Source organism: Daphnia pulex, chromosome 5 (assembly GCF_021134715.1).
Source record: "Daphnia pulex isolate KAP4 chromosome 5, ASM2113471v1".
Taxonomy (NCBI): Eukaryota; Metazoa; Arthropoda; class Branchiopoda; order Diplostraca; family Daphniidae; genus Daphnia; species Daphnia pulex.
The window spans coordinates 4,204,830-4,275,585 of NC_060021.1; the positions used below are offsets into that span (position 1 = coordinate 4,204,830).

At 37.6% G+C, this 70,756-nt stretch overlaps 5 protein-coding genes and 1 long non-coding RNA gene across 16 annotated transcripts; 5 read left to right on the top strand and 1 right to left on the bottom strand.

Annotated features, from left to right (window-relative positions):
* Positions 1-8,236: 8,236 nt before the first annotated feature.
* On the top strand, positions 8,237-12,728 carry LOC124193634 (isoleucine--tRNA ligase, mitochondrial-like). 6 transcript variants are annotated; one of them, XM_046587556.1, is made up of 19 exons: positions 8,237-8,385; positions 8,448-8,547; positions 8,606-8,885; positions 8,951-9,102; positions 9,164-9,213; positions 9,324-9,646; positions 9,708-9,806; positions 9,890-9,960; positions 10,018-10,254; positions 10,348-10,456; positions 10,528-10,585; positions 10,738-10,876; positions 10,952-11,112; positions 11,206-11,343; positions 11,422-11,647; positions 11,753-11,859; positions 11,925-12,070; positions 12,137-12,330; positions 12,389-12,728. In XM_046587556.1, exons 1-19 carry the CDS (start codon positions 8,354-8,356, stop codon positions 12,665-12,667), a joined length of 2,901 nt encoding a protein of 966 aa, XP_046443512.1. In that variant the 5' UTR covers positions 8,237-8,353; the 3' UTR covers positions 12,668-12,728. The 6 variants fall into 6 exon arrangements, with proteins under 6 accessions (XP_046443512.1, XP_046443513.1, XP_046443514.1 ...); XM_046587557.1 differs by having other exon boundaries at positions 12,140-12,330; XM_046587558.1 differs by having other exon boundaries at positions 8,639-8,885.
* Positions 12,729-13,787: 1,059 nt separating this feature from the next.
* On the top strand, positions 13,788-15,607 carry LOC124193735. The gene is made up of 6 exons (XM_046587704.1): positions 13,788-13,924; positions 14,004-14,190; positions 14,277-14,295; positions 14,517-14,732; positions 14,809-14,995; positions 15,117-15,607. Exons 1-6 carry the CDS (start codon positions 13,839-13,841, stop codon positions 15,331-15,333), a joined length of 912 nt encoding a protein of 303 aa, XP_046443660.1. The 5' UTR covers positions 13,788-13,838; the 3' UTR covers positions 15,334-15,607.
* A 992-nt stretch (positions 15,608-16,599) lies between these two features.
* LOC124195073 (polypeptide N-acetylgalactosaminyltransferase 5-like) lies at positions 16,600-21,771 on the top strand. 5 transcript variants are annotated; one of them, XM_046589556.1, is made up of 12 exons: positions 16,600-16,779; positions 17,539-17,855; positions 17,937-18,181; positions 18,281-18,447; positions 18,548-18,755; positions 18,834-18,944; positions 19,024-19,201; positions 19,339-19,519; positions 20,529-20,668; positions 20,738-20,786; positions 20,858-21,042; positions 21,114-21,771. In XM_046589556.1, exons 2-12 carry the CDS (start codon positions 17,565-17,567, stop codon positions 21,276-21,278), a joined length of 1,920 nt encoding a protein of 639 aa, XP_046445512.1. In that variant the 5' UTR covers positions 16,600-16,779; positions 17,539-17,564; the 3' UTR covers positions 21,279-21,771. The 5 variants fall into 5 exon arrangements, with proteins under 5 accessions (XP_046445512.1, XP_046445509.1, XP_046445510.1 ...); XM_046589553.1 differs by lacking the exon at positions 19,339-19,519 and adding an exon at positions 19,977-20,157 and having other exon boundaries at positions 16,621-16,779; XM_046589554.1 differs by having other exon boundaries at positions 16,624-16,779; positions 17,542-17,855.
* Positions 21,772-22,407: 636 nt separating this feature from the next.
* LOC124195075 (ras-related protein Rab-27A-like) lies at positions 22,408-24,578 on the top strand. Of its 2 annotated transcripts, none has more exons than XM_046589561.1 (8): positions 22,408-23,065; positions 23,125-23,148; positions 23,203-23,351; positions 23,414-23,433; positions 23,503-23,617; positions 23,751-23,863; positions 24,148-24,295; positions 24,364-24,578. In XM_046589561.1, exons 1-8 carry the CDS (start codon positions 22,999-23,001, stop codon positions 24,397-24,399), a joined length of 672 nt encoding a protein of 223 aa, XP_046445517.1. In that variant the 5' UTR covers positions 22,408-22,998; the 3' UTR covers positions 24,400-24,578. The 2 variants fall into 2 exon arrangements, with proteins under 2 accessions (XP_046445517.1, XP_046445516.1); XM_046589560.1 differs by having other exon boundaries at positions 22,837-23,065; positions 24,361-24,578.
* On the bottom strand, positions 24,575-26,203 carry LOC124195074 (WD repeat-containing protein 61-like). Its single transcript, XM_046589559.1, has 8 exons — positions 26,089-26,203; positions 25,943-26,019; positions 25,714-25,865; positions 25,355-25,590; positions 25,192-25,285; positions 25,036-25,129; positions 24,789-24,960; positions 24,575-24,714 (listed from the first exon to the last, which is right to left on the bottom strand). Exons 1-8 carry the CDS (start codon positions 26,089-26,091, stop codon positions 24,625-24,627), a joined length of 918 nt encoding a protein of 305 aa, XP_046445515.1. The 5' UTR covers positions 26,092-26,203; the 3' UTR covers positions 24,575-24,624.
* A 5,681-nt stretch (positions 26,204-31,884) lies between these two features.
* On the top strand, positions 31,885-34,613 carry LOC124193528. Its single transcript, XR_006874299.1, has 3 exons — positions 31,885-31,980; positions 32,042-34,415; positions 34,472-34,613. It is a non-coding gene; the product is annotated as an uncharacterized LOC124193528 (long non-coding RNA).
* The last annotated feature ends 36,143 nt before the right edge of the window (positions 34,614-70,756 follow it).

The following is a 70,756-nucleotide window of genomic DNA, read 5'->3' on the forward strand; positions in this document are numbered from 1 at the left end:
GATAAAAAATAAACTTACCGTGAAAGGTAGAGGTGGACGCGCCGGAGCCTTCATAATTAGGTCTATTTGCTCTTGTAACAAAGGACGTCGACATAGCTGACTCAGTTTCTTGTGTGTTGGAACACCAGTTTGTAGAAGAGATCAATTCCTGATCGGATCCTTCTTTTTGGATAATTTAATCGATAAAAATTTCTTTAGCGTCCATAACAATGGTTGCATTAGAAATTAGTTCTGATGGTAATTCCTGTAATGCTTTGATTTTTTCTGGGGATTCATCAATTTTTATATCGTGGTAAAACGGAATCAGAACCTTCAATGCTTTTAACCATTGGTAGAACCTCGACACGCACTTGAAGGTTTTCCAAACGACGTCCGAAATGTTTCTGGAAATGTGACGTGGAACCGAGGCTTCCACTGCGCATGTGTTCCAATGAAGACCACCGAAATGAACTCGAGAACTTGATCCACACGTGGGAAAATTTCACAATTTTTGGAACGTCGACACCGTTCTAATTCTTCTTCTAAGCGCTTGGCTTGTTGAGGAAAAACAACAAAATGTTCTATTTTCCCGGATTGCCGCTCCGATTATTGTTGACCCGATAGCTTAATTATTGAAACACTCTTGACTTATTACATACTGTTCAACTACAGTCAATTTTGGCAGTTGAATTCTTTCACTTCCGCCGAAATCTAATCCAGCCGCAATTGAAAACTTTGGCACTTTTCTGGAATCGACGATTGTGGAGTAACACTCTTTACACAGGGCGGCATGTTTATCATCGGAACCATCTGATGCATCATGTGTATCGACGAATTCCTGATGTAAATTGTAGAAATCCCCGTTTTCGATATTTGAAAACTATTTGCGCACCTCCCAATACAATTTAAATGAATTAGTGAAGGAATGAAATGTATCAGAATAAAACAAAATCCTACCTGAAAGACTCAGGAACAGTTGCCAAAGTTGCTATAAATTCAGGTAGAGCTCGCAAACAATTTAACGTGCGTATCGGCACGGAATAATGTTTCTTACTTCCCATGGCGTAATTCTTCATACCACATGAAGCGAACGCTAAAAATTTAGCATCCAGATTCCAACGATATTGATAGTGCTCGTATATGCAAGCATGATCTTCGAGTGTCACGTTCTTTTCCAATTCAGACATTATGTTGGAAATGTACGAAGGAGTAATCAGAATGGTTTCGTCAACCTTTTCCATATCAAACTCTTTGACAGTCCATTCCTTCGTGAGTTGTGAGGCATCCGAAAAACGTCCCAGTCCGGAATTCGTTGCCAAAGCCATTAGCGCGACGGAGGGATCACGTTCCGCGTTCACCAAATGCTTTGCTGATGGCATGGCAGTCATTGATAGCATATCAAACCTCACTAACGCTGACGGTCCATTGATATAAATGTCTTGTTGGACATTCAATGGCTATAAAAGAAGGAAAAATATAATTCAAAATTCTGTCATAATAATAGAAAAAAGCATTACTTGATTAATGAAAGTAGGTTTTTCCCTTGAAGTAAATGACGACGCTAACGTGACATCGTTAACGAATGCCATTTTCGGCAAAAGACAGGTGTAACATCAGTATTGGACACCAACTATTAAAATAATTATGTATAGTTACGAAAAATTGTATGTTGGATCATGCCCTTTCACAATATACAAGAGTCCGTCACATTAGTGAATAAACGTATACATAATATATTACCGTAATTCCTTCGTGTAGAATATTTGAAACCTCCGAACAAACTTTCGTGAAGTGTTTCACCTCTTTCCGATATCTGGCAATTCCGTTTTTCTGTAATAAAGCAAAAATAAATAAATACATGTATAGCGCTACACGGTTTCTAAACAAACAATTAGAAGTGAATTTTATTCCAGTAGTTCTAACCTGAGTGAAACTACCAATAGGACGTCCTCCTTTTTTAGGAATGTTGTGAATTTCAGATACCATAGCATGAGATTCAGGTAATGATGAAACCTATAACGAAAATGAAAGAAAAGATTATAAATCTTATCTATCATCATATAGCCATTCTCCCAATTTGTCAGGTTTTTTACGATTCCTAGTAACCATCGTTATCCAATGCAGCGCTAGAAAAGAATTTGTAAATTGAATGCATGAGGCAACTGCTGAAGACGATTGAGTACCAGTCCCAATTATAGATAAACCTTTTTTCGTCAATGAATTTTCCCTTTTCCTATTGTAAAACATTAAAAAATGTGATATAACACTTCATCTTTTCTAAAAAAATTGTAGAACGGAATACATTCCGCTCGACCCTAAGGGTGTAGAATTATTTTATTTTAGCATTTTCAAAGATTTGAAGGATATGTAGCCTTCGTCGGCCACGGCACGCCCCCTTTTCCTCAGACTTATTTTTGCTCTGCCACAAGTAACATCGCTCGAAAAACATTTTCCGTCCGCCAAGTAATTTTTTCAGGGGTCGTTTCTACGATCCACGTGTAAATTTTTTCGACCAGCCCGTATCGAAGCGAGAAAGGATGTGGGATCGGGAGATGCGTATTCGGTCACATATCCAACATCCCGGCTATCAGTTCAGGGAAAGATCACCGGTTGGTTTTCCTCGTCAGTGGGACGGTAGTGGTTTCGGTTTCGTTCCTCCCTTTGAGGACCACGAGGGCCGCTTTTACGACCAACGTCCAGATTACCGTGGTGACTATCCATATAGAGTATAATAATCCTTCCAGCGATAGGCGAGACCTTCAGGGCACTATTTTGGTGACAATGACTTTTATTTCTTCAGCGAAGATGGCTTGTGTTACGACGCGCGGGGCTATAGTTATCGTTTCGAAGAGGATGGCTTTTATTACGATGTAGTGTCCAGTGGTCGTCATGATTCGGGCGGTTTTGCGTGTGACGAGAAAGGCGTGCGCATTGGTGACAATTTAGGCACGTCAGACGAGGATCCCGGAACAAACGTTCTTCCCCCGCACAATAAAACAGTACCTCCGCCGAGTGAAAAGTTAGCTCATCCGAAGGGCAAGGCAGGTCGGCCGTCAACCGGAAAATCAGTTTCCCTTCCAAGCAAAGACAAAAACCTCTCCTCGCAACGAGGAAGCGAACGCTGGCACTAGCGTTACTCAAAATCAGGTACAGGATGAGATGAATTCGTACCAAACGAGAAGAAGACGTCCATGGCGTCCTAGTTAGACCGGCGAGCCAGCTCAAGGAGGGGGGAGGGGGAGGTGGTAATCAATCCAACGCCGACGGAAACTGTGGCTTCAATCCCCGTAATAACCATTGAAGGAGTGAGCCTACCCAGTGGTTCAGGCTCTCAGCCGTTTTTAGTGTCGAAAAATATCTCGGAGGAGATTTCATCTTTGATGACCAGTGAAACTTCGACCGACACTTCGAAGGCCATTTCGAGAGAATTTCCGCTAGATTTCGTGGACGCAGAATTTTCTCTAAAACCACCTAAACAAGAGGGCTGGATCTCGTTTCGAGTGCTTTTGAAGGCCGATAAAAGCATCGTGAGGTCAATTAACGCAGTGGAAGAGTCATTCACTAAAGCGCAGTTAAGAATCATGGATATCACTCCACCCTTAATTGATCTCTACGCTCGTTTAAATTCGCTGCCGGACAGCGAATCGCTCAAACACCCTGTGCAGGCCGCTCTCGAGCAGTGGGGATGGGCCTTCTTCCACATTACTAAGGAACGTCGGAGCGATTCGATCGCTCTTGCGGAGCCAAGAGCGGAATGTTTGCTGCGCGATCCGGATGCTTTCGAGTCTGTAAAAGAAGCGCGTTCGTTTCTCTTTACTGAAAGGTAATTGCAAGCTATGTTGACGGACGCCAACCAAGAAAATACCTTGGCCCAGGCAGCCAGAGTGGCAGCGGCAGCAGCCGCTGAGAAAGTGCGAGAAGAGTGCGATCACTCTGGTAATTTTCAATTAAAAACAAATTAAAAACTAATCGATCAGGTGCTTTACGAATGCTTTTGGCAACATTATCCAATACATCACTACAAGCTTCAAAAGAACTTGTGGAATGACTGCACGAGGCTACTGCTGAACAGGGTTGATCCTCAACCACTTTAATAGAAGAAAGCTGCGCACCATTCGATTCCTCATTGAAAACCACCTTATAAAGAAACCACCAAATGCACCAATAATACCCAATAACAAAATAAGTCTATTTAGACTTATCACCTGTGCTACACTATGCTCACTATGACTGGATCCACTAGTAAATGAAGTGTTTTCAGACTTCTTGGAATCTTTTTTCGATACCAGAACTTTATTTTTGTGCATTTTCCTTTAAAAAAAAACATAACAAAACTAATTAGTGCCACTGTGATTAAAGTCCGCACTTGTTTATCGGAAATGCCACAAACAAACCAAAGCTACCGAGCGACGTTGCCATATTACGTATTTATATGAATCATGGTATGAACCCCTCACCAGCCTGACCTTGTCACAAAATTACCAACTTACGAAAGGTTTGTTCAAGTAAGGAATAAAACACAATCTTTGTAATAAAATATCCGCATCATAATAAGAAATCACATGTAACAACTCAAAACAAGGCAAATTTGAACAAATTAAATATTATTCGAAAACGCGATAATTTGCCTTAGAACAAAAGTGACATTTCGATAAAACAAAACACCATCACATACACAAGACATATTAGTGCGAAAAAATTTTAACACACTATAGGGTAACAAATCCATGGGGTTTCGACGGGAAAATTGTCTAACTCCAAACGACAATCGTCTCCATGAAGAAACAAAATATTAAAAATAGGAGAACAATCCAGATGAATTTTTACAATCCGAACCGACCACAAACTAATTTTCGCGGGATCTGGCTGTTTGTCTTGGAACATTTCCTTGGCTTCACGAAAATTACATCCGCTTCTTCGCTCAAAATGCTTAGTCAATGCCGCAAACCCCGACTTACACCGTCATAATTTGATTGAAAAAGCAAGCCAATCTACAAAACAAATAACAACATTTAGAAAATAGGGCTACAGTATTTAAAAAAAATCTAATACAAACATACTTCGGCTTCTGGATTCAACTCGTAAAGATCCATATACTTCAGAAGTCGATTACTTCCACAACGATAATGACTTTCAATGACCCGAATATTTTCAGATGTCAACCCGCAAAAGTCCACAGTTTTTTTTTAAATTTCATCGCTCAATTCACGACCTTCGTCCTCCGACATGATACGCAAAAATTCAGAGCCAACGAGGAAGCCGTGGCAATCAAGTTCAACGCTTGCGACGAAAATAACTGACTGATTTCAATCGTAACATTCTAACACTCCATCCAAACATAACAAAAACGACTGTTGCATGTACCCAGAAAGACGAACCAACCTCGTATTATTCAAAGAAAACCAACGTCCTATTTTTACGAAAAACAGGGAAGCTAGTCAACCAACAACAAATTACAGGGGAAAATTCAACTATTAATTTAACCACTAGTGATATCCATACAAATTTGCATGACGGACCTACGTATTCGACTTGATGAAATGTAATAGCTTCCTGACATGATTGGGAAAAAACCATTGACGATCGATAAACAAATATCCCTTTTTTCACAAGAAAAGGAAGAGAGTAATAGTTTACCGTACGAAGAAACGCGCTTAATCAACGTGGAATTCGCGTCACCGTCACTCAATTCTAAAAACAGCAAACGTTTTACCCTACATCTAGTCAAGCTTAACAACAAATTATACTCGAAAATTTAACTTTTAATTAAACCACTAGTGATGTTCATACAAGTTTGCATGAAAAGCTTACATATTCAACTTGAAACATTATAGGGGGAAAACTACGATCAACAAAAACCACTTTTTTCATGAGGAAAGAACGAGAGAAATAGTTGACCGTTCGAAGAAACGCGCTAGATCAACTTGGAATTCGCGTCACCACCACCCGATTTTAAAAACAAGTTTTACATCTACTCAATCTTACGAATAGACCGCGTCAACTGGTTGGTATATAATGGATGGCAACACTTAGCACATCATTGTGCTGCAATCGTCAAGATGGACAACACGAAATCAGAAGACATCACCTTTCACTGAAACGGGAGATTCAGATCTTCCAACTGAAAGGCTTTCAGTTGGAAGATCTGGAAAACAAAGAAGATTTGGAGCTCAACATGGAAAGAGGTCCCAGTCCCACTATCACCAAAATTGCAAACATAACAAAATTCCAATAAGGGTTAAAAAAATTTCATTTCTCATTTCTATTGTTCCATGTTCTATTGTAAAAAAACAATTTTCACCTGTATCTTATACTTTTCGTATGATATTGTTTTTTTTTCGTTTTTTTATCCCATAACACCGCTCGTCGAAGCCATGAAAATGCCACCAAACAACATCATCGGTAATATTCAACAATGAACCTTTTTTTTAATTATTAATAGAAAATTATTAAACATTCAACAATTATATCTATACAGATCTCGATTGCATTATCAGTAACCACACACTCCCGGTTAGGGAATTTGAAAAAACAAAGAAAAAAGAAATCGTCATTTACGACGCTTCGTGCGAAAGGGGGAAATCGGTAATAAAAACAAATTCGTAATGCCAGATTAAAACTTACTAACAAACCATTTCCTTCTTCTAAGGGAATTTTGGAAGTTTGGAATTTAGAAATCGAGCAATTCGATATGCTGAAATAAAAAACGTTCTACTGCGTAAAATTTCAAGATGCGATAGTCCATGTCTTCGACGGGAACAAAAAAACTAACGCTGTCCAAAGGGTGGAACATTGAAGTACGTGAAAACTGCATTCTGATCAGGAAAATTGTCATGCTCTTTCAAGGGGACTCGGAGACTCCGAAATACCTGAAAATTCAATTATTAATTCAATAAAAATACTGCGAAAAAAAGTGCCCTCTACTGGACAAACGCAAGCAAATACACAGAAAAACAATCCAAATCTACATTAAACCGGATGTAAGCCATGCAACAAATTTTGTTTTTTTTTTTTAAGAAACAAAAAAAACTCCCTCTACCGGACATTGGCAAGAAAAAAGAAAAGTTAAAAAAAGGAGACCGTTTTTCCGGAAAAAAAATTGCTGATTTGATTTTTTTGGCGCTAATTTCAAAAAATTGTGATTTTCAATCACAAATTAAACATATAAAAAATTGCCTAATCTACATGAATTAGGTATTAAAGGATAGGGAATGAAATAAAGCTTAAATAATATCAATTTCTGGCCTCATTGATTACTAATTTTATATGATTAAGAACGAAAAACCCTATTTTTACTATACCCCCGAGAGGGGATAAGCCCCCAACACTAGCGAACCTGGTGGGGAATCTTGGGACCCTATACTAAACACCCGCCGTTTCTTCCAAGAGACTAGGATAGCGCGAGAGTGTACCTTTAATTTTATATCGTGCAATAATCATTACAAAAATAAAAACTAGCTATCAAAAAGGCAAACTCTAATGGACAAGTCGATCCTTATAGACTAGTCGATAAGAATCGACTTTCCCCAGTAGAAAAAGTTACTGTGCGATTCGTCGCTAAGGATCGACCTGGTCGCTTCACGGCTGAGTTGGCTTCCCTACCCGGTTTTAGGGTAACAGCAAGCCGATTTTCAGAGATTTTAATGCGGATTCTGTCAGAATTTGTGAAGTGGAAACGTTAAAAAGAGCCATCTAGGCTCTCAAAAGTAGCTGAGCGTAGTAGCTGACACACTCACTAGATGCGCTTTTTAAAGTTTCCAAATCGGCTTACTTTTACCATGAAACTGGGATAGGGAATCCAACACAGCCGCAGTATACCAGTTTTTTTTTTAACCAGTTTTTTTTTTTAACTGGTGGTGTAATAATTCAATTACATTGAAACTTTTTTTTTAAATTTTTATTTCGTTAAATTTTGAAAAGTTGTCAACGTGAATTCTGCAAAACCAAAACGTTTGGCCTTTGGCGCAGTCATTTTTTTCATCTTCAGCGTGGCAGAACGCAGAAGCCACATGGTATTGACAACTTTTCAAAATTTAACGAAATAAAAAAAAAAGTTTCAATGTAAATTTGTGATTAAATTATTACACCGCCAGTTTTTTTTTTAAACATAAAACCTAACCTGCACTTTCTGTGAGCGGCATATGGACCTGCATTTTACCCACCGCACCCTGCACTCCAGACTCCGCACTTTACCCCCCGTCCAACCTGCACCTGCACCCTGCACTTTACCGACACCCCAGTATCGCTATCGATATTCTAATCTATTGCAGACGACCAAAAAAAATAATAAACAAAAATAATACCCCCCTAGAATTTGTATTCATGCCTGCGTGGGATACTGGGATCTATTCGAGAAATTGGGATCTGCAGAAAAATGACTGTGTTATTGTTTGTACTATTTTCTCGGTAAAAAATGGTAGTAATAGAAGGAAATTTTTTTAAATTAATCTCATTATGTTTTAACATAGCAAGGCGTCCAGCAGTACCAGTGTCTTGTTGCCAAAAACCGGCTTTCCTCTTCGGATAAGTTCTGTTCAACGAAAGGAACGTGACCTGTTTATTATGAAGGTAGTTGCCTTGTTAAAGTGTGATTCAATTTCATTTTCAAAATTTAAACTTTTATCAGAGAGCATCCTTTGATCAATTATATAAATGGCAGAGAACAAATTTGCAGAATGAAGATGAGTTCATTTTGCATGATGGCCCACCATATGCTAATGGAAAGCCACATATGGGACATGCATTGAATAAAATATTAAAGGATATATTGTCACGATATAAACTGCTTTCTGGAAAATTAGTACATTTTGTTCCGGGATGGGATTGTCATGGACTTCCCATTGAATTAAAAGCTTTGGAAACACATGATGTACTCAATTCAAATTCATTGGAAATACGGCAGAGAGGTAATTGTACCTGCTATTTTCAATTTCACAGAGACATTTAATTTGCTGTGTCCATTCTAATTTAGCTAAATTATTTGCCCTGGACACCATTAAGTGCCAAAAAGAAGCCTTCTCTCGTTGGGGAGTTATGGCTGATTGGGATAGTGGCTGCTACTTTACATTTACACCAAGCTATGTCACTTCACAACTTAAAATTTTCTGTGACCTTTATGATAAAGTAATTTGTTGTATTTTTTGTAATTATTATTTGGTTGAATTTTAAGATTTATTTATTCTAGGGACTTGTATACAGAGATTATAAACCTGTCTATTGGTCTCCATCCTCAAGGTAAAATAAAAACCTATTCTCAAGAGCTATTCAGTTTTAATTGATTCAAGATTGTGTTTAATCTAAAATATGTATTCCAGTATTTAAATGATCTTTTATTTTAAATTTAGGACTGCTCTTGCTGAATCTGAGTTGGAATATAATGTGAATCATGTTAGCTCTTCTATTTACCTGAAGATAACCCTGCAAACACCATTGCCTGAATGTATAGCTGATAGTTCTAAAGAAGCTCCTGTTTACTTGGTAGTGTGGACTACAACACCATGGACAATACCAGCAAATCAAGCTGTTTGTTATAATCCAGACAAGAAATACTGCCTTGTGAGGTGTAAATCTCATAAAGATTATAAGTACTTGGTAATTGCATTGGAGCTCTACCATTCGCTTGAGCAGTTATGGTCTTGTCATTTCACTCTGATCAAAGAATTTGATGGTAACATTGAAAATGAAAGCTCAATATTCATGTTCCAAATATTCACTACTTATCACATTAGGAGACATTTTTAATGGTCATTACTATTCACATCCATTTCGAAAAAATAAGAGCATGCCCTTGTTACCAGGAAATCATGTTTCTGTGAAAAAAGGAACAGGTAATTGTTCTAAAAAATAATATACTGAATCAATAAAACAAGTAAAGGTACAAAAAATAATAATAAAATAAAATTCTTTTTAGGTTTTGTTCATACTGCGCCAGCACACGGACCAGATGACTTCTTGGTAGCTTTGCAGCATAAAATGCCGATCGTATGACATATTATTATTTAAAATAGTTTATTACTTAATTAACATATTTTCTTTAAGTTAAATTTGGTAGATGAAGATGGAAAATACTCTGCAGATGCTGGGAGTGACTTGTGTGGGAATGATGTATTAGATAAGGGCCAAGATATTGTCCTAAAATTATTACAAAATGATGTAATATTCAAAGAAAATTTCACGCACAGCTATCCTTATGATTGGAGGACAAAACTCCCAGTTATTTTGAGGGCGAGCCTTCAATGGTTCATTGATACCGACAAAATAAAAACCAAGTCAATTGTAAGTTGATGTTCTCTTGGATTTTCTGCTTTACGCGTGCCTCATACGCTGTTTGAAGATTTCTGTTATTAATTGTTTTCCTGTTTTTAATAGGAAGCTATGAAAGATGTTTCGGTTGTTCCAGAAAATTTCGAAAAGCCCATGCTTACCCAACTGGCCACTAGACCATATTGGTGTATTTCAAGGCAGCGCTCATGGGGAGGTGTGATATTCATATCATTTTTTATTTAATTGCTGTGTATCGTCGTATTTATGCAATCGCTTTTTCTTTAGTTCCAATTCCAGTTTTCTACCGTTCGCTGTCTCCTACGAAAGAAGCTATTTTACATAGGTTTGTTAAAAATATGCCAAAAGTCAAAAACTGACTTGAATGCAAAATGTTCTTTTTTCACATATTGTTTTTTGTTTTTGTTTTTTATTATTTTTTACTTTTACTGTTTACACATTTGAATGGACCATTCACGTTCTTTTATGATTTTCTAGAGATATTGTTGAAAAGGTGTGCAAAATAACGTTGGAAAAAGGAATTGATGAATGGTGGCGCATGAGCCCTGAAGATCTAATTGGAGAGGAACTGATAAAAAAGTTGGATTTAATTCCCGGTCAAATATTTAAGGGCATGGTAATTATTTGATTATTGGAGAATTATAATGTTTCTTCATTTATAAATCAAATTTTTGTTCAAAATTAAAACTAGGACATTATGGATATATGGTTCGATAGTGGAGTTTCATGGAATTCAGTTTTGCCACAAGGGAAGCAAGCTGATTTCTACTTGGAAGGGATAGATCAATTTGGAGGATGGTTCCAGTCATCGCTTTTGACGTCAGTAGCAAGCTCTGGTCATGCCCCGTACAAGTATTATTGCATTATGTTTTACTTTGTAAATAACATTTCTTTGGAAGAAAACATTTCCCGTTTTTCTTACGATTTTTTGGTTTTGATTTTTAGAAATATATTTGTACACGGATTCGTCTTAGATCACGAAGGCAGAAAAATGTCTAAATCCCTAGGTAATGTTATTGATCCACATCTGATTCTTGATGGTGATGGGAAAAAACAGCCTGCTGTCGGCATCGATGCCTTGCGGTAAATTGCTTTTAAATTGTTGTTTCACTTTTTCGTTTCATTTTTTGCTTTGCCTCTTAACACTCTTTTATTATTAAGTTGGTGGGTCGCTAGTCATGTGTCTGCAAATGGCGGTAACATATCAGTTAGTATCCATTCAATTCAACAAGCTTCAGAGGACATTCAAAAGATGCGTTCAGTTTTACGTTTTCTATTGGGAAATCTCAATGCTGTTACTTGCTCCCAATTTAAAGAAACTAATCCCACAACTTTGGGCTTAACTGATCAGTACATGCTTCACCTTTTATCTGAATTCGCCGAAAATGTAATGTATTTATCAAATTTAATATTTACACATAATCTCAGTAGGCCTATAACTTAAAAAAAAAAAAACAACTTATATTCATCAACCCATTGTGCAATCTTTCAGGCGTTGTCGGCATACCAAGAAATGAATTTTAGAAAAGTCACAAGCTTGGTTTCCGCTTTCATCAATACTAGTGTTTCTGCCTTTTATTGCAGCATTGTGAAACATCGGTAAAATGAATAGATTTCTTTTCTCGTTTCTTTAGAATGAATGATTTTAATACTTTTCTTTGCAGTCTTTATTGCCACAGTCTCACAAGTGAGGATCGACTTTCCGCTTTATTTGTGCTCAGTGAAATTCTGGATCAGATCACCTTAATAATTGCTCCTATCCTTCCACATTTGACGGAAGAAATTGAAATGCATCATCCATGGCGAGCAGGTTTGGAACGATCTACGTTCTTGATTCGGGACACTATCGTATAAATGACGTCGCAATTTTCACTAGCAGATAATGGAGGTTTATTTCGCAATCGGAAATTCGCGGACATGAAAAAATCTGATTTATCTGATGTAGTTGATCGGATTCATCCGTCATTGTCATTACGCCAGTCAGTTAACAAAGCGATTGGTCGTTTGAACACTCAAGAATGGAATGTTGAAATTTCGGCTTTTGATTCTCGAGATCTCCACCTGTTGCAGGTAAGTTCATTTTCGAGTTGATCTATTTCATTTTTCTAAACAAAAATTATTTTGATAGATGTTACAATCAGAAGAGAAAACTCACGATTCAGCATTGTGCGACCTTCTCCAAGTATCAATGGTGACTTTGCTTGGCAAAAATGATGAGGATTCCATCTCAAAGGAGCTGGACAATTCCAATGTAGATGACAGTTTTACAAAAATTGAATTTCAACATTTTGGTCGAATTCAAATCACTTTATCCAAAACAAAGTTAGCTCTTTGCTCTCGCTGTAGGAGATACACTTCCTCAGATGGCAATTTATGTTGTTCATGCTTGAAAGTTTGTTCCTTGTAACATAATCAATGTTCTAATAAATTAATGAATTGCGGGTCCGTAGGACAACGCTAGTAAAAGATTGGGTGACCTTCACTGCCTATCTCTTTTTAAATGGCCCTCCAATCCTCCATCTTTTCTTTGAGAAGTCTTAGCGGGTACAACACAAATTGGATTTTGTTGGGAATAGTCTGCAGTTATTTATATTTTACAAAAAAAAAGAAGGAGGCCGAAGCCTAAAGTGACAAAGAGTTTTTAAAAAATCCATTGTTCCACTCCACTTACCAAGCGGCTATTAGCGTCTTTTGACATTAACATGTATGTTATTCCCCTATTGCACATCACGCAACATTTTTCATAGGGAGTAAAAGAAATTGTGCAGACCCTCCGAGGACAACAGGTGGGGTTATTGATTTTGAAGTTGCGACCCTCCCCATTCCGCATTTTCCATTTGACCTAGTTCAAATGGCTATGAATTATGCGTAAAATATTCGTGGCGATTTGAAGTCTCGACTGTCTCGTCACCTAAATCGTCCACCATCGAAGTAAGAATTTCGTACGGCAGCGGTTTATTCTCATTACGTCCGCACAACGGTTTAAACAAAAATCTGATAGAACTAATAACAAGCTTTTTGTTCCAGAACAAAATCATTACGATATTGGAATATATTATTGAAACTGGCACATACAGCGCTTTTTTTTTAAATAAACAATCGCTACTTACATGAAATAATAATTTCATGTAAAAACTAATTTGGATTCGACACTATTCTGGAAAGATTAACTTGATTCTTAGTAAGATTTCTTGCATAAAATGGAAAAGGCGTCAACTAAAAAGTTGCTAGGGAAAAAAATAAGTGAGGACAAAAGTAATTATGTTTCACAAGAGGAATTCAATAACAAAAGGGCGAAAAGACACTTTTCAACACTTCTTCTGATTGAAGAAAACAGGAAGACGACGTCAAGTCCGCCCGACACAATGAAGGGTGGAGGTCCGGATATCCATAGTGCAGCACTTCTTCCATCAATGAAATGAATAGTTTTATGCATCGTTGATGTCGCCTCATAACCTGTTGCGTGATTCTTGTCGCCTTGCCAAGAACTAGGTCAACGAAATCCCTGATATAAATACCCGAAATACTGACAAATTCCATCATTTACGTTGAACCTCTTCTTTCCCTCGGTCTCGAAAATGATCGACATTAAAGCTGTCCTTCTTTTGGTCGTTATTGGAAGCCACGCGTTTTTGGTTGTCACTGCGCGTGCCACCGACAAAAAGTATTCATCAGCAAACAAACTATCATTACTGTTGATTCATTTTTGGAACATCAATAATCTAATTTTGTTTGTTCACTAGCGCTGATTTATTAGGTAGTGTCGCAAACCGCACATCATCTAGACGTGAAAGCTTCTCTGCCCAGTCTGACTCTTACGATCCAACCATTTCTACCAGCAAAGCAGGTGGCAATCTTGCCACTTCCAGTAAAAGGAAGGGGAAATTCTTTGGGCTGACCACTACCGCAGGCTCGGGAAATAACTTACAAGTAATTCCGAATTCAAACATAAATTTTTACGATTAATAAACCTATAACGACCATTCGTGTTTTCTTTTTGTTTTTTTGTTTTTCAGCTCGGACTCTCCTTTATTGGTAAGAGAGTATACGAAATCTTGCGTTAAAAAACAACAAAAAAAACAAACAAACCTCTGTCTCATCTCTTTAGTTAGAAAAAAAGTGAATCAAAGAAAAAAGAAAAGATGAGTCGTGGAAAGTAAAACAAGATGACGAAAAGAATGAGACGAGATTAGTTTTACCGTTTCTATATGTTAGAATAGTAAAGAGTAACAACGTGTAACCGAATTTGTTTTTAGTGCCATTCCTAAACATCCCATTTGGAGCCAGCAGCACGTCTTCTTATTATGGCTCAAACTATGCGACCACGCCGTCATATGGAACGAGCACAAGTCTTCTCGGCGTCAATTCAGGCAGCATCATCTATGCTGTTATCATCGGCTTGGCGGCAATCATCCTTATCCCTCTATTCATTTACTCTTTCACCGGAGTCAGTACCTCACCGTACGGACGAAGTAAGCGTTGCAATCGTTTTCACATGAGGACGATATTAATTTCGCTTTCCATCCAATTTGGTCCTAAATTTGCTAGGTGATGACATCCAAAGTATTTTGACAAACCTGGCATCTCGAGTTGATGACGCTCTTCAAAACCAGTACGATATCGATGCGCCCAGCTGTTTGCAAAGAGCTGTATGCTCCCAAATAACATCTTCGACGAAACGAATGTCCGAAGGAACTGCGGGATCATTTGAAAAAATTATCGACGGATTGGCCTCGTAAGTCCCTAGACGATTTAAAAAAATATTTAGTTGGAGTGTATTGTATTTGTATATGAACAAACGATTTGTTTGAAGCTATTTGTCGAATTAAATATTTGTTTGTTTGTTTGTTTCAAAGGAATTCTTACTTGAATGCCTTGTTATCGGGCACTAAAGTTCATGAGGCCATTTCTGAGGCGAGGAGCGGAGCGTCGTGCGACACGTATTTCAGTAAATGCCCATACAGCTTGAATTCGATCAACCGTTCCTTGGCCGATTATGCTGAGAAATATGTCAGCCAACAGGAAAACAACGAGGATTTTTTGGATTCCTTCAATGATGTTCCCTTGGAGTAAATTTCAGTAGTTTGGTTTATATTGTTAAATTGAATTCGTTTTAAAAATATTTTATTAGCCGGTAGTCTATCAATTTTTATGTTCTGTGCATTTCTTTAATGAGCGTTCAATATATATATGTGATGCTTGTATAAATGACGGGAGATGCTACGCGCAAATTATACAGGCTCTATCAAAAAATCATCTCAGCCCTATTATTTTAACCACTGATGTTTTTATAAATTGGCGCCCGTCATTTCAAAAAATAAACGAATGGTGTGGTGATCACATAAGAGACTCGATCCTCATTTTTCTTAATTCTTGGCAAATTTTTCTACCACAGCCAGTCAAATGCATGCCTGTTATCGCGAATAGATAAACAAACACAAAGATTCAATTTTTTTAGAGTGTAGATTCTCTAATCATATTCGGCAAATGTCTACTTTTTAAAAATGATTTCTTCAACAATATGATCTAAATTAACCGTAACGTTCCATCATTAGTTAAGTTTACTGCCATACATTTTCGCCCATTAGATTTTTACTACGTTGATATCGAATTATCGACGTCTGTGATAAAAATAAATGTTCAAATTATAACTGTAGCCTACAATGCTATATGTAGAGTAGACGAAATGAAAATAGACTTGCGACGACTGGTGTGCCACTGGCCGGATGTGGCATTAATTTGAATCAAGGGATGGTAAGTGGTAACGCCCTAAACCATGGGCAAATGTTGCAGCAGGGTTATTTGCTTCATGTAAATCTTCGTTTGACAAGCGAAACATTTTTCAAAATATTCTCCCGCTCTCGAACGCTTGTGCCCATTTAATTTTGACTCACATCGACGGGATATCGAAGTATACAGGGAATTACCCAAGGAATTACCATCAGATGTTCTGGTTTCCTATTGGTTGTCACGAATTTACACGATTCACCGAAACCAAAAGCATCCTGAAAGCGAAAATGCGATAAGCGACTTGTTCCAAAAAAGATCTGATCTTGAAATCCATACTACCAACAAATTCCTGCTGAGTGAAAACATTTTCCACTTGACTTGATTTCGCATTTTCCGGTTTTCCTTTTTGTCGGCGTGTTCGCACCATTAGCGTTTGCGTAATAAATATAGTTGAAACGATTTTCACACAAAAATCTCTCAGGCCCTCGTAATAAAAATGTCCATTATTCAGCCTTCATATCGGCCTTTAATTCAGCGCCCACCGAAACGAGCAACATTTTAAAATATTCACCGTAAGATGGTGTTCCATGAAGACTGCTAGGTTGCCGAAATGCTGTCAAAAAATTCTTGTTATCATTAGTCTGCTTGCAAGATTTCTAAGAATAGGCCACGTCATGAAGCTTGCGTTTCTTGATGCGAAACACTAGTAGTAATAAAACACACATCTACATTTGTCAGGACTTTCTCTGCACAATTATACGTGGTGGACTTATCTTTTCATTTACCAAGGTAAACTAAAATAGGTGTTTGCTATATTTAGTCGTTAAGTACTACATTTCGCCTTGATTCAATGCATAAAGGCAGGTTCGTTTAACATAAGATTGCTATCGTACGACTTTTGAGAAATCAGTTCTTTCACTTGAGCCTCATTTACGGAAATAGAATTATGTCGAAAGTTATCCATCTTTCCAACTGAAATAAGAAATTGTCCTATATTTCTAGTGTCCCATTTTTGGTAACTGGCATGTGTCCATCTGCCATGGCAGATGTCATGGCAAAATGTAGCTTAAACTTCTGTTCTTCTGCACAGCTGTATGTGTTACAATTTTATATTTTTAGGCAATATTTTATTTGTGAATTGAATATTTTATCTTTTCAACTTCTGACTATTAAGAGGATAAATTCTTGAAATTTTTCATGTGAGATTGTTCAGATGTCAAAAAGTGAAAGGTAGCTTTAATTTCTGTAAGCAGATTTATTCTAAAACAAACTTGCCAGATTATCAGTAGATGAGTAAATTTTAACATTTTTTATTAATTAAATTTTAATTTTGTTATTTAATATAAGATTCTTAAAGCTTTATGTGTAACTTTAATATAAAACCATTGTTTAAAAGGTATAGTTAATACAAATCATTTTTTTTATGGATAATTTTTCTAGAAACATCTTAGTTCTTGATTGTAATCTTGTTTCAGGTTTAAATGCAGGAAAAGCTGCAGTCTCACTGTGTATTTTAATTCATGGGTTATTTTTATAATTTTTTTTTAGAAGTGCAGGTTTAAATTGACCTTAGAATGTTTCGAGGAAGAATAAGAATGCATACATGCCGCATCATCTTGTTTACTTCGTTGGTGTGGTTCCTGCTGGATGTGGCGGTCCTTTTTTACTACTCGGATTCGCCGACCCCATCGCGAGGTAACAATGTCGGCGATGGAAATCCTGGCCCTGTACCCCACAATTCTATCGGCATTCTTGGCGCCCAAGCTGCTGGAGCTCATCCAGCAAAGCGAGACATTCTTGATGATTCGAATAACGCCGTGAATAATTTCGATTCGGCAGCATCACACTCCAACCAGAAGGATCAGGTACGATAATCCGAAAGTGTAGAATGAATTCATCGATAGTTTATGGAAATATTTAACATTGATTTCATATTTTAAATTAAGGAGGTTATAGAAGTGGATGAACGTGGATTTTCCTTGAAATACGCTAAGAATCGACTTAAGAAATGGTCGCTAGCGCCTGTCGTTCCAGAACAAGCTGGGCAGCCTGGAGAAATGGGCAAGCCCGTTCACTTGCCTGCCGATCAAGAATCCTTGATGAGAGAGAAGTTTCGTCTCAACCAGTTCAATCTGTTGGCCTCAGATTCTATTTCTCTAAACCGATCATTACCGGACGTTCGTCTGGAAGGGTAAGCAAGCCACGTTAATTATTATTATTATTATTTTTTTAAATTAATTTATTTGTTTACTCCGGTGATTGAAATTCCTTTTTGATCATTATGTATCAGGTGTCGTGACAAGTCTTATCCCGGCCTCCTCCCAACTACCAGTATCGTCATCGTTTTTCACAATGAGGCTTGGTCGACGTTGCTTCGCACTGTGTGGTCCATCATAACACGCTCGCCACGTGAATTGCTGGCTGAAATTATCTTGGTGGATGATGCAAGCGAAAGAGGTATCACATTCATTTGCTGTCTTTTTTTTCTTCTCCGTTTTTTCTTTTTCAAAAAAAAAAAATGTACTTAATTGTGTTTGTTTTTCTTCGTGAGTTATAGACTATCTTGGGAAAGAATTGGAAGATCATGTAGCTAATTTTCCCGTGCCTGTTCATGTGCTGCGCACTCACAAGCGTTCAGGACTCATCCGCGCTCGCCTTATCGGCGCCAAACAAGTGAAAGGACAGGTCATCACTTTTCTCGATGCTCACTGTGAATGCACTGAAGGCTGGCTGGAACCTCTGTTGGCTCGTGTGGCAGAAAACAGGTAAACAAATTGCACTGTTTGGAGTGTTTTTTTCGTCTTGAATTACTTATCGCATGTCACGTTTTTATATTGATGCAGGAAAATTGTGGTGTGCCCGATCATTGATGTAATATCTGACGAATCCTTTGAATACGTCACTGCGTCTGATATGACATGGGGAGGCTTTAACTGGAAGCTAAATTTCCGTTGGTAAGATTGTCTTCTGACCGCCGTTCTTCTGAAATCCCATCGACACACAGCACCACAAATTGGCAATTGATCTTGTCAGGTATCGCGTTCCGCAGCGAGAGATGGACCGAAGGAATGGTGATCGTACCCAGCCATTGAGGACACCAACAATGGCCGGAGGACTGTTTTCGATCGACAAAGATTATTTTGAAGAAATTGGCACCTACGATGAAGGCATGGACATTTGGGGTGGAGAAAATCTCGAAATGTCATTCAGGGTATGTATATTCAACTATTTTTTTAAAAAACTAAAATTTATCTTAGGAAAGGGTTTTTTGTTTTAAACTCTTGTGCTGAATTTCTAAATAATGCTAAGAAGTAAGACATGACGATGGCGAGTTATGCCCTTCTACAGGTATGGCAATGTGGTGGCGAACTGGAAATAATTCCGTGTTCACATGTTGGTCACGTGTTTCGGGACAAGTCGCCTTATTCGTTCCCTGGGGGTGTTGCCAAAATTGTCAACAAAAATGCCGCAAGAGTAGCCGAGGTCTGGATGGATCGCTGGAAGGATTTCTTCTACGAGATGAACCCAGGTTGATCATCTCATGTCCAGCCCCTCCCCCCCCCCCCTTTATAACCGCATTTGCTATTTTAGGAACAGCTGCTGTGTGCAGTGTACTAACATTGGTCCGGGCTTCATGTAGAAATCTGGTAGACGCGCTTTGGATGGTTGGATTTGGGCTTTCGGGGACTAACACTAACATTTATTGTATTCAGTTTAATCGTGGAGAGTTTCTCCATGGCTTAGAATCTACGCTAATATTGATAGTTTCCGTACTAATGGTATTAACTCAAAATATTTGTTCCCAAGGTAGTGTCCAATCTGTATTTTTCATGTGTCATCCTTGTCTTTGGATCGCTCACAAAGACGTGGACGTCTACAAAGATGATCAAAGTGTTATCTGTATACTATGGTTTACCCTAACATTAATCACATCGGGTGTTGCAGACTAACCATTGGTGATTCTTTATGATTAATCGGGTGTCCAGGTGTGGATGTGTGGTGGGTCGGTAGAAATAGCCACCTGTAGTCACGTGGGTCATGTGTTTCGCAAAACTACTCCCTACTCATTTCCCGGCGGAACAGCGCGCATTGTTAACCACAACAATGCACGACTAGCTGAAGTTTGGCTCGACCAGTGGAAGGAGTTTTATTATGAACTGAATCCCGGTAGGGAATACAAATTGCTGATCTGATTTCTAACTTAGCAACCTCAGCAGCTTCTGTTGAATTGAAACTGACCTTCTTGATGTACAGCACGGGAGAATGAGCACCTTATTTATTTCCATTGTAACAACACTTTTTTGTTTTCTTTGGATCATGGCTTCCTCATTCCTATTGCTTGGTATAATTCTTCATCGTTCACCAAAGTAATGCCTGAGTTTATATAACCGCTTTAAATCTTACTTTATCAATCGTTACTCGGCTTCATAATGCACTGCGAATAATTATTTTGGCTTTCCTTTTTTCCCTTTCGTTTTCACCCTTTTTACTGCGACCCTGGAATTCAATTTAACTTTGACATTGAATGGATTTTGTAGGTGCTCGGAGTGTCGAAGTTGGAGATGTGTCTTCCAGACGTGCATTGAGAAAGAAACTTCAGTGTAAAAGCTTTCGTTGGTATCTGGAAAATGTTTATCCAGAATCTCAAATGCCTTTGGACTATTTCTTCCTCGGAGAAGTAAATTGAATAATTACTCTACTTTATTCCGTGATAACTCAATTTCTAACGCATCTTTCATGTATTCAGATTCGCAATGCCGAAACGCAGACATGCTTGGACACAATGGGTCGCAAAGGTGATTTCGAACTCAGTTTTTTTTTTTTTGTTTTACTGTGGTCAGTAATTATTTTTCGATTTGTTTTGTAGGAGGTGAAAACGTTGGGATCTCATACTGTCATGGTCTTGGCGGAAATCAAGTATTTGCCTATACTAAACGCCAGCAAATCATGTCCGATGACAACTGTTTGGACGCCACTGGAACTGATGGAATTGTTAAACTCATTCGTTGCCACGGTATGGGTGGCAACCAAGCGTGGCTTTATGAAGCTCAGGTATTTGATGAGTAGTATTTCTTAAATGTTTTCTTCATGACTATATTTCGGAATACTTTTCGGAACTGTAGGATGGACTTATACGGCACGTGAATTCCGGACGTTGCTTATCCAAACCGGAGTCGCGTGATGTGACTTTGCCCATCTTGCGAAGATGTGACGGATCGGCGGGCCAGCAGTGGATTATGAAGAGTCGGTTCAAGTGGCAGGCGACTATAGACGATAATTCCTTGTAAATTTGCTTCGACCTTTTTCAAACCTTCCAAAGAAAAAAAAAAGTTAGACAAAACGTGTTGTCGTATGACACCTGTACATAAGTGAAAGGTTGCCATTCAAATAAGATTGGAGCTCGTGATGCCGTCCTCTTTACAACTTCCATGTTTTCTAATGTGCCGTCTTTTGTTGAACCACATGACACATTCCATCTCTTTTCGATTGCAAGGGTGCGTGCTTCGAGATGATCAGCAACGACAGTATGACATAACAGAGGTTTAGTTGGACTGGACTTCTACTGCTTTTTTGTTTCCATTCCACATATTTCACCTTCTGCAATACCTGTGCTTTGATAGGTTTTTCTAAGGTCTCGCAATCGTAACTTTTTAAGATATATGCTGGAATATAATTAATGTGGAAAGACTAATGGACTGACTGATTCCACAACATTTTAAATTATCCATCTTCAACTTGTTCCATAATTGAATGAATACAGATATTGTTGTCTAAAATTTATACAGATTCGCAACGTTTTCACACCCTTGCTTAACAATCCGCAACGGAATTCAGTCTGTAATATAACCTCCTTTTATTCTGGAGCTTTGTTTTTTCATAGCAGTTAAATTCGTTGTCCCAAAGACTATGGATATTTCATTGGTAACGAAAATGATGACAGAGACTTCAAAGTTGCTTGAATAGTTGAAGAGTCTATTTCCCACAAGTTTTCGTACTACTGTCACGGCGGTATAATTTTTGACAAACTATATGTGAATTTAACGCAAATTTTTCTTATCCAAGTATAGCCTACATTTTTTCTGCAAAATCAAAGTGATCATTAACATAGCGATGTGGCAAATGAGAGAGCAATTGGTTGAAATAACCAGGAAGTAACAATGCAAACGAACAACGGAATAAAATTAGTGAAAACCATTGTTAAGGTAAACGGAAACCTGGTTTTTGTTATCGGAGAAAATGTGGTTGATTACAAAACTATCGCTGAACTGAAAAAACTCTGATTTACATGGAGATATACTAGTGTTGAATATATAAGGAATAAGGAATAGCACATGCTCTGCATATGCTATTGACGTTATGCGTCAGCGTGCGTCAGTGAACGGAATCGAATCCGTTCTCCAGCATCACTTGAGATTCATTTTCTTGTTCCACAGGAAAGGGATACGTTCACGATCACTGGTGATGACTGTTGTTGTGTTCAATCTGTTGCAAGAATAGTAGGCTACTAGTCATGGGTGGTTTGTGGATAGAAAAGACCGCAAAGGAATTTAAATTAATAGAACTTCCAGAAAATTGAAAAAGATATTAAAAAAAAACTACGTGCAAGAGGTTAAAGTATTTAGCGCTAGGTGGAGAAAATCAAGGACCTTTGCAACTGACATGAAAAATAATCTGAAATAAACTAAAACTTAAAAAATTTAACAGCTTTTACAAAGCCTTGTTTTAGCCCAATGAATCAATAAATAAATAATCATTAACAAGAATGACAGCCGGCATAGAAATTGTCGAAGTGTCCTTATCATATACCATGCATATACCATAGGCATAGGCTGCACTATGTGGGGGCGGGGCGGCCGGGCGGGGTAAGCTGGACTGCTGGAGCCGGAGAGGGAAAGAACGTTGTATCGTACCACCTGTTGTTATGAATTTTGATTTAGTTTAAGCACAATTTTTTCAACTCTACAGTGTTGTTATCTCAGTACTTAAGGGCATTTCCACATTTTTATAATGGCAAAAAAATCGCTTTCCTCAAATCGTTTGGACTACGATTATTTGTTTAAATTTTTAGCTTTAGGTATGAACCCTTTAACAAATTATCAAGTAAATAGCAATGTTAACAAACTTTTTATCTAGGAAATGCTGGAGTTGGGAAAACAAGTAAATCATTGGCTTTGTTAAATATTCAAAATTTCTAAGTTTTCCTTTGGCCAGGTTTTCTGTATCAGTATACAGATGGTGTGTTCAATTCAAAGTTTACAACAACTGTTGGAATAGATTTTCGGGAAAAACGTGTTGTATACCGTGCAAAAAACTCAGAGGGAATGCAAGGCAGAAGCCAAAGAATTCATTTACAGTTATGGGTAATACCACAATAAAATAATTTCTGTGAAATATATAGATTAATTTTCTGTACTCACCATAGGATACTGCAGGCCAAGAGAGGTACATTCAGTTTTATATTCTTATCTAGTTTCAAATAACTTATTCATATTTGTTTGGTTTGGTAATTAGATTTCGAAGTCTTACCACTGCATTTTTTAGAGACTCAATGGGATTTTTATTGCTGTTTGATTTAACTAATGAACAGTCCTTTCTATCTATACGAAGCTGGTTAGAGCAATTAAAGGTAATTACATTTAGAAAATACATTTGCTGGATAACCACATGTCATCAGAAAAAACTTGTATATATTACAAATGGTAATTTTTCTGATGAACTGGTTTTATTGTGGATATTTAATGACTTATATTATTTTGAAGACTCATGCTTATACAGACAATCCTGATATAGTTCTTTGTGGAAACAAAGCTGATCTTGATGATCAAAGAGAAGTTTCTGAAGAAGATGCTAAAGAGACGGCATCTCGATACGGGTTAGTAACTCACGTCTGGTCATATTTTAAACAGCTAGAAAAAAATTAAAAAAAAAAAAGCCAATCTTCCAATCAGTTAGAAAAAGTTTATTAACAACATTAGCTTGGTCATTTTAAAATACTGAGTTGAAAAAGGATTATAAAATGTTCCTTAGTTTGTTCCTTTAAGTATTGATCTCATACAAATTTGTATTACTTGCAGTTACTGTGAATGAAGCATATTTTTCAAATTTATATTAGAATGTTATAAATCCATACTGCTAATTGATACTTTGATTAAACAGGTTATCCTATCTTGAAACATCTGCTGCAACTGGTCAAAATGTTAACATTGCTGTAGAACTTCTTCTGGAAAAGGTTATGCTTAGAATGGATCAAGCTGTTGAAGATACATTTGGTACTGGCCAAAAAGGGAAAACCATACAGTTGAAGGTATATCCTAACTGCTTGAATATATCCATCATTCAATTAAAATATAATTGCTTACATTTTTTTAGCAGAACTCTCCGGATGGTAGTCAGGGATGCGCATGTTGAATATTTTTCCGTCATTTTTGTTGAATTAAATGTTCATTGTGCTATTTGTAGAATTCAGTGTGATAAAGCTTTATTGTTGACAATTTTGTAACAGTTACTTTTCTCACGTCAATTTTAATATTATTTGCTGTGTTCATTCTAGTCCAATGAAAAATAATAAAACTTCCCACAAATGTAAATATACTTTTAAGTTTTATTCCAAGAAAACTTTAAGATTTAATTGCTTTACAATGGACAACTGTATATGTTGATGGATCTGTCATCTGAAACTGATGCAATGTGTTCCCCATCTCCATTGAAGCAAACACTCCATACCTAGCGGGGGGGGGGGGAAACAAATTGTCTTAGTTTACATTTTTTTTTTTTTTTTTTTATTATTGCATAACTACCTGGTCGGTATGATCCGTAAATGTGTGAAGGCATTGCTTCGCCTTCATATCCCATATTTTGACTGTTCGATCAGAACTTCCAGATACGAAACGTGAGTTGTCAGGTGAAACTGAAACACTGAGCACCCACGAACCGTGACCGGAAACCGTTCCCGCTAACTGAGCATGTTGACTAAAGGAGACCAAATTATTATATTACAAAACCTCACCAATCTAATCAAATAAAACAGGGAATATTTTTTTTTACACATCATAAATTTTGATTTGTCCATCATCTGAAGCTGTTAATAACAACTGGGAATTTTGAGAGAAACATAGTGATCTCACTGGTAAGGCATGACCTTATAGATGTAAAATGATTGATTACTTGTTAACTTAAAATTTGTATAAGGTTAAAATGAACCTTCCAATGTGTGTACTAATTTTCCTGTTGCAATGTCAAATACATTAATTATGCCATCCATTGCTCCACTGGCAACAAACTTCATATCAGGACTCTGGAATACAAATAAAAAGTTCAAGTTTTGATAAAATGTTCATAGATAAACTTGGATGATCTCACTTACACATGCAATGCTCAAAGTAAATTTGCCTCGAGTGTCATAGGACTGATGAGGTTTACCAGTGTCTACATTATACCAGTTGATCTTTCCAGCATGACTTCCAGATATTATATACTTTGAATCAGGTGTGAACATAACACTCCACACATCAACAGGCCCTGCTTCTATGGTTTGCTTTTTTTCACCACTTTGAAGTTCCCAAATGCGAACAAATGAATCTAAAGAACTTGTAGCTATTACTGCAAATAGAAAAGTTTTGAAATCAGCCAGTGAACCACAGAGAACAATTCAGTACTTTCAATGTCACAGAAGTAAAGATAAACTTTGATCAAATAAAACATAAAAAAATGATAAATACTCACATTTTCCATCAAAGCTTGTGTCCACAGAGACTACTCCAAGAGCATGACCCTCCAATCGGTGGCGAAGCTCTAGCTGATCATTTCTCCAAGCCCATACTTTTACAGCATCATCAATTCCTCCTGTCACAACATAATCTGACTCTTCCGGGCCTCTAGAGATTGAATCAGATGATAATAGTAAATAATTGAAAAATTCATGTAATATTATTTAAGTGTGACTGCTGCTTACACTTCAGCTTTGCTAGTCCAAGAACAACTCCAAATTCCCTCGTCATGTGCAGCTTCTTTCTTATGAGCCAATGTATACTGAAAGGGGAATAACATTTAAATCATTGTGAACAAAACTGCTACTAAGTAACTATTTAACCATCGAACCATTTTTAATGAAGGAATTGAGTCGTGAACAGAAACAAACACAAGTTAAATTTTGAGATAAAATAAGAGTTATATATCTTTACAGGCCAGAAAATGTACGCAAAACAATGTCACGTTAACAGAGCCATCTAATGAGAATACTTCACTTCTTACTTACTTTTCTTCTTACTTTTATCCTGGTTCACTTTGGTTGTTAAATTTGCTCTTTTTTCAACCGGATAAAATATTAATGTAGGATCCTTATTTAGAAGAGGCATATTATAAACTACAAATTTTTTAACGTCGTTACGTTGTGAGTCCACCACTCAGAGAGGACAAAATTCGGGGGTTTTAAGGGATTTAATTGTTTGGGAAACGGTGGCTAGGCGCTAGGCATCGCAGCCAGTCCCCGAATAACCTATTTTATTCAGAATTTTACGGAAAACCGAATGGTGCAATCCGCGATTTTATAGCTGCCATAGTTTTTTTTAGATTTTTAAGAAAATCTAAGTGGCCCATCAGAAATTGTAGAGGTTTTTCGTTTTTTTTTGCATCAGTTATCGGGCAAACCAGAACCAGACCGTTAAAAAAAACCTATTTTTTCAGAATAAAAGATTTTACCCCCTTTACAGTAGTGTTTCACTCGTTTAAATAACGACAACGAAAATAACGTATTAACGAGCCTCGTTATCGACTTTTTTGGAAAATGCTCGTTTTTTTCGTTAACGATAACGAAATGGCTGTTTTTTTCGTTGTTTTCGTTAATTTCTTGCTAAATTTTTCGTATCAAAACCGTAGAGATTTCAAATTTTTTTACCACCAGGGGGAACTTTTTTTCCCCTCAAAATTTGAAATTTTCAATTTTGGGATGACCGACTTAGCGATCCCCTAGCGAGGAATTAGGTCATTATTTTCGCTACATCATTTGGCCTAACAGGCCTTAGAAAACTAGGTTCTAAAAAAAATTTTAAGGTAAACGATAACGGTCGCAAAAAGAGAAAAATGCGACACGTTTAAATTAACGAAACGAAGAACGAAACGAATGAAAAATTGAAAAATAACGATTAACGATAACGATAACGAATCCAAAAAAGCACAACGGTGAAACACTACTTTACAGAACTCTCACCCCGTTTTCCGATTTGAACTTTATTAGCAGAGAAATTAATGATTGGAAAAATTTACGTCATTTCCTAACGATTTTCGACATCATCCCATTTCCCCGTCACGTCATCTAGCGGCCGATTTTGAAAAGGCTTGGGCAAATTTTTCTCCCGGCTATTTAGAGTTGTTTCAAAAATAAATTAACAATCATACAGTAACTACCTAAAGTTTCCGCACAGCTGAGAGTGGCTGAGAGAAGCTTATGGGAAAACATTAAAGTTTTATTTCATCGCAAAAAATCATGTTTTCGTCCGACAAAAACGATGTTTGGACTGGGGGTTCTTAGCTCTAAGTTTTATAACATACATTTTTTTTTGTTTTTGTTTACGGGAAGGGCCCTTTTAAAATGGAATGAAAAGTTTCCGCACAGTCAAGAGGGCCGGTAGCAAATCGAACTACTTTGGCTTTCTTTTACGGGACGGAAAATAGGGCTAAAGGAGGATTCATTAGGGCTTAAACAAAGAACATCGTTGGTTCTATAACCTCATGCATAATTTTGACCAGCGCATGAGGGGTGGGGATGTGGGGTGTAGTGGATAAGAGCGTCAACGCTTTGGAAAAAAGGCAATGAGGCTCTGGTTTCGAACCCCAGCTGAACCCGTCTTAAACTGTAGCAGTCGCGCCGTGGAAAAAGGCAGCACGCATAACACAGGATCCTTAATTGCTTTCAAGGACGTTAAACATACGGTGATGTGTTTAATCACATCTTACAAATTGGAAACGAAACAGCGTCATTAGATCGGATTAGAAATCATGCGTAGTGCGCTATATAAATTGATACATACATACATGTCATATGAGAAATCACTAGAAAATGGCAATTTTTCATTTCCAAGATGTTTCACCTTTGTTACCCCCTCCCATAGATGGCAATTTTCCAAAATCGGATCGACATTTAAATCGATATTTAAAAGATGGTCTTAGTGATAACAGCTGTTATTTTTCTAACCCTGCCTCTAACATTTAAAATCTCGGTATTTCTAAGCCGCTCTCTGCTGTGCGGAAACTTTAGGTTATAGAAATTTCCCTATGCCTTTTTACTATTTATAATTGTAAATTTATTTTGTTTAAAGTCAGATTTTTGGCCTATTCAAATTATTTATCTTTAAAGAGGTTACAGTTTGCACGGGAGGCTAGGAATTGCAATTCTGAGTGTTCCGGAAGCTAGCCAAGATTCAGTAAGTAAGGCAGACAGGTGCGTTTCACAAGGGCTGCAGCAATTGCGTGGTGCCTAGCCAAATCAAAAAGTTATTGAAGTCTAGGATTGCAGAGGCACAAAATTTTGAGTCCAGGAATGTGCATTCAATGAGAGAGACAAGAGAATAGGTTGCTGGATTTTTTGGTTGATCTGTTTTCCCTTAAATCGTGTTGACATGAGCTGAATCAATTTAGTTTTGGCTAGCCATCAGAGACATCCAACAACTATCTTCTAGAGGAGATTGAAAATGTTGGATACTAAAATAATCGATCTGAAGCTATTTAAAATTGAGCTATCCAGTTTTATGGGTTCGCTTAAGACTGAAACCTTTGAGCATTTCCAAAAGTCAGGAAAGAAACAAAGAAGCGAGCATGCATTAAGAATTAAATACCAATAGGTAAGGTTTTACTACCGGGAGAAGGACGGCTGCATACCTTGCCAGGCAACCAGAAAGTTACACCTTAATGCTCGCAAAACCTTATTTACGATTTTCTCTTGTGAGAAGAGCCTGATCATCAGCAATGACTTCCTCTTTGTCTCCGTTAACAAAAAATTCTTCCGTTACTTGAAGTCTGCTTTCTAGGTCTCATATTAGACCAAAATCTGAAATGGAATAAACAATAATAAGTGAAAACTGCAATAACCAAACCAGCTACGTTATGTATCCGTAAAGCTTTGCGGTTCGACTGCAATCGCATGCGGTTTGCTTAATCTTCCGTGGTCAAAACCAATTTTTTCCTAGGGGTGCTCAATCTGAATTTCCGAGGTGAATTTCAAAGCGTGTGTGAAACTGCAATCGTCCCAGCATTAAATGTGCCGCATGATTGCTGGATCTTTTAAGACTGCCTCCATTTTTTCCCTCATTCTTTTGTCTAATGTTGCGACGAGAAAAGCGCGTATTATCTCTGCCGCTTGGATGCACTTCAAATAACGTCAAGCGCAATTTCCACCCCTTCCCTACCAAAGCTTTGTGTAAATTCGTCTGTCGTTTTCTTGTGACGTAAAACCCACGCTTATTTAACTCGCGAACAAGCTAGTTATGTAAATCCAGCACGAATTTTCTGTGTTCTGTGCTTCATATCTTTTTGTGACAAAGTTTTGTAGATTTATGTTAATTTACTGTATGTATAATTTTTAATGTGCTGTTCTCCTAGTTTTCTGATTTGCTCTGTCCTGCTTTACCTGTCTGGACAGCCTATTTATTTGTTGATTTTTCCTGGCTGGGTAATTATTATCCCTGAGGTATATTTATATACGAAGGTCCTTAACAATATAGGGTGCGGGGTATAGGGGGTAGGGAAGTAGTAGCTAGTAGTGGAATTCAGAGGGTTTAATGTCCATTTAGTTATCCTTTATACGTTTCTTCCCTGAATGACCAATCGTCACCAAATTTTGTACATAATTCTGTCAAAATTTGATACATGCCCTAACGGGGTTTTCATTTGTTTGTATTACTGCTTTAGAAATTTAATTTGCGTATTTTTTACCTAGCTGGTTGCCGAATCCTAGTTAGTGAATTCGCTTTTTTTGCGTAACCTTCCAACTGTCAGTGCATGCTCAGCAGTGTAAATAAAAAGAAAAAAAAAGTTTGAATCTTCCCTAGCAAGACAATTTTTCTGCTATGGGAGTGGAGAGTATTAATTATTTGATTTGGTTTTTATGTTCGATTTCGATTTCGTCTTTATTCTTCTTTTTACTTTGTATTTTCCCACTCTTATTTTTTTAACCCTTTTTGTTTTATTATTTGTTTACTATTTTTTATCTTGATTTTAATAAAATTGGTTGTCCAATTAAAATTTCTATGCCTCCTTTTTTAACAGTTAGTCATCAACCAAGAAGTTGAGGAACATTTTAACAAGCGATCTCCCACTCAACCGGACCGAAATGGTGGGGGTACTTTTCGGATCGTAATCCGGAAAAGAACTTTACAAATCCGGACTAGGTCTAATCTGTTCAGAATCGCAAGGCGATTCCAACGGAATTAAGTCCGGATTTTTATCTTTTCCCGTTCACGAGATAATCACGGTTGAAAATCGTGAAATATCACGAAAACCCAAAGTCTCCCCGTCCGACTACATCGCTTTTAGCCGTATATTCGGCTTGTAAAAAAAAACTAATTGATACAAAATGTAGCCCTTTCATCCCTCTTTCAGAATCCAAAAGGATTTTTTATAATTCTTTGAGATGTTTGAGATATCACGATTTTCCTGATACCCCCATTTCGACACATTTTCCAAGCATTTTATTCGGCGTTGCCGATTGCCGTATATGTGACTTCGCCCCCACTCCTTCGCTTTTTCCATTGTTTCCTATGTATCAAGTCCCATCTGTATCGATATACAAGGCCTTGATACATAGGAAACAGGGGAAAAGCGAAGGAGTGGACAGGAAAGGGGGCGAAAAGCACATATACGGCAATCGGCAACGCCGAATGAAATGCCTGAAAAATGTGTCGAAATGGGGGTATCACGAAAATCGTGATATCTCAAACATCTCAAAGAATTATAAAAAATCCTTTTGGATTCTGAAAGAGGGATGAAAGGGCTACATTTTGTATTAATTAGTTTTTTTTTACAAGCCGAATATACGGCTAAAAGCGATGTAGTCGGACGGGGAGACTTTGGGTTTTCGTGATATTTCACGATTTTCAACCGTGATTATCTCGTGAACAGGAAAAGATAAAAATCCGGACTTAATTCCGTTGGAATCGCCTTGCGATTCTGAACAGATTAGACCTAGTCCGGATTTGTAAAGTTCTTTTCCGGATTACGATCCGAAAAGTACCCCCACCATTTCGGTCCGGTTGAGTGGGAGATCGCTTGTTAAAAATGTTAGATTATATTCATTTTGAAGCTCTGGGTCATCTCTCCCTTCTTCCTCTGTCCTCTCCTCGGTCATCAAGATCTTCTTGCGGTCGTGAAGAGTTACCACCGGTCTTCCACTTCCATTTATCTCCGAAAGCTTATTAAGAGGAATTTTTCAAAAATTACAAACTTAGTTTTCCTTTCAGACATGATCGAGATTCGAACCGCGAACCATGCGAATGTCAGCCTGGGTTGACGACCATTAGACCATCATTGTTATGTTATTGGAAGGGAAAAAATGGGTATGATGGTAGCTCGCTATCTATTAGCCAAGATTTATGTAATGCAACATGTGACCGCATGATATAATTGTATTGTTACTATAGTAATAAGTGTTACTTTAACTTAATCTAAACATGAAGTGCGACGTGGGGTGGCGAGGCGAAGCCTCCGCCACAACTAAATCGCACCACTCATAATATTGACAGATTATTAGTCAATTAGTTAATAAGAATCCAAATCCATTTCCAAACATAGTAGTATGTATACTATTTACTTTCTACTATTTAACCTTGATTTTCTGTCTCTTTAACGTTTAAAAAAATTCCCGAAGGACATTACCGAAGGAATCTTGTTAACTATTGCTTGTGCTTATTCTGTACTCATTTTGTCTTTGTTATAGGCTTTGTTTTTGTCTATGATTATCTAGTATCGGTGGTAACCATCTTTCAGCTCGAGACATCCCAGGTATTTTGAGTTTTTTTCTATTCCGTTCTAAATTTCCATAATTGTTTATTTGTTGGTCTAGAGACACCTAGCTTACTCTTACCAAAATCTTACCTTGACTTTTACGTTTGCCTATACTTCGCGTTACCTCTTGAAGTCAACAAGCACACAAATCTCAGAAGGATTGTTACAGTACGCTTACAAAAAAAAGTGAGACAAGGCTTCTTAAAGGCGGAATACGTAAAAAAATCCCCTGTTCACCAGAACAATACAGTGGGTCTAATTAGACTCAACTGAAAGTTGTTGGAATCGGCAAGAAGTAGGACTTATTTGTATTCCCTGCCATTGGAGCTACTATGATACTACTATGATGTCTATGTTCTCAACCATTTGGCAAACAGAACTGTCGAAGGAGGAAAGAGTGTTCCATTCTTTCCTATGGAAGTTCCCTATAAAGTATGGAAGGGCGTAATTCTGAATGTTTCGTTTCCTTCATCAGTATTTGGATCTACGGTATTTCTACATATTAAAAGAGTATGACACACTAATTGTACAGGGAGTAATTGTGAGGCAAAACTTCCGAGGTGATAGACTGTATATTTCAGACCGTATCGCATATCATGCGCTAGATCAGACAAAGAAAAGAAACTGAGCTGCCCCATAGGTTTAAAACCCGTCGTCTTTTCTCTTCTCTTAGCCCAGTTGCCATATTCTGCCTGGTGTTGATTCAGTTCACCACAAGAGAAAAGAGGATAAAGTCTTATCCAAAAGCAGTCATGTGTCATCATGTGCTTTATTATGAATCTCAAAAGGCCTTCAGGGCCTGTGATCCTGTAAGCTGTAAAGTTTTTATTTCCAGAGACGTTGATTTCCAAGAACCTTATGATCCAGCCATAGAGACTGAGCAGCCGCGTAGCATATTTGACAGGAAATGAGGCTCTCTCAAGCATCACTACCTGATATATTCGTTTAACTAGATAATAGCATGCAGAAGGCAGCAGTTTTGTCCATGGAGTCACAAGAAGTTGTAACACTTAGCAATTACAAAGTCAACACTGAAGAGATGACCAGCGATTTTACGAGTAATTAAATACAAGAGCCTTCTCCTAGAAAAGAATGGGAAGACCACATGTGAGATGGATTGATGATTCGTCCAACAAGCTCTCTCAAAACTAGCTGCAGGGATGTCGTAGAATAGCCATAAGACTTCAAGATTGTCAGTAGTCCCCTCAAATATATGGCAATTGAAATGTCGCGGAAGAAATAAGGGGATTTTATAAATTTCTTTTAGATGTTGAGCATGAGCAGAATGCTTGTTCACAATGGTTATAACTAGGTGGAATAAAAACGAAGCAGCCAACTTGACTGCCCAGCCCTTTCACGAAGAGAGAATTTGCATATAATAATCCACTTTTTACCACACAATCAATGTTTTGCTCAGGAATGCAGCTCCCATTGATTTTTCCTGCAAAGTCTACGTTTAACTGTCCTCATTTATCGTACTGCTGGGTTTGGAAATTGCTTGGGTGGAAAAGTTCAATAAAGCTCTGGTTCACAATTCTTGGGCATTCGAATCGGTAATATATTACCAATTATAATATAACAATATATTACCGAAGGTGACCGAAAGACAACCTCTTACCTCTTGCTTTCCCTTACCTTCATAGAAATAAATGATCCATACATACAATATATGGTTCTGGCTTGGGTGGCAGACGGGTAGTTTTTTGTTGTCCATTGTTGATTCTTTATCAAGATATTTAAAACCCCAATAACACTCTAAAATCTTATTTCCATAAAAACATCAGAAACAATTTACGAAATGTAAAAGGCAACGTGAACCCGAATGGCGAAAACATCATGAGAAGAACAGCACAACCCTTAACAACAACAGTGTAACTCTCAGCACGGGTTTGGTGTTTTTGGCTACATTAGCTAATGGCTCTCGCTTAATGGGGCTAAAGTCGATAGCTAATGAAATTCCTTTGTGGGGTTTTTGGATTAGCGAAATAACTCCCTAGCGCTCAATTAGCGAAGTCACAAAAAATAGCCAGAAAATTATACAATAATATCTTGGTAGTTATTATATAAAATTTGTTTTCTATGGAACGGAATGCCATGTCTTTCATAGAAGGTTGATTTCATTCCACTGTTTCCATGAATATGATTCATGAAAATCCTTCATGAACACAGCGGAATCATATATTTTTCAGATGCCACGTAATCGTTTCAAAAATAGGGGTCACAGACCATTAAAAAGGAATCTTGAGGCGGTGGTTTACGTCGAACCCGAAGCAGCATCCCAGATTCCTCTGGACCAAATTCAAGTACAGCTCAAAGTCACACCCCAGATTCAATACCAAGGTGCTGGGGCCTAATTCCCGTTCAACTGAACGCCGTAAATCCTTAGCCGAGACGGCCGAGAGCCAAAAGGAACAGGGCCCCCAAAAAGATTTGTATTGAGTATAAAATAATTTTCTTCTTTTTATTGGTTTTAATCTTTGTTTTGTAGTCACTCCTAGATACAAGTACTGTGACTGCGCTTGTTCTTTCTTCTGTAGATAAATTCATCGTTTTGAAATGTTGGATCACCCAAAAATATGTCGCATGTCCTGTCCCCACCCGCGGCATGGCCTTAGGGTATGGGGGACAAAGGGGAGGATTCTTGAACAAAGGATTTCCCCCCCCCCCCCCCCCCTTCAGGACTCCCACCTTAATGTTTGATTGAGTAAGTTTTCGGCTTTTCACTGTAACACACAAATAAAAAAAAAATAAGATCTATTTTTCAAATCATTTCTTTATCAGGAATGATGCAGCCTAAATATCTACTCTCCGTGCAACATGATTTGTTGAGGAACCCAGTTAGGGATGCCCTCAGTTAAGATTCAGGGAAATATTGATCGTCCTACCGTTAAAAATTATCCGAAAAACCCTAAGGCCTACCAAGAAATTGGGCCTCAACTTTCTTCCCTATCGAAAAGATTCAGCCTATAAAGCCAAAAAACAGAATTTACAAGCCAAGAAGAAAGAAACGCGAAAATTTCGATTTTTTTAATGTCTGAAATTACATGTTAATGCCTTTTACGGGCCATTGCCTGAGCCAACCAGCTTTGTTATTTTGAAGACGAAAGTGTGCTATCTTCGACGCTTGTACCCGATTCATACTGCACGTGGTTCAAAATAAAATTGCAAGTACTTTTACAACAACCAAATCAGTTACATATGTTGTTAAAAGTTTTAGTTTCCTCAAGGTAATTTCTTTGCTATCTTTACCATCTTTTGCTTTTCGACCTATTTATCTTTTCAATTAAGCAGTTGCGGAGAAGAAAGTCTCCAAATTATAAGAGAAACGAATGGTGTCATGGGAAGTAGCAAGAGGACTGGATGTGGCCTTTTTAAAAAATCAGAAACACTTAAAAGAAGAAGAAACTATCGCTGCACAGTTGGTTTTTTGTGGTGGTGTTGTATAGTCCAGTCCATTAACATGCTGGGGTGGGGTCTTTTAATATAAACATTGGATTTTTTTCATTGGCTGGAGTTCTTGGCAAGAAACCTTAACCAAGAAACCTTACTTTACGTTAATTTCCCATTCCCTACCCTACCCCAGTAATTAAACCACAAGTTTTTTTGCGCCAAGTATGTCAGTCAACCATAAATTTTCCCCATGTAAATACTAAGGGACCCCTCACTAATGTTAATGGACTCGACTGTATCTTCTTCTACCTCTGTTTGGTGGATGCTCTCGGTTTAAGTTTTCTTTTTGGATCCGCTACGTATAAGGTCTGAAATCGACCAAAGACGTTCTTAGTCACATATACATATAACATGACGAATGATTTGCGTTGTCTCAGTTGATTCGATATACGCACTCCCCTTTTGATGACATTTGGATCCAGCTATTGTCTTTCGGCATGTGGTATATGAAAACATAGGCGGACGATAACAAAAATTAGATTAGAATTTAGTGTAGAAATGTGTGGCCTCTTATTGCGGAAGAGCTCAAGAAAGACGAAGCCATTTTTCCATTGGAAATATCAGACTTATCAATGAGATTAAGCACAGCTTCACATTCAGAGCACATGACGAGGAATCAAACAACTGTAAATTATGAGCCGTGACGACCCAAAGTTTCTCCGCGAGATTAATGTCATCTGATGGGTAGAAGAGATGAACATACAAGACTCCACCAATAACCTTCAAACAATGGACGGCAAATAAATTGAGTGTAAAAATCTCTGTTTTCTCAAACCAAAATATATTTTTACAAGTGTGGTTGCCGTTGCCCGAACCCTATCTGGATTTCTAAACAATATAAGTTTTGTTTAGCAACCTTCTTCTTGCCTTCTGTCCCCTTTTTTTCCAAGTCTTCTTTCTGTCAGTCAGCCATTTCCCTGATCTCTATTATCTTACACACTTAAAAAATGACAAGAAGACTACATTATTTGCTCTTGTGACCGTGTGTCCGATAAATTCATCAACTTGCAGCCCTACTGAAAACTGAAACAGGAAGACTAGTAAAATTTCTTCGATCAGATAACGGAAGAGATTCTGTATTAAGGAGTTTGAAGAATGGCACTTCAAATTTGGAATCCACCACGAAACAAGCGCTCCTTACACCCTTCAACAGAACGGAGTTTCTGAACTTGACAAAATTACTATAATGGAAACGAGGAAAAGTCTGATGCATGCTTAGAAGGTTCCACTGGAAATCCAGGGTGAAGCAGTAGTTTTTTCTGTTAATGTGCTGAATCGTTCTCTTTCTAACACTATTGACACTACGCCAAATGAAGCTTGGTACAGAAAGAACCCGGACATATCGCATTTTCGAGATTTCAGTTTAAGGACGTTTGGACATGTACCTTACACAAAACGACAGAAATTGGACAAAAAGTGATCTCATTGGACTATTGCAACAGCTCAAAACAAACAGACTGTATGGTTTTAGTTACAAGGAAAATTATCGAAGGCAGGGACATCATCTTTGACGAAAATTCATCATACGGTGGGTAGAAAGAAACACAGGTCAACTTTAAACACGGAAACTATTGACGACCCTTTTTCTACTGATACTACTTCCGTATCTCCTCCATTACAACTTGGAAGAAACAATCCTGGAGTTACTGCAATCTGGAATCAGCCATCCATGAGGGATATTACTCCCCTATTAAAAACGAGACATGGGCATTGTCACCTCTTTATCCTGGACGCGACAGTATTAATACCGAGTTTAAGATCAAACCAGCCCATGAAGACACTTCTGAGCGATATAATGACCGTCTGGTAACCAAAGGTCACACACAGAAATATGCTATAGATTATCACGAGAAATTTACCCTTGTCATGAAGCATAAGGCACTCAGAGTCAGGCTCGCAACCGTTTCCGCCTTAGATCTGGAGATAATCCAGTGGGAAATCAAAACAGACTTCCTTTTACGGAGTTCTCAACAAAGAGATCTTTACGGATAATCCCGAAGGATTCATCAAACAAGGAAGGGAAAAGGAAGTCTGTCACCTTAGAAAATCCTTCCATGGATTGAAACAAGCTCCACGTGTGTTGAACACTATAATTTAATGAGTTCCTCTTAAAGTTTTCTAAAAGTTCAGTTTAGAACATCAAACAGCATATCCTTGGGTGTATTTATAAGGGCAGCTGCGTACTTATCTAAACCCCATCTCACGGCAAAGCTGATTCTTTAATAAAATTTGGTCCAGTATTCCCCTAAAAAAGAGCCAGCTGATCGAAACCCTTGTCTTGAATCATTTAAACCAAAAAATCAAGAAGAAAAATCAGCAACGGAAAACATTCATTATCGATAAACAGTCGGCGGCTTATTGTATGTCATGGTAATGTCTCACCCGTACATAGCGTATGCTGTTGGTCAAGTTGAAAAATATTGCCCAAATTCCGGCCTTGCCCATTGGAGTGTGGATAAGCTTATACTGTACTATTTAGCATAAACCGCAAATTTTAGCCTTTTCTTCATCGACAGTGAAAAGCCTCAACCGTTGGCTACTCTTATGCAGATTATTCCGGTGACACTAAAAATCGTTGTTCTACTTCACGTTGGGCCAAAGTCATGCGCCAGGGCCAGCAGACAACAGTCCTGCACATCACTTTTCACCACAGAAGCTGAATTTGTATCCGCATTTCCAAGGCCAAGGTCATTCAAAGAGGCTTTTTGGCTTATCCGCCTTCTGAACGAGATCCAGGAAACTGAGAGAGTTCAAATTCCTACCTATGTGACAATCAGAGTGCCCCTCGGCTTGTGTGCAACCCTGAATTCCATCAGAAACAAAGCAAATCGACGTAAAATACCATTTCTTTCGTGAGCAGCAAGCAAGATCCAAGTGAAGTGCAAACCAACTCAAGACGAACCTGCTAATATCTTCACAAACCGCTGGCCGTACCACACACGAATCTGAGGAAAATCATTTGAGTTAAAGATATTTGCCTATCTCCTAAATATTTTTGTTTTGAGGAAGATTGTTAAAATTACATTTTTAGCAACCCAAATATGTTTTGACACGTATGTTTGCCTAATCCTATCTGGTTGCCTAAATCGTGAAGATATTTTAGCAACCTCCTTCTTCTTGCCGTTTGTCCCCTTTCTAAAATCTTCTAGCCGTCAGCCAGCCATTTTCCTGATCTCTATTCTCTTACACAATTCGAAAGTGACAAGAAGAGTAAATTATTTGCTCAACTTTTTACCATTGGGTATTTATACACTTGTTCTTGCTTTTGTCAATTATCTATACGTGTCTATAACGCAATATGTATTTTCTAACATGACATTACACAATGTTTTTAACATCACTGAAATCACTGAAAACCTCGGCGAGTTAATTCGATAAATCTTAAACTCCATTAACAAAAAATTTAAAGTAAGGGCTGGAGGTTCATTCAAATCTAAGTGCTGAATAAAATCCAGTGGTCTAAGTAATGAACCGTAGTTGAGTATCAATTTTCTGGTAGCAAATAGAGCACGATAACAATGTTCATCCATGAATTGCACCAGGAAGGGTTTGTTGACAAACGCTTTGAACTTCTCGTGAACAAAGGAATTGATCTGATGCTGGTTGATGCGTTTGCTCAAGTTATATTATGCGTCGGAATCTTACTGGATAAAAAATTCGGCATGTGACTTGGCGTAAAGGGTGCCAGATCGGGAAGAAACTGATTTGGGAATATGAAAGGATGGAATTCCAATGGAATCCCAGTGAAGTATCAAGTCTTTAATCAAACTTTGCTTACGAGTATTCTAATGTTGATGTTTGGTTCTAGGACTGGCAAAGTGAAGGTCCCAGTATGGGCTGATCTAACCGTCTTTAAGGAGTTGACACCTTTTGATTAAGATTGGTTCCTCACTTGATGGTATCGCAGGCCTGCCACATGTATATGAGTTCTTCCATTGGAATTAAGACCAGAAGACTTTATTTGGTACTTAGATATTTTCTATTGACAAAATTATTTGTTATTTGTTAAGTCATATCGATATAGTGATGTTTACTTTGTGTGGTTAATATTAAAATAAAAATTTACAGGTACAATTATTCGCATTTTTTTTCCAAACGTTACATGTGATCATGCATTATAAGAAGTGAAATAATGATGAATGATTTAATGCATGAAAATGTTTATGAAATGAATTTAATAATTAATTTTGAACTGTGGAGAAGTGAAGAGAATGACGAGCCCAATGTGGCTGCCTAGCCCAAGTTATTTGGTTTTCAAAGATGTCAACGGAAGCGTTATGTCTTCTTTTGGTTATTTCCCTTGTTACGATACTTGCTCGTTTTGCTCTGACTCTGGGTCTTCTGGGCATTATGTCAATTATGGCTTCCAAACTTTCCTTGCGCCCGTTCCATCCAGCAACCAGGAGTGGGAGTTGCTAATGTAAGGTTATTATTAATAATGTATAAGGGAAGTAATTAACACGTGAAATTTACCGTAAAAAAAATTATGGGAGATGATCTCCCATGGAATCATTCCATCAAAGAAGAACGTTTTTCTGACGATTCTGTAAGCTACATTAAAATCCTTTGACCTTTTCGGTATTGCTCCCAAGAATTTATTTAAAAATAGTTCAATAATAAGCGATCTGAGAACTTTTCAACAGCCTTTCTTGTCTAGCATGGGTTCTGTTTACTCGGTTTGGTATTTTTGTATTTAGTGACAGAGCAACGGTAACATTTGAATTTTTTTGTATCAACAGCCATTTCATTGTTGTTGTATTTTTTAAAACTTTCTACATGAAATCATCTTTCGATACCTTCAAACAACTAATGCCTGTTTTTATTTAGGAGACTTCAGAGTTTTTGTAGACAGCAAAAGAGGAATAAGCTTCTTGGGGAGAAAATCTTATGCATGGTCAAAGCATTAATACAAGTTTAGGTTGCTCACCGCAATTCTTTCTCCAACAAGAGTGCAGGACAAATTTTGTTGTTTAGTTTTTGGGTAGAAGAGCCTTAGAAGTTCACATTCACCAAGGGAATCCAAAGGGTAACAAATATTAGCTGGTAAGTTAAAGTTCCCTTCATTGATTATTAGGCTACTACTGTTAAGAGCATTTCTAAGATGTTTATTGATTTGAATGCAATATGAAGATGGCTACAGACAAGCTGTCAATCAACGTAACACACATTTAACGCTTCCACTCTGGGTTTATAAGGACCCTATCTCTACTTCAGGGGAATTACTCGTGAACACAGCAACCTGCTCCCAGATATGAAATTGTACTTGAGATCACTAAAATCTCAATTTGAAAGTCCTCCTCCTTTGGAATTCCGCATGCTAAATTATGATGTGCTCTGTTGTGTGCTCGTAAAACATCATTGGCCTCGTGTCATAAAACCCTAACTCAAATTAAGCAAAAAAAAAGTACCATTGAAGTCATCTGTATTGATTCAGGAGTTACTTATTCGGCTCCTCTTACCTCTATACGAACATTTTAAATGTGAAACCTGGATATTTGTAAGAATTTTATCTTTCTTGCATTACTTATTATCGTAAAGTTTAGTTTTAAAAAATGCTAAAACAAGAGTCTACCAACTTCATCATCTGATTGAGATTGGTTAACTAGCTTATCTTCTATTTCATGGACAGTTTGATCATTTATCAAGTGGACATCAGGTACATCATCACTGGAGGATTTTTAACTCCTACTCGACCATCCCTGCTTGATCCATAGGTATTGTGTTACTGCGTCATCAGGTATTTTCCCACCAGAGTTCGTGCGGTTCGTTCTGTAGATACTTATACTTACTTATACTTATACCCTGACTTCTATTCATCAGTTATCCCCTATCCACGTCAATCATATAATTCATTTTTACGATAAAAAAATAAGTAGAGAAAACCAATGCAGATTGTCGATAACGTTCACATACTACGTAGTAGAGTTTATACTGAATTTTGACCCCCTCCCTTTCCCTGTAGCAGTCTTGCCGATCGATAATTTTTTTTAGTTTGATCGAACTCAAAGAAAGAAATATGCAATAGTTTAAAGTTATAAAAATACAATAGTCTACGTAATATGAATTCATTACCAACACCCAACTATCAAGGTCTTTTTTTTGCAACCTCTATTTACTGAAACAGGGATGGTGTTTAGAATTGTTGATTTATCCAAATTTTTTGCAGCTTTTCCCAAAGTTACCAATGCCCAAGCTCCGAGTGGGATCATGCTTCTGTATAGGTTATTGCGAAAATTTATTGTGTTACTGACATGTAAATATTTATGGAGTTGCAGTTTTCCTTCATGCATCTAAACATTACTTCAATCACATATACAATAAATTAAATCTTTAGATGAGAACCCTAATTTACCTAGCATTGTGGTGTGATAAATTCGTATTTGGATCTGCATTCTCATCATGAAATTCTTCATGATCGGAAGTCTCCGACATTTCTTGAAATTCTGCTTCACTTAACTATGCAAATTAATCATGAAACACAGTAATGAAACTAATGTCTGAGCATTGACAGTGAGAACTTTTGAAAAAAAAACGTTGACGCTCTTAACAGTATAACCAGAACAACTTTGCTAATTATTGCATTTACTATCAGTAGATGGCGTGCACCAAGAAATGTTGATTGCAAAATTGAGTTCGAGTTCGATCAACAATTTTGAGTTTGATCGCACTAATCGATCAAAAAAAGAGTTCGATCACGGCAACGCTGCCCTGTAGTAGATTGAAGTACTATGCTGACCCCTTCCCCTAATGCTACGTAGTAGTTTTACAACCCCCCCCTACCCTCTAAAAATTAAACCTTTAAAACTCAATATTTGTATTAAAAAACACACGAATATTCTTTGTTATTTAATTTTAGATGATATAATACCGGCAAAAAACAAGCGAAAAAATTTTCAGTCAACAGCAGAGAATCAACTTTTAAACTCAACTTAGGGATATACAGTTTTGTTTTCGAAGACTGGAAATCCAGGAATTGGATAAGAAAGATCAAGTTCGTCTTCCTCAATCCATTCGACTTCTTCTGGCCCATTTTCACTGTTAGCAATCAATCATCATTTCTCGTTGACGGTTGGCTGCTACAGAAATTGGTCTTATTCGAGTTTGGGTTTCAATTGAGACAGCATACCGATCTTTTTTGTGGATGTTCATGTGGTTTTAAAGCATAACCACTAATGCGAAATACAACAAGCAATGATTAAATATGCGTTCTGACAACTGAGATTGAACTATCGGGTTATACAGATCGCAAGGAAATGCTTTGAAGACTCGAGTTGATTGTGGTAATAACCAGTGATGCGAACGTCAACGATACATTACTGACGTATTGAAATACGTATAATTCATACGTAATGTAAAACTCACGCGTACTACGTCACCAAAGTAAACCCCTTTTTCAAAACAGAGAATTATTACTAAAAACTCTCTGTTAAGATTCAGTGACAAGAATAGAGAAGGAAAACAGTGTTTTTCAAAATCAGATCTCTATGCAGCCCTTAAACCACTTTCTGCCGTTTCACACAAAGAACTGGGCGTGGCGTAAACCAAGAAGTAATAATAGAAACTCCGAGCTTCTTGGGGCTGCACAAAATATCATATCATTGCACTTAACAATTTGAAGAAAGTATTGACTACTTCTTACATTTTCAGCGAACCAATTTTGATCAGCAACATTCAGTTGCGATTCACCAAGCTCGGAGTGAATAGGGTCAATATAGTCTGCTACTAATGGATGGCCATCAATCACTACAGAATTCCAAATCTCAGCAAGAGTACCGACATGTTTGAAGTTGACTTTTTCAAGATCAGCATCGACAGTTTTTCCAGAAACATCTAAATGACTGACATAAAGATAAGGCTTCAAAATCAATCCGTTCAACTTGCGACTCAAAGGTGCCATTCTTCTTTCTATGCGATTTAACGAACTCCGACCAGGCGCATTAGTACCGAAGAAAGTAATGAATAGCAGTCTTGATTACCGTCTGAAATCAAGATGGGTTTCACCGAATTCTCTGTTTTGGTTAGCGCATCGAACTCAGGAATGCAAAGAATTTTTTTAAAATCCATTCAATGGGCCTTCGCTGTCGAAGAGCTATGTTTCCAAGAGAGAATGGCAATATATGTCGGTCCAGAATAGCCGATAGCATCCGGTTTTCTAAGACAATTCGCACTAACATTAAAAATTAACATACATTAAAGGGATGAGTTTGTGCCATTATGCCCCCCCTCAATCATAATCTGGAAGATGAATTTGGTACTCTAGGTGCCTGAGAGTCGGGGCTTGCTTACTTGCTGCAACAATTCAAATAGCCACTCTATATAGCTTAAAATATAAATATTTAAAAATATGATTATACCACAGTCTTATTGATACTAGGTGAAAAATACCTTGACTTGTCATCTTGAGAAAGGAAAATCACTTTGGAAGGCCCAAGAAGCGAGGCGATGAGCTGCTTTAAATTGTAGCCTTGCAAAAACGTTAATCAGGATGACTTTTTTGTTGATCATTTTGGCCTCGCATAAGTTGCACTGGAACTTTCTTAACATGCCACAATCCTTCAGAGCTATTGCTTGGCCTTGGTTTTAATCGAGTAAAACTGAACTTCGAATGAATTCAAAACTGTCTCTGTTTAGTTGGGCAGTTAAGTCGTGTTCAGTCAAGTCAAAATTAAGTCAATTGTCAAGATGCAACGATAAATCGCATTAAACCTCTCTTTTCTTGAGCGGAATTGCATCGCAATATTAACGATAGCCTCCAAAAAGTACGGTTGAAGGGTTTCAATTTTTGGTTTGCCAAATTCATTGCAAAGTTTCAATTTCAATTTGAATTCGGAAGTGGCATATTTCAGAACAAAAGCCAGATTTTTACGAATCTTTTTCTGATTTTTTGGAGATTTTGCATTCCCTCTTGCTTTCCAGCTCAGTATTCTCGCTTTTTTTCTTTCTGAAAACAATTTCTTAATCAGAAAGCAACATGTCTGCATCACGACGCTTAAACAATCCTACCAACTCGCTGATGTGACAATAGAACTAGTAATAGTTAGAATGACTTATAGTGTAATTTTTTTTTGCATCTTGCGCAGGAGTTTTTTCATTTTTACTAGCCGATGGGTTGCAATTGTATTTAAAAAATATAGAATAGCTTCTTTTTCTGATTCACGTGATGATGGTTCAACAAATTTAGATGAACCTGACAGGAATTCAATTTAGTTTACGTGTTCCGACACACTAGATAAAACAGTAGACTGGACTAACGCTAATGAAGCTTTTGCAAAAGCTTTGGCGAACATATTAACAATGCTGCCTAAAGAATGAAGTTTAACAGTAATGGCAGCTTTTTATTCTTTAAAATACTTTTCAGCTTCCACTGAATGATTTTCACTCACTTTTATTGTTAATTCATTCCATCATATTTGTTAATTCATTTAACTTTTTGTTAAATTGTTCTTGACATTGTAGACTGGTTTAATCATCATGAGGTTCACATAAAGCTTGGCATAATTGTTGATAAACATTCAAGTTTTTCTTTGGATTTTGTATAAAAATTGAAAAATTTTGTTTATCTTCTCAGGCACTTTAAAAAATAAACTTAAACAATCACCCTCAGACTGTACACCAGAGGGGAAAAATGATAAACAGCGGCAGCATAGCCAAATTAGATGAAATGAACGCGTTTTTTATAATTATTTATTTTTTAATCTCTTTTTATAAATTTATTATTTTTTCAATTTTTTCGATTAACTACGTATCAAAACGTCAAACCCCCTCCCCCTATTGTAATTTGAAGTGATTACGCTGTTATTTGTCAAGTTAAATTATCAAGGATTCTTTTATTTGTTTACACCGTCGATTCAACTTCTTCCTTTTATAATTCATTTTACACAAATATTTTGTTAAATTAGATACCAGTTGTTGGCAAAATACATCTTCTCTTATAGTCCATGTTCAATTTTTACATTATATGCCATTCATGTAATTCTGGAATATTCCATTCACCTGCCGTGATTCCAGAGTAACACAGGAAACACGAACTCGATTATTTAGTAGAAATTCGATATTTTCCAGGAAGATTGTCATCTTAAAGTAAAAATATGAATTAATTGGAATTTTATGCAAACTTTCAACACAAAATAAAACTTGTATTGAGGAATATGACACATTTTTAATAAACTGTGTGACATGCCATCAAGTTCCTCAAATATCAGCAATTTTTTTTCCACAAACGCCGTTTAAATCATCATTCATTTAGGAAAAACAGATTTTATTAAGGCGAACCGATTTTTTTTTAAAATTAGACCACATAAAATCTCAGCATTCCATTTTTTTAAATTAATGGATGTATTCTATTGCACTGTTATATAGGCACATTGGTTATAGGCATTCACTGTAATAAAGCCTAATCCGACGATCTCGTTCTCATCTGGTTGGTGACTGACAGTTTCAATTTTAAAGCAGCAGCATGCTTATCAGTTTATATTACCATATTATTACTCTATATACTTTAACGTGGCGATCAGTACCGGAAAAATGTCGATGCCAGCAACCAACAGACACTACTGGTAGAAGCTGAAGAATCTAGAATTAAACGGACAGCAGAAAGTACATCTAAGAAAATTATTAGATAACATTTTTTTTAAATGAAAGAATGTGTAATAAATTATTCATATTGAATTTTCAAAGAATCAAAAAAAGAACCAAGCCATTTGTCATATTTGGATATAACTGAAGGAGACCTGCCGTTACGTTCTCCGTCTTTTCCTTCTTTTTTTGCTGGATGGTGCTCATTTATCAAGATGCCCAAATGGTAGTAGATAGTGCCAAATGTGACTAACCTACTAGTCTGTACCAAACCGTCCGATAATCTTTCTGAGTGGTTTTATTCAACCAATAAATAAAGACATAACTTCCAAAGCAGTATTATCAAATCTAAATAAAATTTTGTGGTATTTTCTTTAAAATTTTTCCAATTTTACTTTAAATTGTAAGGAAATATGGTCATAGGATGGTTAATACCAGTGATGAATTTGACGAATTTTTTTAAGAGCCATTCGAAGTCCCGGCCATAGTTGTGATAACTTCAGCTGCTTGTTGGTTTGTGTTTAAAACGGCTTGTAGACCATCAGTACCTCAGAAAACAGTGAAAGAAATTTTTGTAAATTAACATTCAACATTGGAAATTCTACTAAACCGGATTTACTGGAGTAACTTGGAGTGGATTGGAGTGATTTTCGATTGATTTTCAAATCTTACAACTCCTGCTAATTTCTGATGCACTGTGTCAAAAAAGCAAGATGGATGCGAATCCAGGCCTAACAATAAACATAATGTAGTAAAATGAATGTTATTTGATGAGAAAAAGTAGTTCAATCACACCGCGACGTTCAAACGACCGTGAGCTTAATGGGCTATTATGATGACAATGGAGGGGAAAGCCATGGGTAAGAATCTCCAGCTGTTGGGGTCCGAGTTCATTACGGCCACTGGATATGGAAAGAAGCCTTTTAAAAAGTTGCAATGAGTAGACTGAAAGTGTAACAATAAAATGTTGACTACTACCATTCTCCAACACAGTGAGGGGCAGCAAAAATGCAGCCAAAAAACATACGAGATGCTAAATAATTTTTTATTCAAGAATATAAAATAAATAATTCGTATGGAACCTTTACAGAATCAACCAGTCAAACAGAATTTCTCATGCAGTTCTCTTAAATATAAATAAAAGTTTGGGATATTTTCTTTAAAATTTTTCCGTTTTCACTGTAAATTGTATGAAAAAAGGCAGGTGCAAGTGGCATCCGTTGGGAAGGCGTTACTTCCAAAGCTGTTATGAAAATGAAGCAGCTTTTAATGCCTATATTTTTCCAGAAGAAATCTTTGTTCTGAATGCTGCAATGTGTGACATGGAGCTGTCCATTTGTCTCATAATCATTTACTTTTACTCATATGTTAAGAGTATCCAAACTAACCTAACCTGATAGTTGCCGATCATTTATTATGTCCATGTTGCTCTTTCGTCATTATAGTGCTGTGTGCAGAATCTTCGTAAATTAGGATCAAAAGATAAAATAGCAAAAGATCTTTTGATCACCATTTTTAGTCGGTATCTTAGCTCAAAGTCCAATGGAATAAACGAGGGAAAGATTTGAGAATTGGGATCGGCCACTTGATAAATTTGGTCGCAGTTTTTTTAGGTTATTGTCTCTTCAGTTGGTTAATTAATAAATATTTTTCATATTTTTTTAGTATCCGTAGTTGTCATCAACAACGTTCTGGCAATGCATAGACCACCCCAGTTGACTGTTTCAGCTATAGTATGCGCTGTCAAAAATGCTCGCAGATACCATGGTTACGAATACGCGAAGTCCGTAACTGCGGCAGCATGTTCTAGCACTCAGATTGACGAACTCGATGACGAAGAGGAATGTCATAGTAGAGCCGATAAAGGAAAAGAATTCGGTGATTGAAAGTTGAATGCTGGAACTGAACAAAGTGATACTTGAGTACAATCCGTCGAATGGTTCTAATCAACAAAAAAGAAATAGGGCTCTATTTAATTTATATTTATTATTTCGGGATGTCATTGCTTTTGTTTTGTCTTATTTTGACACCCAAATTAATTGCGATGGTTGGCACTGAATCTAATTTTTTCAATTCCTTTTCCGTATTCATTTTGAAGAATATAAATGATTTGTTAATTGCATATTAATATGTGTTTATTTGTGCGACAATCTTAAACATAATTTAGTATAATTATATAAATATAATTATTATTACTATTACTATTAAATATAAAAAAATTCTATTTTTCAACTCTCATTTTATAAATTTTTTTAAAACTTGCTAATAATCTTTCTTTTTATATTATTTAAATGATTTAAACTGCTAACTAAGGTGACAAAAACTTAACTTCTGCCAACTAAGGCTTGTAAGGTTAAGTTGTTAAGTTCAATATAGATCACCAGGGTTCTGAAGACCTCATGTTTAACGTCTTTGGACAATGCTACAATAAAAACACACAAGAAGAAGTAATATATTGAAAACCATAGAATCTTCTCCAGTAGCTTCTGCCTCTACTACCGTAATCTTTTAGAGGCTAAGAGCCTTTTTTGGAGGATCCCAGGAGGGAGGTATGGGTCTGTATAGACTTCATGTCTTACCTTTGAACTGCAAGCAACGAGAGAGTTCGCTGTGGCTGCCTCCTCGTCTGTGTCTATACACTGCCGCACCAAAGATTTGGACACGCCAATTGCAGAGAATTACGCAGAACGATGAAGTTGTAGGCTGTGGAAGGTACAGAAATTGATCTGGGTCTCACTGACTCTTCTGAATCCTGTGATATGGATTCATGAATGGCAAAATGAATCGGCTTCCTTTTCCAAGTGAAGGAAGGGAAAGTATATGAAGCTCACTCTTCAAATAACAGCACTCCAAACACGAGAAAATCTGTTCAACAGCTCTGGGGAAAGTTTTTTGTGCATTGGTCTACATCAGGAATCGCATTGTGACGGCTAAGAACGAAATAACTCCGTTTGAAAAATTCTTTGGCAAATAACCGTTCATTGGTCACCTCACAAACAGTTCTGGAAAGTGAGGCTAAGAAATTGATTCCCCCAAGAAATTCACCCGAAGATTGACCCAACGCGCACACTTGGTTGGTTGGTTGAATACCCTGACAATGTCAGGGATCGGGGCATTTGGTTCCCTAATCAAAGAAAAGTTAGGTTGTCGCGGGATGTTGTCTTCAATGACACGCGTTTCAATAACAGAGACCCTGGATCACTTCAAGCCACAGTCAAAAAATTCCCGTGTGAGAAATTTAGTGTGTTTATCAATACGGTAGCTGTGTTTCAACAGGATCAAGTGGTTGACCTTGAAATAAATGTTTTCTCTCCTTCGATATAATTGTGCAGAGCAACTGATACAGTTTTATAGATATGGAAGGTAATAAGGGTAATAAAGACGCTCCTGGAGGTTGCCTAGGAAGTCGCTTTTGAAATTCCACATAAAGATGTTGTTGAAACTGATCGTGGAAATACAGTTGATCCGGGTCGATTCGATATATACAGTGAAGGATCTGCTCAAAGTGGGTCTGGAGGTCCTGCAGGTACTTAGGTTACTCGGTGTGGTTCTAGTTGGTGTAGGTTAGAAATTATATTATTTTTTTGTAGATGTCTCGACCGTACCTGCTCATCAACACTACTACAGGCGCTCTAGGAGAGTGATAAAGAACAGTGAAAAAGCCCATTGAATACCAAAAGTCGTTTAGTAATCTATTGGTATCTGAGTTAGATGTTGACGAGACTCAGAACTACAAGGATGACGTGCGATCCAAGTATGCTTACTTCTGGATGGCAGTCTTCATGGTAGAGTTTCTTGCCCTATGTGCCAACAAGTCATTGGTTTTGGTAGCATCCTCTGAAATTCAATCCGAGACGAAACCAATTCCACACAAACGGACAGGAAAATTAAAACCAGGTCTTCGGCAAAGTTCTAGCCATCGCACAACTATAGGATGCAGCCAAAGACCAGGTATCGATTATGGAGAGACGTTTGCACCAGTTACTCGTCTGGAGTCCTTTCACATTTTCTTGTCGATCGTTGCACCTAAAAATTTGGAGATTGTTTAGATTGATATCAAGACTGCTTTCAGCTGATAGCTACTACCTCATCTACATGAATCAACCTGAAGGGTTTCTTGAACCAGGGAGAGAAAGTAACCTTTGTTTGATGCTGAAATCAATTTATGGAAACAAGCAGGCACCCTATATATTTTAAGAGAAGCTGACGATACGAGTTAAGAAATTGGGCTTCAAACAACTTACAGCTGATGCCTGTGTCTACACTGGAGTAACAAATTACAAATGTTCGATTTTCGTCATATACGTTCATGACTGCTGGTTCGCAACGAATCGCAAAGAAAAGTAAGAAATCCGCAATCCCCCCCCCCCCCCCACCATGATTTCTTGACATCAACATTCAGAGGGACAGGGAGAACCGTCAAATGTTCATCTCTTAAGAGAATTCAACACTTAACTTCATCGAAAAATATGGACCTTCTGATCCCAATGCACGTTTTTCTGCCCAGATGTTTTCCATCATTGTTTTCTGTCATCATTGGGAAAGAATTCAGTAGATATGATAGCAGTCCCCTAAAGTTTTGCTGTCAGTGTATTGATGTATTTTTCTGGGGTTACAAAACTGGACATCAAATTTGCAGTAAAGCGAGTGGCAAAGTACTGTTTTAATCCTATTTCAGCTCATTGGGGAGCAGTAAAGCATATTTTTCGTTACATAGGTGTGCAAAGAACTGTAATATAAATGAGTGTGAGTGTGTAGTGTTCTAATACTGCAACAAAAAATACTTAGCTTCTTTCTTATATGAAATTAGTATTGCTATTCACCCCTCTTTTTTCTGCTCGAAATAAACAAGATGTTTGACAATAGAATAAAAGAGAAATACTGGCTCGCAATAGTATATTCAGCACAATTAGCAGAGAGATGTAGCAAAATCTATATACTCCTGGACTACAACTCAAATTTGGAACAAACTTAGCACACAATATGAAATACAGACAATTGATTATCTGCACTCTGTCAAAATTAATATGATTTGACATTCACAGAAGATAAACTTTTTAATCCTGACCAATTTGACGGTGTGTAGTATTATTGATGTGCATTGCATCAAAATTCCTTTTATTTTATTGAACCCATTTCAAATATTCTTACCGTAATTACCCAGTCTATAGACGTCAAAATAAAGATCATTTCTAGCCCTGGTTCTTTCGACCCTGGTGTATAAAGTTTTCAATGATTGATCAAATTACTTCAAATACATATTGAAAAACCGCTGTTAAACTTTGATTATACTGATTTTTTAGATATTGACATATTTTCAATAGTTGAAAGTTGCGTCACTCGCAAAAAGAAATGTTTGTTGTGACAGACAACGCCGTTAATGTAATACATAAGGATACGTACAGTATCTTGCAGAAAAAGCTGACAGATTTGTCAGCGTTGTCAGGTGACAAAAGTGACAGGTTTTCTTGCAAGATACTACCTCGCGATTCAGGCCATATTATATTTAATATATTATTTCCATTATTTTTCTTTTGTAATAGTCAAAAATATTCGCAATAATTTCTTACTTTTTTAATCTTGTCGATTAGTGCGTCACTATTTCTAATAAATGAAAAGGTCAGTGTTATTATAGCAATCTGTGGTTAGAGATGAATTCCTCGAGTGGTAATAAGTGCAAATAAAATACAAATTAAAAAGTTGGGTGTTCAACTTCAACTGTTTTAACAATGGTCAGGTCTATTCTATTTTGTACTCCGGTGTCAGAAGCTCTCTAGAATAGAGTACGAAGAAGAGACAACAATCAGCTCCATAAGCCTGAAAGGAATCGTCGATCCTGCTTGCCGGAGGGAGTAGGTCGTTTTGTATGGGTCAGGTCGTCCGATTTCGCAAGGTTGTCATTCGTTTTCCCTTTTCCCTACTCATTACGTGCTTCACACACACGCATTTTTGGGTATTTGTAATTCATAATGATTTTTCGATTTTATATCATAATTTTATTTAGCCCTTCCACGTTTCCCGTAAATTTTTACTTTATTTTACTTAAAGTTCGGGTGAATAAAAAAGTCTTATGTGACACCCTTTTCCATATAAATAGACACAACAGTGTTGCGCTATTTGTTTATTCAATCGTGCAACACTGCCGTCACACCTGGTTCAATCCCTGAACCCTGAAGTACTAATGAGCTACTGCTGTAGATGAAGTGACTGACGCGTAACCCTCTTGTTTATGAACGCACTCTTGCAAAAACCACCATTATGGTACCCAGTTACCATAGATTATCACCCTGAGGGAAGAAAACGGAGACGAACGGGAGAAGGATTCTTCCCTCGGGGTCAAAGTCAGGAAAATTCACACAAGGTACAAAAAAACACATAAGGGGAAGAGAAGTATGGGGGGAAACCAGAAATGTTCAGGATGGGTCCGGTGTTCCCCAAGATTTGAGTCAGATCACTCAGAAAAAGGTCCTGTTTAGCGCGATAGTGATTGTTAATCCTATCTTTTTACTATGTCACCTATCTATGACTTCGACACAACTTTATTCAACATTTCACATGTATTGGGTTATTCGATGCCATCCTAGATTCCACAGATGGCACCGGTGGCTACGATTGCAGCTTCAGCATTAAAAGGAAGCTTGGTAATGTACAAATGCAACGCCCAAGCTTTGCCAGACAATTAAACCCTTCATCTTTCAAGTGTTTATTATGATGAACCTCACCAGTGAGCCGAAGTCATTTGGTGTCATGAACTACCCGGCGAACGAGAAAATAGAAGCTTTTCGCGCGGCCCTACACCCGTAAATGCAGCAGGTAGTCGAGGTAGCACTCGGGGTCCTTTCCACACACCCAACTATCCCGTATCAGCTACTGGACCAAATCCTCGCTTTCGCGCAAAGCAGAATATAGCAATGTATCGTGTGGCATTCGAGGAACGACGTCAGGGGCTTTCGGAGAAATTTGACAAATTTTATATCTCCTTCAAGTGTTTGGAGAATTCAGCAGACCTTTTCGGCACATGCGTCGATGCCCGCATGGCGACCAGGATCATGACAGGCATTCGCGACGCGGACATCAAAAATAAACTTCTGACTATTGACCCATTTCCTACTGCCCAGGACATCTTGCATTTTTTTATCGCAGTGAGAAATCTGCGGAATCAAACGAACGCGCAATAAGCGGCTAATCTGGCACCTCTCACCATGCGGCAAAACCGCTCATTCAACCTAGACTCCTTGCCCGTCAATCGGGAAGAAATGTTATTAATGTAGGGGTCCGGACCATTTTCCCCCGTGATGCAAAACGGAAAAATTTAAACCTGGCAACTTTAGTGGTGGTGGCATTGGGGGAAGTGGTTCTTCTGGATCCGGGGGCAAAACGAAAATGGCGCGCATCACTATCGGCAGCGTGCAGTTCTCAGATCTCAGTCAAGTTCTCACCACCATCAACGATATTTACTCCCGATCTCGGTGCGCGAGGAACAGTGCACGTCGATCAAATTGACCATCACTAACCATTTCAGCGATGTGTTTGAGTAGTCAGAAGAGCTACGGTCTATAGAGGGCCCGGAGATGATCATCCAGCTGAAAGCGGACACCATTCCGTATTATGTTAATGGCACCCGTCCGATCGCACTTGCAGACCACACCGAAGGGATGCAGACAATATATGGCATTAAGGCCGCCGACATTATAGCGCCTGTCACGGAAGCCACGGATTTGGTGGCGCCGTTAGTGGTGCTCCGTAATTCGAATGGCAAGCTCCGCATTTTTATCGATCACACCAAACTCAAGAAGAGATGTTGTTCGTCCCACCCACAAGTGGAGGATGAGGTGGCGGAAATCGATAGTGAAGCCGTGTTCTATAGCAGCTTTGATTGCCAGAAATGGATATTTCCATACCCCCCTTCATGCAGCGAGCAAGCATTTAACCAAGTTCATGACGCCCGGGAAGGGGGGGGGGGCGTCTCAATTCCCCCGCCCCACCAATATCACGGAGCTCCGGTTATTTTTTGGTTTGTTGGAGCAGCTGGCGGGTTTTTCAACTGAATTTGTGGTTGCAAAAGGACCCCTCTGCCCTATTTTGAGCACCCGAAACGCGTATGAATGGACTGAAGATCACGAACGTTCGTTTGAGGCGGCGAAGACAGCGCTTTTGTTGCCCACTGTACTGGTCCATTTTGATCCCGGCCGTAAGACCATCATTCAAGTCGATGCGTCCCGAACATAAAGTATTGGATATGCCTTACTGCAGAAAACCGACGACCATTGGAAGTTTATCGACGCCAACTCCAGGTAGTGAACCTCTACAGAATTACGCATCGCCATCGTAGAGCCAGAGCGGGCAGCGGCGGAGTGGCAACTGTATATATTAGGCCTGCCGTCGTTCGCACTTATGATCGATCACCAGGCGCTCGTGTCCATCTCGACACTTATACGTTGGACGTCATCGAGAACCATAAACTCCAGAGATTAAAGTAGCGCTTATCCCCCTACGTCTTCAAAACCGCATGGCGAAAGATCAATGAGCACGCGATCCCAGACGCGCTATCCCGGAATCAGTAGCGGATCCCACATCAAACGAAGAGGCATCCGCTGGAGAGTTATTATCACGCCCATAATCATCTGATTTGGCGAGTAAGAGCCATCTGCAACGGGTGAAACTGGTGACGACGTTGACGATACACCGTTGGACTACCACCGTGATCCGGCACTTGAGGAAATTCGGGAAGCTGCAGCTGCGGATATCAAATGCCCTGATCAAAGGTATTCAATCAGGTTTTCCAAAAATGCGGGTATGTATCACGGCCAACATTCCTCAATTTGGAATATCCATCAATATCTTTCCGAAGGAACATCTGATGAAAGACCCCCTCCCGACAAGCGTGTTCGAGGATTTATCTACGGATCCATTCCGGTTGGCCGGTCATGCATCGCTAGAGACACGATCCATCGGCACCCGAGGTCATTCGTGCCACCGTAGAAAAATTTGTTGATGTGGGCGTCCCTATGCGTCTCTGATCACAATACGATATGTCGGACCGCAATTTTAGAGTCAGCGGAATCATCGCTGAAGAGATGGGGCGTTCTTTTGAGTTATTCCACCTCATATTACCTACAAAGAAACGGCATTCGGAAGCCGCGGGAAATGAAAGAATTGGTCGAAAAATTTCCCCATCTTGCCTCATCTTGACCCCTCTTGGTTTATCTTTCGAGGAATTCCTACAAGGCGTGCTAGAATTCTACACCCCACGAACAAACGGAATGTTGCCAGCTGAGATGGTTATTGGCCATCAAACTCGGTCAATTGTCCCGTCTCATCGAAAGGCATTTACAGACCGGTAGAAGGCCGTAATAGACGCCTGCGATCGACAAAACCGACATCGGCGCTTCCATAAAAACGCGCTATGACGACCACAGCAAACCCTTTTCACTTTTACCAATCGGGGCACAGGTACGCATATAGGATCTGAAATGTAAGACATGGGGCAATGTGGGAGTTATAGTTGGACTTGGCCGTTATCGTGATTACCAAATTAAATTCGCAAGCGGTAGCGTTCTATGGAAAAATCGTCGATTCTTTCAGCACGTCTTTAGTAATGACGACGGCGTTTCATTCAGGTTCATCCCACTGGTGACGTCAACAGCGGAGCTGTTTCCTCAATGGCGATATCACCAATGGCGGCAGCAGCGACTTCGCCGGACCAAGCGACGGCCGAACATCATCGCCTCATGTCGGCATCAAGAAGCTGAGCGACGGAAGGGATACCCCAATGAGGTGAAATAGCACGTATCCGCCAGCTGTTGACCGTGGTGATCGCATCCGGAAAAAAGAAGTTCATGTTCGATTGTTAATTCACTAAATGCTTGTACTCCCTGCGCAACAAGCCCAATATTCTATTTCCACCCTTTTTCTATATATTGCTCCGTCTTCAATTAGTACCGCACTTATCAATTCATCATTTCTCTCAATGCCGTCTTAATTACTCGCTTTTACCTCTCTCTATATCTTCTTTATTATTTTCCAACGCTGCATTGCCTCCCTTCAAGTATTACCCAAGTTCTCAAAGTTTTGTTTCGAAGTAAAGAAATTTATTCTTTTCCATAGAACTTGTCATGTTGATTTCAGTTGTATATTTGATTTATTTTTATAGTTAATATTTATACCATAAAATTTTAATTGCGAAATTTGAATAGTCCCCACCCGTTGACGTAATCTTACACAATTTAATATTAATTTTTTTCAGAACAAAAATTCAATTTTTTTTAAGGAATTCAAATTGTGTTGCTATCTTAGATAATACCTTTTATCTTGTAAGGAAAAATTAAAAGATAACATAAAGATAACGCATTTTTTATAGTAATCTTTCTCTACAAAAGGTAGAAATAAGATAATAAAATTTTGTTATCTTATCTTATTTCATCTTATTTCATCTACAAGATGCGAAACACAGGCACACATCTTTTTGTGTTTGAGTTTGAGCTTCAGCGAACTAATTTCTTTTAAATCTTTGCTTAACCTCAATTTGTTGTATTTCGACCAATTCCAAGCGTCTAACGGTAAATTATCGAATATGCTTTTTCTTATTACAACAGAAAAACACAATAAAAGAAAAAGCTAGACAACGATTTAGACATAATAAATTTTAAAAATAACAAAAAATAACAAATTATTATCTCAATCTTTCATCGACTTCAACATTTCACCGCTAGATGTCACTGGAAGAACGAAATTCCAGAAAAAAACGTTGATCAATGGTTTAAACGACAAAAATAAAGCGAAAATCAACTCAATCTTTGTTGAGCGATCAACTCAACACAACATTGGAAAGAAATGAAAATGACGAATCAACAAAGGGTCTCGAAATTTCATTGTTTAAATTTTTGAATTTTTTTGAAATTTTATTTATTTTACATTTAAATTGTAAAATGCATGGTATTTTAAATAAATAGTTGTCATATTTACATTCAAGCACGTCTGAATTTTTGAAATGAAAAAAAACCTAGTTTTTAATTTATATTTCCGTTAATCCATCCAAGGTGAAATAGACGCGCTTTGAATTGGCAACGTCGCCCCTCCTGAAAGAAGAGGGGGGCTAATACCGCCCAGTTGGTCTTGACCCGTTGGCCTAGCAAATACACGGCGAATATTTCTCTAAAAGAATAATTTAACTTCATTTTAATTGTGACATACATACATAAATACATATCAAAATTGTGAATTTTATCAGAGAGGCAGAGATGAGAGTTAGTGAGATGATAAAAAAAATGTAAATAAATAAACAAATAATGAATTTATTGAGATATTGGGGGGGGGGTATGCTCTTATGGTACTAGGGTTATACTAAAAATGGACTGAAGTGATGCTTTTCATGACAGCTCACCAAGATAAAACGATAAATTAGAGATTTTAGAAAAATTAAATCAAGCGAAACAAATTGTATGAAAAGCGTGTCTTTTTTTGTGTTAAGAAACATAGTTAAATAAAGAACATTAAAACAAATTACATCAAAATACAGGAAGCATTGTTGCATTCTATTCAATTTTCTAATGCCAACAAACAGACAATTACACACATAATGTTACACAAACATATTACACACATTATTATCATTATAACTTGTTTTCCACGCCATACCTTTTGATGGAAGGTTGGGGTGAACCTGCTGTGTCCATGAATATACTTCATCCTCAGCGGAATGGGGCCCACAGAAAATTAGACCACACAAAAAACAAACAAATGAGAAATAATTATTGAAGAGACCAAGACGGTTGTCTTTTTTGAGACAAGGTCTTCTTGTCTAGCCCCTTTCTGCGTAGAGTTTGAGCTCCGGTGGAAGTCACCACCCGCATCTTCCTACTTGAAGTAACGAGATTTGGGCACTGTTGGTGGATTGCCTCGAGTTCCCAGCAGGAGAGCAATCAAACTACAAAAAAAATCATCATAATAGAACTTCATACAACATCCAAGTATTTCAAGTCCATTTTTTTAACAACATTGGCCGCGCTAGATAGAAGACACCTTCAGACAGCAAGTTAGTCGGTGCTTATTTTCCAGTCAGAAAAGAAATTCAAGGACAGACTACTGCGCGTCACCGTTTATCTCCACACGGCCGAGCAAGGAACATGCCATAAATATTTATTTCCAGGAATAAAAACAATGTTTTATAACAGTTTTATTGCCATTTACGTTCTCTCATCTACGCGTACCAGTAATCCTATACCATGATCACCATGATGGATTTGAAGAAACAAATGAACAAAGGGTAGCCAGCATTGCCTTGCGAATTAAAGAAATCTCAAAATCATATGTAAAAATTTATTATTGAAATCACGGAACGCAATATTGAGTTATTTTTTATATCTATTAAATTGTTGTTTACTTTTAAGAAATTTTATGTAAAATTTTGTGTTCTATCTGGTTCAATTTATTATTGTTAGTCCATTAGCTGTTATTAGAAGGTTAATATTGTATAATTTACTTTTTTTACCTTAAAAATTTATTGTATTTCTGTGAGAGAGAAGTAGTAATCTAAATAATACTTGTAGTACTTTGTACATGTTAAACCTATTTTTAAAAATTACTTGAGAGATAAATTTTAAGTTTTTTTTACCTTCATTTGGTTAACTTTCTGATTTTTGTGACGAACATGTCGATTCCGTTGTTTACTGCCTCGGCGCCTTGGTTGTTTTTGAAAAGTTGAACTTGTTTTAATTCCACATAAATAGCTTTTTTATCTTGAAGATTTAGGATTGAAACATCCTTCATCAGAAATTACCCTTTCTTCAAATTCCATTTGCCCTCTTTCAATGGCTTTTCCTATTTAGATTAATGATTATATAGTTAGGTTATTAACCAATTTTTAATATATTTACCCCTGTGAAGTATTCTGGATTGTGAATTTTCTCACAAACTAGATTAATTTTCCAATTTACATAGGTGGCACAGTGGTCTCTCAGAACGTAGAGCACCTCACTGTAAAAAATATGCTTGTTTTCAGCAGTTTTTGCATTTTTTTCTCCTTCAAATTTGTTGTTTTATTAATGATGTTTAATTCCAGTAGCTCATTCCGTTAAAATCTGAGTAACCGTATTTGGCGCTGAAGACGATGCATGTTGCGTCTATTGAATCGACCTTGCTGATTAAAGGCGTTGGGGCATTTACTGTGAAGGGAAATTATTTCATCATTTATTATTTTAATATTTAACATTTAAGCTTACCAATATGAAGATCAATGGCTTGTGTGCAACGATGTTGTTCAACCAGTATTCTTGACCGGTTTCGAAATCTGGTAGCAGTAGCAAAATTTGTATTTCACGCTTAAACAAACACTGCTGGATAACATTTCGGGTCCTTAGAAGAAATTACATAATTGTTCAAACTCTTCTCTTCCGAGCAGAAATACCGGCGGTTTTGATGACCTCTAATTTTATTTATTATTTAATATTTAACAATTAAGTACTTACAAGAATGAATACCCATGGATGATGAGCCACGATGTTGTTAACCCTATATTCCTGGCCAACTCAGAAATTGGGTTGCAGTTTCCGTAGTGAAACTTGAATTTCGTGGTGTTAGACACTGGATGGTAAAAGAATCACGTACCTTGGGTATAAAATGAAGGATTGACTTCACTCCTTTTTCCTCGGGAGTTTAACCAGTAACGAACTGGGTAGATTTAATTTCAAACGATTTATATGACGTTCAAACATAAGTTTCGATTAGTATAAATTAAAATTCTAAATCTTATTTATATTTTTCCTACTCTTTTCATTAAGGCAACACGCGTTCTTGACCTTCTCAAGTGCCAAACGCGTGGTGGAAAACTGCCGCCAAATCTTTGTGGAACGTTGTTTTCTTCAAAAAAGCAGCAGAGTGATATTTTTTATTCTATAACTTTTATTATTTTTGCTGTTGTCATGTCTGAGTTGTTCTCTTGTGACCGTAAAAATTATTTTGGAAATAATTTACAATATATTTTATACGACTTATTTATTTCTACCACCACGCTCTTCTTTGCTTTGTTCTTTTTGAGCATGTTGTGGTTGATGTTAGATTTGGTGGCGACATGGTTGCTTCAAGCGGGGTGTTGGAATTGCTATGCCTGGTTTTGCGGTTGGTGTTTGCTTGGACGGCGACGTGTCCTCTGCATATGTTGGTAGTGTAATTGCTGGGAGGGTTTTGATGGTTATTCGTCTGGCGTGTGATGCAGGTTATGAAGGGGTCTTTCGACTTGAATCTATTGGTTGCGAGCCCTTGGTTCTCTAGGCAGTGAGTGAAATAATAAAATCAATTGCACCCTTAATCACCCCAGCCTGGATCATTTATGGGTGGTTGCTGTAAAGGAAAGTAAACAAAAGAAGTAAAGTACAAAGAGGGTTGACAGAATCAAAGAGAAAATCAAATGATAAGCGCTAGGGATTATGCATTGCAACATTGTGAGATTTATATTTAATCCCGGTGGTAAAAATGTGGTTGATTTTTTAATGCTTTTATTTTAATTTCACGATGCAAGTCGTATAATTAATTTTTTTCTTTATTATGTTTTCTTACTCTGCTTTGTGAGGCAATGGGCGTTCTTAAATTTTCCTCCAAAGGAGATTCATTTATCTTGAGCCGTTAAGAAATTGAAATCTGGATATTGATATCTGAAATTCATTTCTGGGTATTGTTGCATTCTTGATTGTTTAAAGATCTAAGATATAGAGGGATATACATCGGCAATTGCGATTGGAGAGAAAAGTTGTTATTTGTCGCGACACTCTAAAGTTCAATTGTTGTTAAGTAAATTATTGCAAGGGCCTAGAAATATAAGTGGTACAGATCTTCCCAGAGGATACCAGGGAAATTATGAGGGGGGGGGGGGGGTGTTCTATTAACAGGATATCTGGGGAAGAATCCACATTTGCTTCAACTTTTAGAATAGTCCTCTTTATAAGAGCAATCACTACTTGTTACACAGGACTGGCAGTATGCGTAGTGTGTCCAATTCCGGAATCCAAAGCGATGAAAAGGGCACACAGAAAAAAAAATTTGTTTTTAAATCAGCAAAATTAGGCTACTTTTTTGTCATCTCATTCTTAAATTTTGCTAAAAAGGATAAAAATTAAGTTTCCCGTTTCAAAAATGAAAAAAAAAATAGTTTGTTTTGGAAGAGGCAGGGTGCCTTATTTCTTATGAAAGTCATTCAGAATCGTTATCATAGAACCCTCAAGAAGCCTTGAGTGGGGAAGGGCTTCTGGACCGTTTTGTCACCAGAGTCTAAAATTTGTAAATTAAACACTAAAATAAAAACAGGCCCAAAAAAATGAAACAAGAAATAAAACTTAAATTCATTGGCATCTCCAAAATCCTTCAAATATTCTGTCCCTTTAAAGATAATCCTCACGAATGTCTTTATTGTACCCCTGCTTTCCTTTTCTACCAATGCGCATTTGATATCTCCATGAATATTTTAAGGGAATTCAAACACTACAAACAATTCACAGCACAACTACACCTTCTGAGTTAACGCATCTGTGAGATGTTTGGGGCTTTTGAATTTGCATCATAATTTTTCATTAAGACCAGATTGAAGAATATCAAAAGTAATTTCAACAGCATAGGCAAATCCCAGCGGATTTGTCCATCCATGGCTTTTGACAGCCACGTCATTGAGACCTAGCTAATAGGCCCTATTATATTTCCGGGGATCCAGTTGGTATTTCAAGCTTTCAAAGATGGGTTTCGCAATCAAATTTCTAAGCCACGAGCTGCAAAAACACCCCTTAAAAGCGTAAAAATAAGGCGCATCATACCTTTCCCCGTTTTGAGCGCCAAGTTTCCCGAAAGCCAGCTGTTACCAAGATATCAATATTCCTACGGGTCAGATCATCCCATTCCAGAAATTCCTAAAAATTTAGGGGAGGTTAGAGACGGAATCTTTCAATAGGCCCCTTGACCACTCCATTCCTTAATTCAAGGAATTTTTAATTCGTTGGAAGGGCGGGTTTTAGCCTTGCGAAGATAAAAAAACAATCGTTGAAAGCATTAAAATTTATTTTTAATTGATAATTATGATAATAACTAATGTTTTGAAACAAACAAAATTGTGATGTGGCAACACTACTTGTTTCGTCTACCACTCGTTTCTCTTCAGTTTAGTGAACACGTCGTTCTTTGTCGATACGGTTATCTGGTTTTTTATAATGACATCCGAATAACCTACGGGATCTGAAGATGTGGAATATGATGTCGAGGAAATCCTAGATAAAGGGTAAGCTTTATTTTATTGATGACGTTGTTTTTCCGTGCGATTTTGTAACCGTGATGGCTCTCAGTTTGATGTCATATAGCCACCAATACCGAGCGTTTCTTCATTTCTTTATGCATTCCTTCTATATTCCTTCTTCATTAGTAAAAATGTGTACTTGTTTTCATATATTCCATTTTTCGATTGTGTCATCGATCAGCCATTCAATGCTATTTGTCCTAGGATTAAACTTGCAGCTCTTATCAAGCTTAAATCCATTGCGTAAAAAAGTTCCTTAGTTAGTTTATGTAAAAAATGTTCATCAAATGTAATGGGAGGTGTTAGTAGAAATCTTTCGAACTAGAGGGATTTTTCAAATTCCTGTGGCTTGAATGAAGGTATCTCCACTTTGCTTCGATAGAATAAAATTTCTTCGGTCGAATACGAGTCCAACACCTCGCTCAGTTCATTTCTCTCTATTCAACCAAGTTCTCAATTTTTTTTAATTTCCTTGTTATTTAGCTTCTATCAAAAGAATTTCGTTTATTGTTTCATCACTCAGCCCCTTGTAGTCGAATTCGTCCCTTTGAAAGTCGTTAGCATGATTTTCTACGATTTCGCGCTGCAAATGTTAAACTTCCGAGGTCGGTCAACAGGCATAAACTCTTCTTGGTATCTTTCGTCTTGCTAGGGATTCTCCCTGATTAACATAAACACATGTTGCGATTTGTCTTCTTTCATCGCTCCCTTCACCCAATTTTTCATGTGTTTCTCAGCAAGATGTTGGAATTCCATCAGTAAATATTCGTTGTCTAAATTTTAAAAGCCAGGCAGCTTTTCCAATTCCGAAAGCATTTTAAAGGTCATGCATCTAAAGAATCGTGTACTGATTCGCAAAGTTTTATTGTTGGTTTTTGATTAATTTGTGAATGTTAATTGTTGATTAATTGATAACGAGATTTTTTTAGTATTCTGGATAAGGAAACTATGTACTTAGCTAAATGGATAGGATACGACGACGCTGACAACACGTGGGAGCATTATTTGGATTTACGACGAAATGGCAACGAACAATTAAAGGTATTTAGACAACGGTAAGTTAAAATTACTATTATAATCAATAATCCAATTAATTATTCATAAATTATTGCAGTTTCAGAAAAAAGAAGGAAAAATTATTCACACTGATGCCGACGTGGCACATAAAAATTCTACAACGTGCCGCCCATAAATAGACTTAAAGCTGTTGCTGCCCACCAATACGTCGATATTGATGTCATAAATTAAGATGTTGGTGTACGGAGAAGAGACAATGTACGTGAAGAGTCACCGGAAGTAGTGTCATTTCGTGGCAACTGAAGTTGATGCATTAAGCAGGATTCATTGCTGGAATGCAATATACCTCAATGTACCTTCACAAGCCCAACTATCAGCCAGAAAATAATGACATCGGTGCAGAAATCTTCACTGAATTCCGCGTCAATAACGTACAGGATGGCCAGCCGTCACGCGGCGGTCACGTGAAAGTCAAAACCTGTTCTAGTTCCAGATGAGTTCTCTAGCCTCTGATTCGACGAGAACAGCGATCGTTTTGGATCAGACGTATCGATGATGTTTCAGGCGTCTCATGATGATGTTGTCACGTCACAACCCAGTCCGCTGGCTACAAAACGCATTCGAGAAGCCAGAAGGTATTTAGTGGCTCAATTTGATCTTTGACGATCGTTAACATTAACACCAATTTTCATTGTTCCCTTAAAGCTCCAATTTTACGACCAAATACTTTTTCGGTTAACGAAACATCATCGACGACGATCGGGTGCGTTGGAACGAAGTTGACCTCCTTAACCGCAACGGCAGAGGGCTGAACGTGCCCTTCCGCTACAAGAAGGTACCGAGCAACGCCACTTTAACGGCCACGCTAACAGAACTTCGCTAGTTCACCAACTGATCTATCTAAGTTTTGATATATATATTACGCAATTATACTTATACTTGAAATATCAGTTAAAAATCTCCCTCAACACAGGGGGTTTCCACCCTACTACCTCTCATTAAAAATTGGCAAAGGAAACATGCATCAGGGGCAGCTGACAAAGGGTCTTCCAAAATTACAATTTTCCTAGCTCCCAAGAATGCTTGGTCATTGCCTTAGGGAAACTCTGCGTAAGTGTTTTGTACCAGGAATTTATGGCTTGTTTTATTTGTGTTTTAGTGACTTTTTTGTTTCGAAATTTCTTCCAAATGAGATAACGAAAAGTCTAGAGAGACACTTCCTCCATAGATAGTCTGCAATTAATTTAAGAGCTAGATTAAGCTTTCTTGGATGTAAGACGTTCAGCCCCTGCGTTCAGGCCAACATTTCTATGTGGGCCTGAACGTCCAGCTGTTTTTGACCTGAACGTCCAAATTAAAATAAAGGGCAAGAAGGATTTCTCGGAGACAAGAAATCCCCAAACTGTGACATGCATGGAATGTCAAGAAAATTTTCATTGATTTCATCTTTGAAAATTATCATTTCAAATCTTTCATTTCTTCGTTTAAATTTTCTTTTGCCAGGCACTCTGTCAGCCCAGGACATCGTCCTGTCCTGTTGGGGAAAAAACAACGAAGTGATCAGTGTAAAATGTTACTTATGTGCCACTTCAAATATCTTCCAACCATGGAAGAAGTGCAATATCTGCTAACCGTGGAAGAATTGCCTGCTCTTACCAAAAAATAAGCAGCCAAAGCTAATTCAGCCTATCCATCTACCAAACGGGTTCGTGATCCTCGAACAAGGTCAAAGGAGGCAGTTGTTACGAGATCACGAAAGGAGTATACACCACAACTAACTAGCAGTCAATCTCCTAAAAGTCCAAGTGCAATTGCAGGATTGAATTCACAACACGCAACTAAGGTCGTCGTGTACACCTCAACACCACTCGACTGTGTTGGACTTGCAATGTCCACGGCTTAATTTGGTAATTGGCCGGATATGGCTGTCAATGTCAACATCGTGGTTACCCCTGTCATCAATCCTTCGGACAGCCAGCTTGTTGCTACTGAGTGGAGTTCACGGTATGACCTCCCTTTGATGCAAAAGAGGCATAATTTCATTTTATGAAAAAACGCGAGATCCGCACAGCAGTAAAAAGGGAGCTAAAACTACACGGAAATAGTGATACCGATCGTTAGGTTAGAGATACTGGTCGGACGACACATACGTCTGCTTTCTTTATGAATAATCTTAAAAATGCAAACCTTATGAGGGCCCTTTCAAGTCCCTTTTTTGCAACCGTTTATTTACTTTTTGTTTCAAAAGCTCTTCTTATTGAGATTACGAAAACCAGTCAAGAGAGATACTTGCTCCAGATGTACTTCGTTTGCAATTAATTTAAGAGCTAGATTCAGCTTTTTTTTCTGAATACCCTCAAGTTTCCCTTCGAGCTTTCCTTAAAGAATCCTATCAAGCCTTTCTTTCTCAAACAATCCTTTTCAAATTATTTCAAGAGATTCATGACCAGTTCCTCTCATAGCTTTTATTAGATTGCTTTAATAAAACCTTTTTTGTCAGGAACTTTGCCAGCAACCGCAATAAATTTTAATGTCCTTAAAATCAGAGACAGCTTTTTTGGCACGAAGGTGAGAGAAGCAACTGCTCAAGCTCCTTCACTTGTTTTCCAAGAATGACCTGTAGATCTCCTTGATTAGGGATTTGTATAACCAATATGGATTTTTATGAATGGGAAACCTTTTGTTGGCATGATTTGAAAATTATTTTTGGCATATGGGATTTTCAAATAAAAAGATGCAAAAACCATTTGGCCACGTTTTGAGAGGGCATGATATGAAAAACTGTCTCCTGAAGAACAGATGCAGCTATAACTCCTTTGACCTGAGGACTCTCACGATCCTTCGTTTTTCGGGAAATTGTAGGAATGCTTGCAATCTTTCTTGTAAGCCTCTCCTTTTTTTCTTGAACATGTGTTCGCAAGTTTCAATTACATTTGTGTAACGTTTGCTGATTTTGTGAGTACCTTGGCCTTTAAGCCTTCTCAGAATGTTGATCTTAAGAAATTGATGCTTTTTCAGCATGTGACCCCAGAGGAATTTGATGCTTATTTTGACTCCAGGCGTTTGATCTGCTGTGGTCGTATAGGGATGGCCGGCCTTTCTTTTCGGTTCTCTAGTGTTTGCATTCTTTGCCCATTTGGGTCGGAAAATTTGCTATGCTACTTACATACTTTCAACCTTGATCGGTATTTGATATGAGCGCTTTTTCGGAATTGCACGGCCCAAATTCTTTTGGATGGATGATCGGTATAATATCCAATGCTGTGGACCGAGACCTGGTTTCTTAAGTGTACCATTCTGGGCCGCAAATTCAATTGGTGTACCCCATCCTGTTGGACCTTTGGACGAAAAGCCTTCATTTTCTTTGATCACCGATGATTTTCTTTGGGTTTTTCCCTTGAACTTTTTTGATTGATGAATCCATCTAAAAAATCCTTCCAACCTTTTACCTACGGCTTGTACCTGAATAGATAAATTTTATCCTTCAGAGTACGGAACGATATGCTTCTAGACTTGACGGAAGCCTTGATCGGGAAATTGAAAACACGGAAGCCAATGTTCTAAGAAGAGCCTGGTCAGACATAAGATGCGAAATATCCTTTCCACTTGCCCCAAGCTTGAAGCTATCCCCGAGAAAATAGACTTCAAGGTCTAAATAAAAATCTCAGAATGGGAAAATGCCCCCATTAACATATTAATCCCACCAAACCATCCCCGGTAGTTCGGGAGTTGAATTGTTGCAAGCTGCGAGGTATGAACTTGGTTGCAGAAAACACATCCCTTCTCGTGTAATACCCGCTTGTTTTATCTTTGTCAGTGGCTGTATTTCTGACGTTGAAAGAACCTCCAAGCTTATTGAAGAACAAAGCCAGGTTGCGACCAACTTCAGAGTGAAAATGTTTCAAGGACAAACTGAGAAAGAACAAAAGCATAATAGACTTCTTGAATATTTTCGCTGGAGAGCACCGAACAGGGGGGCCGAGCAGCGACTCTATGTGTTTCCTGATAACGTTTTGAGCTGATGGGGCTGAGGAACAAGCGGAAATTTTGAATCTGGGCCATTTTCTCCAGAATCAATCGAGCATAGCCGTGCCATGGCTTTTTCTTTTCTTCCAGCCTCCGCTTAATCATCTATACAAATATGGGAAACCCAACTTAGTCATCGACAGTCGTTACTTCTCGCTCTTGGTTATGCCATTTCCAGATTTTTATCACAAAATGTTTGCTTCAAATACTTCTATGAACTGCGGATGATCACAAAGGGTACCTCAAACTCTCCTGGACGAAATCACCTATAAATTTACTGAGATCTAAGGTAGGACGCAATTTATGACGAATTAAAAATATAACCTGATTTAAGATAATGTACAAAATTTAAATTTTTAAGCATATAAATCGACGACTAAAAGCCTGATTTATTGTACTAATGGCTCAACATCATGAAAGGTTCGCCATTAACAATCATTATTTGTGTCAAGTTGAACAGGCACGAAAAAAGAAGGAAGTAAAGTTAAAACATGACGAAATCTATCTTTTATGCAGTAAGTTCTAGCAGAGACAAACGTAGTGATGACTTCAGGCGCGTTTTCGAAAAGTTTTTCCCAATCAAGCTAATATTTTGAAGTACAAATAAATGTACATATCAAAATTTGCAAGATTTTTAAAAAATACTTTTATTTACCACTGGAAGATTGTTTATAAGACGAACATAAATAAAATACCATTTTTGAAAAGTCTTTTCGCTTGCTCCAATAAGGACAGCATTATAACACTCTCGGTGTTGTACTGCTTTAACAATAAAAGTACCTATAAGAGATGATTGGTTGTTGAATTAGGCGGACGTTGAGTTGACAACATATCCCAAGCGACACACTTACACACCACTACGGGGATGTCCCGAAAAAAGAACAAAATAAACTAAAACCAATACTTTTGCTGCCCCGTAAGTTATGACAAGTTAATTAATTCCAAAAAATTTCACTCGAAATCATTATTGCGAGTAAACACCCAAAAAAACACACTGAGCAAATAACGCTGAAACGTCGTCTGCTGTTTTGTTGCAAGACTTGTAAAAAATACTAGTTTTGTTTATATTTAGAAATTTAATTTTGGTATAAAAAATGAAGTTTTAATTCATGCATAAGTATTTTTTAAGAATATACATGCATCTTTTAATAAAAAGAAAAAACATATTTTTTTTTTAAATAACTTTTAACAAAAATAATAAAATATTAACATTATTTCGAAACAGAAAATTTTGAACAAATTTTATGAAAACACCCATCACCTTAAATCCAGTTAGACAACACAACTGAATACGCCAATCTGCTCCACGGCTATGCTTTACAGATTCACAAATCCGAAGGCTATACATTTGATAACTTTTTTGTTGCGCTTGGTTCGCTTTTTGATTCAAGATCGTTTCTGGTCACCATGACGCATGACACGAAACCGTCTGGACGTAAAGGTCTTTTCAAACCGTGAGGAAATTGTCGATTTTAAAGCGCTGGCAGATAAAATTGGCCATGGCTCCGCAAGCGATATCCTGCAGGGCTATCAGGTCCCCGAATCACAGAAGCCTTATTTGGAGAGCGTCTAGCAATACCGAGATTTGATGAGTGAATTCCTTTATTTGCCAAAAGTAATAGAAAAACAGCTTGATTCCCCATACACCTTTCTTAAAGCATCCTTCTAACAAGACGTATCAGAGGGGCCTTGAGCAGAAAAAATATTGAGAGATCATCAAAGAATGGGACGTCCACAAGCCTTACTTGCCCCTCTCTGGTATACGTCGTGATGTGCTCGAAGTTGAAAAAGGTTTTCGGCAACGGACAATCTCTGATCTCGAACATCGTGCAAGCATTCAAGCCCAAAGGTATATGGACCTCATTGGGAAAACGCGGCAAACGCATGAAGATTTGTTACCTATTGTTTGTGGTTTTTCATATTTGATGATCTGCTAATACCATGAATTTATTCACTTGTCATTGACATTCGAAAGGCTTAAATTCTGAAACTGTTCTGAACGTTTTCTGGAAATCAAAGTTTCTTAATAATAAAAACAAAAATTTAGTTAAAAAACATTGCTTTGAAATAAAAATAAATAAAACAGAAGTTTAACTCAAGAAATTTGTTTTTCGTGAGAGATCTTACCATTACCCAAAAAAAAACTCCGTGAACACAATATTTTGGCAAGTGCCTTGGAAAAGAGGTGGAAATTCGTCCTAGCTCGCTTATTCAAGGGCTGTACAAAAATCACAGTGTTGAGATTCTGTAGCTGACTACTCAAGCTTTGAATACAACAGTTTCTTAGTTTTTAGGCGAACAATCACGCTTCAGATATTGATCCTTTTTGTAATCCTTTTTGAACTCTCAAAATATGGAATCAAGATGTATATTTATATATTTACACGTGATGGAAATCTTTCATCAAGTCCATATTAAAAATATCTGACCAGATCTAAAGGTGTTTTCTTCCATACCCTTGAGCAAGTATACCTCCACTCCATTCAGTACAAATAACAGTAAAAAAAGATTTTGTAGACTGGACTGTGACTTGACTCATCGCAACAAAAAAATCAGGCGAGCTTTAAGAAAGGAAATCATTCCGATTACTAAAAGTTTTTTAACTTGAGATTTTAAAGAATTTTCATGCTGAACATTGGTTTTGATTTAGCTAAAAACTAAAATATGTGGTGAAGCATTTGATGGAAAAAATCTTTATCGGACAGTCCCCACCAATCTTAATAGACTTAAATGATTGAGGAAGTTCCTTTTTTTCTTCTGGAAAACTAAAAAAATTATTAACGTCTTCTCAAAATTCGATAAAAAGAGAATCCTCCTTCTCATCATTCCTCTCCTTCTTTTTTCTCAACGATTCTCTGGCTTAGATGAAAAGCGCACACAACCAAGAAAACGTTTATTCTATTTTATGTTAGATTTATCTAAAGCAATAAAGCGATATATGAGACATATCATATATCAAGGGTCATAAACTTCTGATCGTCAAAGATCTCATACAATCTTTCACAGGGAGAAATTCTAGCTAACCCTACCATGTATTATTGACGGCTTCTTTTTCAAGATATTCGTTTATCCGTCTGCGTGTTCGTGGACATGGCTCTATTGGACGATATTTCGGATAAAAGAATAAATTCTTTCGATTTAAAAAAAAACGCAAAATGTTCCCTAAGAACAGAAGAATCTATTTGGAAAGTATAAATAATTATACAGTCATGCTTGTCTTCAAGGAAAGGTATGTAACATCCTAACAAATTCGGGAGATGTGGGTGGATGACTATGGACGACTATCGTTTCTTCTTGGAACTCTCACGCTGCTGCACACGAAAACGTTTCGTTTTTTCAACCAATTCACAAAACAAAAATAATTGATTTGTACCCTCTATGCTACATCAGAAGAATTCACCCTAGCTGATCTGTAACAATACATCGAACGCAAAG

Coding starts and splice junctions, on each gene's coding strand:
- LOC124193634 (XM_046587553.1), top strand. CDS start 8,302: ATGCCTGCGTGGGATACTGGGATCTATTCGAGAAATTGGGATCTGCAG. Junction 8,886..8,950: donor ATTGGAAATACGGCAGAGAG/GTAATTGTACCT, acceptor ATTCTAATTTAG/CTAAATTATTTGCCCTGGAC. Junction 10,586..10,737: donor AAAGAAGCTATTTTACATAG/GTTTGTTAAAAA, acceptor ATGATTTTCTAG/AGATATTGTTGAAAAGGTGT.
- LOC124193735 (XM_046587704.1), top strand. CDS start 13,839: ATGATCGACATTAAAGCTGTCCTTCTTTTGGTCGTTATTGGAAGCCAC. Junction 13,925..14,003: donor GCGCGTGCCACCGACAAAAA/GTATTCATCAGC, acceptor TTTGTTCACTAG/CGCTGATTTATTAGGTAGTG. Junction 14,996..15,116: donor ATTATCGACGGATTGGCCTC/GTAAGTCCCTAG, acceptor TTTGTTTCAAAG/GAATTCTTACTTGAATGCCT.
- LOC124195073 (XM_046589556.1), top strand. CDS start 17,565: ATGTTTCGAGGAAGAATAAGAATGCATACATGCCGCATCATCTTGTTT. Junction 18,182..18,280: donor CCGGACGTTCGTCTGGAAGG/GTAAGCAAGCCA, acceptor ATTATGTATCAG/GTGTCGTGACAAGTCTTATC. Junction 18,945..19,023: donor TGGAAGCTAAATTTCCGTTG/GTAAGATTGTCT, acceptor TGATCTTGTCAG/GTATCGCGTTCCGCAGCGAG.
- LOC124195075 (XM_046589560.1), top strand. CDS start 22,999: ATGGCAAAAAAATCGCTTTCCTCAAATCGTTTGGACTACGATTATTTG. Junction 23,066..23,124: donor GTTTAAATTTTTAGCTTTAG/GTATGAACCCTT, acceptor CTTTTTATCTAG/GAAATGCTGGAGTTGGGAAA. Junction 23,864..24,147: donor GAGACGGCATCTCGATACGG/GTTAGTAACTCA, acceptor TTGATTAAACAG/GTTATCCTATCTTGAAACAT.
- LOC124195074 (XM_046589559.1), bottom strand. Junction 25,130..25,191: donor ATTAGTACACACATTGGAAG/GTTCATTTTAAC, acceptor TACATCTATAAG/GTCATGCCTTACCAGTGAGA. Junction 24,715..24,788: donor TTACGGATCATACCGACCAG/GTAGTTATGCAA, acceptor CCCCCCCGCTAG/GTATGGAGTGTTTGCTTCAA.